Consider the following 72,089-nt stretch of genomic DNA (forward strand, 5'->3'; position numbering starts at 1 on the left):
GGTTCAAAACCCATCTGCTGACATAATTCCTTTTTGCTCCCAGGCCCTCAGTCTTTGTTCTATTAGGGCCTTCAACTGATTGGGTAAGACCCACCCAAACTGGGTAAAAGGGGGTGCTTTACTCAAAGTCCATTGTTTTAAATGTTAATATAATTCACAAAATACTCTTATAGAAATATCCAGAATAACGTCCGACCAAATATCTGGGCACTGAGGCCCAGCCAGGTTGACGCCATAGAACTAATGATCACAGAAGATGAAGACATATGTCCAAGGAGACCATGGATAGGATTTTAAGATTGATAATGATGATCAACCATGAGCACTACCTGAGAGGCCTGAGAGGATTACAAAGAAAAAGTCCATTGGATTCTGCATCTGTGGATCATTGGTAACCACTTTTTCCCTCCTGTTAAGTGTACAACAGTGGTTAAGAGCATAGACTCTGGGTTACAAAAATTCTTGGAGCCCATACTGACTCGGCCTTTACTTGTGCTGTTACCTTGCACAAATCAGTCTCTCCTCTGGGCCACAGCTTCCCCATCTCTGAAATAGGGATAATTGTATCTATTTACTAAGATGACTTTGAGCATTAAATGAAATCATATTTTTGAATGTCTACTACATATTAAGTGCTTGATAAAAAGTAGTTCATACTCTTTAAGTTAAATGAATTAGATTCTTTTTTTTTTTTTAATTTTTTATTTATTTATGATAGGCACACAGTGAGAGAGAGAGAGGCAGAGACACAGGCAGAGGGAGAAGCAGGCTCCATGCACCGGGAGCCCGACGTGGGATTCGATCCCGGGTCTCCAGGATCGTGCCCTGGGCCAAAGGCAGGCGCCAAACCGCTGCGCCACCCAGGGATCCCGAATTAGATTCTTAATAGATTAATAGTATCATTATCTTGATCATTATTGCCTTTATCCCATATTCTGAGGACACAATTTAGAGTACAAGGATGAAAAAAGAATAGATTAAGGACTAAAAAAGTCATTCAAGTTGGAAGGAGGAGTAAGAAAAAGTGTGTGCATGCACTGGATCGCAGACCTGACATTCTACCCTACAACACAGTCCTGAGACTTGGACACTTTTAATTCACTCCCTTCCCCTTTAAAGGCAAGGAAACATTTTCCACACTAATGCACTATCTTCTCTGAATCCTTAGTTCAGTAATAGAGTCAGAACTAGAAAGCAGACCTTTTTCTTCTACTCTGTGCCTTTGTCACCAAATCAGTATGTTCCCAACTCCTGTGGCTTAGCCTTGATTTTGATGCTGCATTTCCTAAAATACCTGCAGAGAGAATGAGGGTCATAGTGGACCACATCCCTCCCTTCCCCCAGCAGGGGGTGAGCAGGTGTGGCACTCACACCACACAAGGCAGGCATGGATTCTGACTCTTACATTATACTCAGGGTTCCTTGACAGTCAAAACTACCTTTCATTTCTTCTTTCATCCCAGTGAAACAGGGGTTAATGACTTTGTCCAAAGAAACAAAATAAAAGACTCAAATCCAATTAAAAAGATCTCAGAAACAAGTCAGGCATAAAGAGTGTTCCAGAAACTCTACAATTGAATTTTTTTTTCATTGACAAATGATCCTGCCATCATTGTGGATAGGGTAACATATCTAATTCCTATAATTCTATATCCTTAACTGAAGCCTGCAGGAGATGCTTTGATGGAAAGAAAGATCAATGGGACTGAAAGGAACATATTCCACTTCATTCCCTCTCTCTGAATTCAATTTCTCACCAGGTACTGTGGTAGCTTCCCTTTCCACCCCTGCCTGAAGCCAATTTTCATTTATCCAACCCTAATGAAGAACATGAAGTCAACGGACTCACCAAACATCTAACTTAGTAAAGACCTCAGCCCTCTCCCCCAGGCAAAACTCTTCCTCTTGGCAATTTTGTCTGATGTTCTCCAACCAGAAGAGAGAGAGAAAAAAAAAAACAACAACTAGAAAATGATCAGAAAGAGAAGAGGCAGAGAGAGGATTGGACAGTGTAGGGAGCTCACAGGCAAGAGAACTCCTCAATATCATGAAGTGTCAACCACATTTGTGTTTTGTTTAAATTAGATCAAATAAACTTTTTTGAGAAAGTATCAGCATCCAAATCATTCATTTGGTAGCATATCGGTGGCCTCCTATACGACACACCAAGCAACACATTGCCAGTATGCAGAGAAGGCATAGGCCTACAAGTGATACTACTCAGTGTGGTACCTTAGACAAGTGATTGAATTTCCCTGTGACTTAGTTTTCTCATCTGTAAAATAGGTATAGTAATAGACTCGACCTCAAAGGCTGAGATGAGAATTAAACTAATTGTTGTGTATAAATGTTGTGAGCATAATACCTGAGCATAATTCCACCAGGCCCTTCACAAAGAAAATGATGCTTGGCTTGGCCTTTAAAAAAATGAGCAGGAGTGTAAGGAGAATGGAAAAGGGTTGAGAAGGTTGTCCTAGTAGAGAAGCCAGCATAACAATGGTACAGAAGTGAACATACACACGAATTGTTGGCTGAGGGAGGCTGCAGTGGGACAGAACCGGGAGGAGGGGCTGCGGGAGCCCCGGGCCTCCTCTGCAGGCTCTGCTGGGAACATGCGTGCAGGGAGGAGGCTGTCCAGGTGATGCGTGGAGCTTCTGCTGCAGGAAGGAAGCAGTCCTTGACTGGGTAGAGAAAGAATGGTCCTGGAAGAGAAGGGGGAGCATCTCCCATCTGCTCTCATCAATTCCCTCAGCATCTGTTCCCATTACTTCCCCATGGTCAGGGGCAGGAAGGACAAAGTGATGTCTGCCTGGCCTGGGATGGAATGCTTTTCCTGATAAATTCAAACACAGCTAATCACTGGCAAATTTCTGAGTGGAGCTTTTTTGTTCTAGAATTTTCCTTCCTGAACACCACCTTCATGGGCAGCCCCTATGCATAAGCTCCCCTCTGCCTCTGACTCTCGAGAGTCCCCCGGCACTCTGAGGAAGGAGCAGCCCAGGTGAGGCCGACCTGGGAGACCATATATATAGGAATAGCACAGCAGTCACAGCCTTTGTCCCCCAGCAGGGGGATCAGACTGCCAGGGGATGGAGAGAGGCAGAGCGCATGGAGAAAGACAGGGATAGACACAGACAGGGAGGAGGACAGATGGACAGAAACAGGGAGTCAAGACCACAAAGCAAGAGAGGGTCCAAGGGCATGGAACACCTTTGGTGCCTTGGCCCTCACCTTTGCAAAGGTATAATCTGGGTGGAAGTGGGCATGGTTCTGTTCCCACCATCCCTGTCAGCGGTCCCCTGTGGAATTCGTGCTCCTGTCTCATGACCCTAGACTCTGCTGGATTGGAGGCCCCGGCTCCCAGGGCAGACACCTAGCTGGAGTTCCACCAGGAGCTATGAACTGCCATTGGTTCATATGAGGCTACTCATGCCAGTGGACAAACAGACAAGGAAAGGGTGTTGTCAGGTGATAACTGGCCTTGATGACCAGGAGGAGCTGGCTGCTGCTCTCTGGTGAGAGGCAGGACAGGAATATGGAACCCAAGAGATCCCCTGGGTGTTTCTCAGGGCTTCCTGTACCCATAGTGACCATAAAGGGGTCACTTGTACAACCACAGCCTGGAAAGGCTCAGAGCCCTTGGAGAGGAAGGTCCAGGTGATGACACCAGGCTAGCAGCCTTGGCCAACCGCAGTGCTCACTGAGGTGAGGGAAACAGAAGGTGTGGTGTGGGAAGTGGATGCTGAATCTGGGTCAAGGCCCGAGGACCAGTCATGAGATCATAAGTCATGGTATGTTCCACTAACCCTCCTGTCCTCCTGTCCTAAGTCTTTTGCGGAGATAGTGATTGACAACACCTTGAAGTCCTTGTGACAAATGGACTTACCACAGACATCACTAGATCTGCGCAGGGCCAGGGAGGGCTAGTCCTTGAACATTGCCTCACTCCTTCCTGCTTCCTGGCCCATATCCCTCCTGCCATTGCCATGGTCACCCACTTTGCACTGGGATAAGCTGACAGCATCATGCCTCAGTTTGTGCTGTGCCTCCAGGCTTCTTGGACACAACAGCATGGACCCCAGCCAGGATCTGCAAGGAACTTAATGACTCACAGGGCAATTCTGAAGCACTTGCTGGATGTTCCTCCCTTCTGTTGCTTAGACAATGCTGGGCACAGGGGGGCTGAGCCCTGGAAGCCTGCAGGAGTGACTCGGTCAAGAACACCCCCTTGAGAAACTGAGTGCAGAAAAATTAGAGAGGGAGACAAACCATGAGAGACTCCTAACTCTGGGAAACAAAGGGTTGTGGAAGGGGGGGTGGGTAGGGGAATGGGGTAACTGGGTGATAGGCACTAAGGAGGACACTTGATGGGATGAGCATTGGGTGTTATATGTTAGCAAATTGAATTTAAATAAAGAAAAAATTTTAAAAAAGGATACCCCCTTGAGTGGCCTTCCCACCTTTTCTGTTGCTTTCCAGTCTCCACCCCTGTGCCCCAGGCATCATTTCCCCAACCTGGCTGCCCACACTCAAGGTCTCGGTTCAGCCCTTCTCTGAGGAAACGCAGGCAGAGACACATACTCTGGAGAGGTGGAGGAGGAGGTATAGAGAGCCACAAAGAGGAATATGCAAGTAAACAGAGCCTGCAAGAAATCTCAAAAGAGAAAGGTCAGAGGAGAGGAGAGGAGAGGAGAGGAGAGGAGAGGAGAGGAGAGGAGAGAGAAGAAGAAGAGAAGAGAAGAGAAGAGAAAGAGAAGAGAAGAGAAGAGAAGAGAAGAGAAGAGAAGAGAGAGAAGAGAAGAGAAGAGAGAGAAGAGAAGAGAAGAGAAGAGAAGAGAAGAGAAGAGAAGAGAAGAGAAGAGAAGAGAAGAGAAGAGAAGAGAAGAGAAGAGAAGAGAAGAGAAGAGAAGAAAAGCTTCATATTCCCAGACCAGTTGGACCCTAGGAAAGTTTCTGGATCAAAGAGGCAATTTGAAGTGGGAAGGAGAGGCCAGTGGGGGAATAGGAGTAGGGAGGGAAAACCATCCAGAGAACAGTTACAATCCAGACCTCTCACCACCCCAACCTCCCCCCTCCTCCAGATCACACAGCCATATCTCAGAGCATCTTGGCTGCAGAAAGGACCACATGGGACAGAGTTGAGGACCCCTCCAGGGTAAAGCATCCTCCTGAAGGAGTCAGTCTGAAGAGCCAGGGCATAGATGGGGATGGGCTGAGCCACCTACTTCAGGGAGAACTTAAATCCAAGCTTAAGAGATCAGGCCAGCTTTTAGAGGCAGGAGCAGAGTCATAAATAAGAGACCAAATCAGGGATTGTGAGCCAGGCAGAAACAGGAGTGGAGTGGAAAGGGGAAGGAATACCTGTGCACTGGTAGGGGCAACTGTCTCTGTGACTCTCCTTTGCCTGTGTATGGCTCTGTCAAGGGTACAGAGAAGGGTGGCTCAGGGTCAGTGACACGAAGGAAAAGCAGTCACTCCTGCCAGAGTGATGAGGATTGATAACAGCTCAGTGCACTGCTCCAAAGGTATTTACACTTTAACACAGTATCCCTTGAAGAACATTTATCCAACCAATATTTATTGAGTACCTATCATGTGCTGGGTGCTGTTGTAAGCACAGCAGCGAATAGATTTAATGGAGCACTGTCTTGCAGGGGAGACACGATGACTTAATGTAAACAAATGACTCTGAGAGAATTCCAAGCAGAGGCAAGGACAGTGGTAGCTTTCCTGGTGCCCCTCAAACCATACTCCATCAATCACTGTTTAGCTACTGGTAAAACTGGCCTGCCTTTCAGCCCTGTAAATAGAAAAGAATCCCACAGCATCACTGAATCATCATGGTGAAAAGTGAAGCATCTCAGAAATAGCACAAGGAGAGGTGTGGGTCCTGAGAAAGGATGACAGAAGTAAAGGGAGACAGAAGTAGGCCCACCCATGAGCTAACGAAGAGTAGGTGGTGTTCAGAGTCCATGGACCCACTCAAGGAGCCTGCACCTGGCCCTTCCCTGTGGTTGAAGGGGAGCTCCTTGACATGGAGGAGTCAGGATTCACAGACAAGGAGACTCTGGTGAGTCTTACCCACCCTAGTTCAGTTCTTTTCCTATACCATGAGTCTGCATCCATGACAGGCATAGATGGGAGGGAAGGAGGAGGAGAAGTAGGTGCAGCCTCAGGGTCCCCTGCCAGATTCCTCTGGGGCATCGAGCCCAATCCCTCCTTTACTATGGGCCGATCCTTACCCTCCCTGTGTCTGCTTGGCTCTGGCATCTACACCAGCCCTGAATATTTGGTCCCATTGCTCCTAAGTCACACAATGCACAGGCTCTCTAGGGTGTTCCATGCCTACTCTGCTCTTGTTGCTGGATTCGCTTGTGGTAGCCTTTCCCATAGCCTTCTCCATATTTACCTGCTCCCCACTCTAGGCTTGTTCCTAGTTATTCTGCTGAAACCAGAGCTCTAATGTGAGCCCCAGCTCCCTTAGCTGCAGGAGGAAACCATACCTGCCCCTCTCTTCTCAGTACCCCCAGATATTACCTGGAGTCCTCTTCCAGAGAAAGGAACCACTCGGAACCACAGTGCTACCTCTGTAGACCCTCAGTACCATGCCAGGTACCTGACTACTCCTGATGCCACACCTCATCCCTCAGAGTCACTCTGCGTGACCAGTCTGAGTGGAAAGGCTGGTTCAGATGATATCATTTCAGTGACCTTTCCCTGGCTCTTTCCTCCATCTGCTTTAGCTCACTGCCAGCCTGACTCAAGGCTGAACAGCATGGATTTGGATAGCAACAAAACTTCTGATCAGGAATTGAATATACTGATTTGTATATTATATACACATATATAAATGATATGAGATATGGATATAAACAAGTGGAACCTTTCTCTAATATAAAGATCCAAGGCTTTGCAATGGTTTTAAGTTACCCCATTTTCCACAGAAAAATTACACACACACACACACACACACATATACACACCGTTTCTTACATAAAAGTTGACAGGGTGTGAAACTGCATCTCATTTACTATATATAATGAAACACCTTAATGATATTCTTAGAAATAATGCTTTTTCTCTGAACCACTTTTCTTTTTGGGATTTAATATATGTTATCACCACAATTTTCATCTGTTTCTCAGAAATACTCTGCAAACTCCATTATCCTTGTTGTGAAACTAAACCCAAAAAGCCCATTCCTGTCTATATTCTTAACAAGTATTTTGAGTTTTCTTTAGAAATGTGTAACTCGACAGAATTGAGCTAACAGACCTACAAGATGTTGAAAAGGTGGGACATCAGTAAGGATATCTTCTGAGCTAATTTTAAATTAACACTACGGAGGTGGGGGTGTCCTACCCTCAGAAGTCTTTGGTGGTTATCTGAGACCAAACAAGTTACAAAGGTAAAGCCAATAACAAAGCAAATGACCAACAAACAAATTTTACATCAATCAGGACTCCTTTTTTCAGTTGAATTGACCAAAATGCAACTCAAAATAAATCAAGAAAAAAAAAAAAAAAACCATGGGGAGAGTGGACAGTGGGGGAGTGGGGCCTAGCACACCTAAGTTTAGGAACACAAATGGAAGGTATCAGACCTCTCTCCCTCTCAGCTCTACTTCTTTCAGTGTGATAGCCTCATTCTCTCTGAGTGAAGAAAGATCTTAGTTGCAGAAAATTCTAACCATCATCCCAACACATCCAGAAAATTCCAGAGAAGGACTCCAAGTGGTCCTGCTTCACTCACATGTCCATATGTGTCCAATAACTGTGGTCTACAGATGGGGCCAGGCTCCATGGCCAGGCTCTGGTAACATGCCCACACTCATGGCTTAGTGGAACAGAGTGCCAAGAATAGAAAAATGGGCATTTCTGTAAGGAAAAGGAATACTAGGAAAAGGGTGGAAGGGAAAGTTGGCAGACAAAATGATAGATATCTACCTCAAAAATTGGTTTTCTTGGGCAGCCCCGGTGGCTCAGCGGTTTAGCACCACTTTCACCTGGGGTGTGATCCTGGAGACCCGGGATCGGGCCCCACGTCAGGCTCCCTGCATGGAGCCTGTTTCTCTCTCTCTCTCTCTCTCTCATGAATAAATAAAATAAAATCTTTAAAAAAATTGGTTTTCTTCAATTTACACTTAACCTCTTAACAGTTTCTCCTGGTCCCCTAAAAGCGTAAAAGAAAATTTATCTATACTTGTATATACACACAGAAGAATGAAGAGAGACCCAGAGAATGCTCAAAAATCTACCAGTCAGCATTACACAGAGAAATCTCTGCTTCCAGAGAATGAGATTCCGGAAATCTCTTGACTTCCAAAGTCAAGTCAGAGAGTGATAAATTCGAGCAGGTAAGCTCATGTCGTCTGAACCATTCAGGGCAAGCAGAGGAAACGTTAGTCAACACCGTGAACTACAGCAGAGGCAGGCAGGGCTCAGGGTGAAAGCTGCCACTGCCGCCCGCTCCGACCAGTCCAGTGCGAACACCTGCCTCGCGCAGCCCAGCGTGACCACATCTAGCCACCTCCACGGAGCACTGTGAGCCCAGCATAGACTATAGATCCCTTAGCCCATCTTCTTCCCATCCCATGCTAACCAGGATTTAACTATCCTTTTGGATTCTGCTTTTTTTGCTTCTGTTTCACTAGGCTATGGGAGCTTAGATTTCATAATTTGGCTGATGCCTCCAAAAGAGTTTTAAGGAAACTTCCCACCCTACTCAGGTAATTACGTGCTTCAAGCTCCCTCAACTCCCCAAATCCTAATCCTTGTTCTGGACAAACTGAACTTACTCACCCTTCCTGGTCTTATCTCCACTATTTTCTTCATAAATACTTCTTTCAAGGATCTATAGTTTAGATACTGTTCTTCAACTAGTTGTTTACTTACTCTTAACCTCTGGGCTTTTCCTTGTGCTATTCTCGTTCCTTGGTTATTTCTCCATCAAAATTCCAGTCATTCTTCAAATGTTACCTCAAAAACAACTTCCTCAGAGCCACCTACTGCCACCTCAGTGGGAAATGATTGCCATTGCTGTTATTAGAATTTGATGTTGGAATCAAGCTATTTTAAATAGCTTTCAAGTATGAGATTCCTCTGCTTGTCTCTCTGATATTGTGTCACCCCTTTTTGAAAGTGATTTCATTCTATTCTAGCCAGAAAAATTAAAACATGTTCTGGGTCTAAAGAAAGTATTGCTTTTTGGATTTGTCTAAGAACTTAGGATTTGGAAAGGACTGTGAATGTGCCATGCAAAATATGAGCCTTAGTCTCAGGAGCTTAGGGAAGCAAATTTATGTGAGCCTATGACTCTCAGAACAACATATAAAATGTGTGAGGATCTGATACTACAAGGGTTACTCATTTGAAATTTCGAGATTTTGCTACCAGACTCTATAAACTACAGTACCTACTGACAAATTCATTCATTAGAAGTTTAGCCTACAAAAAGACATAAACCATGTTCCAAGGGAATCCCATATATAAACGCGTTCCTAGAAATTGTAAGTCTTGTAATAGAGCACAGTAGCAGTCAGAGCTTATGAAACATGTAAACAGCTTCTAAAATATTCCTTTCCTTTATAAAAGTGCCCTAACTTAACATAGATTCATTTTGAAAATTGTCTCTATACAAGAGTTTCCTACTTGTTAGTATTCTGTTCTTTATCACAGCAAGCCGTTCCAGAGAGTTCCCTGTTGGGCACTTTAGATTTACAGATATCTTTTAAAAATATTTTTCAAAAACCAGTAATTCCTCCTTGCAATCAGACTTCTAAAAGGCGCTCCTGCCCTGTTTGCACCTTGTCACCCACTGCAGTCTGGCTGCCAGTCTCAGCACCTAAGTGTCTCTCACCAAGTTTAGAAACACCACCAGCTGGCAAACCTAATGAGAAGCTCTAGGATCCTCTGTTACTTCGCTGTGGCATTGACATTGGGGGCCAATTTCTTGCTTTTGAAATGTATCCCCTGAACTTGGTCTTTGCCTCTCCTTCCTCAACACTCTCCTAAGGAAACTGGACCTCCAGGGGACTCAGCTCCCCAGTGCCCTTCTTCACCTCAACACCCACCTCCCGGTCCTCCTTCAGTTTCCCCATCTCAGGGTGGGCACTGCCTCAGCTGCCTGTGGTTGGGAGTCGTTCAGGAGTCTTCTTCCCTCGGCCCTCACATCTAACCAGGCACAAGTGCTTACTGACCTGCCTCCCCGAGTCCCTCCGGAGGTTGCCTCTCCTTGTCTTTGCTGATGCCTCAGCACTCTCCCCGATTCTTGCTCCTGGCAGCCTTCTGGCTGGTCTCTTGGCTTCCATTTCTATCCTTCTCATCGATCTGCCCACTGCTGTCAGGGAGATCTGAGAACAGTATCATGTCACCCCTGACCAGAATCATTCAGTGAGGGGCGCCTTGGTGGCTCTGTTGGTTAAGCATCTGCCTTTGGCTCAAGGCATGATCCCAGGGTCCTGGGATCAAGCCCTATGTCTGGCTTTCTGCTCATTGGGAGCCTACTTCTCCCTTTCTCTGCTGCTGCTGCTCTATTTGTGCTCTCTCTCTGTCAAATAAATAAATAAATCTTAAAAAAAAAAAAAAAAAGAATCATTCAACGACTTTAAATTCCCTACAGATCAGATCCCAAACCCCATCACGCATATAAATGGGTCCCTGCTTCCCTGCCCTGTCGCCTCTCCAGCCTCTCCCCCACCATACTCTGTGACCATGACATTGCAAACCACAATTGGTCCCACAAATATGCCAGCTCCCTCCCTCATGCCTCTTTGCTCTCACATATGTTGTTCTGCCCGGAATGCCCTCACTTCACTGGTCTTCTGGCAATCTCCCATGCCCTCCTCAACTCTTGGCCTACCCGATACCTTCTCTGAAACATTTCTGACCTCCTGAATGGTCTTAGGTTCTCCTTCATCTCTGTTTTCACTGCATTCAATATATGATGACACTAGCTTTCATTCAGTAAACATTGAATAATCAATCAATGAATCAATCTTTATTGAGCACCTACAATGTAAGAGACATCAAGCACTTTTACAATTTAAATAATTACAACTCTAGGTAGGGACATTCATTATTATTCCTATTTTATCACAAGGAAACAGGGACTACATAGCTTCCCTGAATTCACATAGGTAGTGACAATGCCAAGATTTGAAGCCTGTAGCCTGTGCTCAAAAATCTTCCCACTCTCTAGCGTTCATTAGAGCAATAACATTCTTAGGTAGCAACCATTCCTTGGCATGGTCATGTTTCCCATCAATGCCTTTATTATCTTTGTTTTCCAAGGAGCTACACAAGTTCAGGCACACAGGACTTGATGCATGTTTTGCTAAAGAAATGTATGAATGAGTAGTGAATGAGTGAATGAATAGGCGAGACAGGTGTCCACAATACGTCTTTCTAAGGCATTTCTAATTAGTGCCTCCCAACTCTCCAATCTGTTCTTTCTTCAGCATGAGTGTATCCTTCAAGCTGGGGAATCCTGCAAAACCTGACAGCACATTCAGTGCAAACAGTCTTTAATGAATAGCAAGAGGCAAAAACCATTAATCAAGTACTACCTGCACGAGAACCCGCTGTGGAGAGTTCTGCTGAAATATGTCATGGCCAGTGCAGCTCAAGTGGACTAGAAGGCAGCAGCAGACACACCCTGCAGGGACAAGAGTGGAACAAGCTGAAAGACTCACAGCCTGGTCATTTGGTGTGGTGTTTTGTTGCTTTCTCCTTTGCCTTTTTTTTTTTTTTTTAACCCTAGAGAAGAATGGAGAAATGAGAATATCCAGGGAAGAGCTTACTTGTTGCCATCTTATTCCCCAAGTTCTTTCTTCCTTCCAATATAGTTCTTGGCTTCGCTGATCTTACTTCATTCTTTTCATAGGAGCTCCATACCCATTATCCCTACCTGGTTCCTTCTTGCCCTGCAGAGAACCCTAAAGCACCCCAGAAATGAGTTCACTGGGGCTTGATGCTTTCTCCACTCTACAGGATTTTCAAGCTGACTACAGCCTTGAAAGTTGCCCAAGCATATGAAATCATGTCACTAAACGGTTACACACCCAGACTCCAGAGCTCAGCTACAAATCTCAATGCCACCACTTACTAATTCTATGTAGAAGCATGTTAGATTTTAGAACTGTCCCAGTTCCCAAATCTGTAAAATAGAGGAGGTCCAAAGATACAGATGCAGTGAAACGCCAGGACACCTGCACCCTGATGTTTATAGCAGCAATGTCCACAATAGCCAGACTGTGGAAGGAGCCTTGGTGTCCATCGAAAGATGAATGGATAAAGAAGATGTGGTTTATGTATACAATGGAATATTACTCAGCCATTAGACACGACAAATACCCACCATTTGCTTCAACGTGGATGGAACTGGAGGGTATTATGCTGAGTGAAGTAAGTCAATCGGAGAAGGACAAACATTATATGGTCTCATTCATTTGGGGAATATAAAAAATAGTGAAAGGGAATAAAGGGTAAAAGAGAAAAAATGAGTGGGAAATATCAGAAGGGGAGACAAAACATGAGAGACTCCTAACTCTGGGAAATGAACTAGGGGAGGTGGAAAGGGAGGTGGGGGGGGGAGACTGGGTGACAGAAACTGAGGGGGGCACTTGATGGGATGAGCACTGGGTGCTATGCTATATGTTGGCAAATTGAACACCAATAAAAAATAAATTTATTTAAAAAAATAGAGGGGGTCACAGTACACATTTCATAGGGTCATTGAGGAATTAGAACAACATGATAAATATAAAATGCTTAGGAAATTGCCTGACACATACTATGTGCTCAATAAATTCTCCCTTTTATGATTATCATTAATAAGTACTGAGTCCCTAGGGAGTCATGTATCCAGTGTTTTGGAGAGATTAAAAAAAAAAAATGAAGAGCCCACAAGAGTTTTTGTCTCCACAAAAGAGGGGGACAAGAATAAGAGTTTATGAACAAAAAAGAAGACAAAACATAAAAGTGAGGAGTTTTCCAAGGCCATAGAAGCAAATGACATTTCTGCCAAGAGGAACGTTACATTTTTTTCAGCAACATAGAACATGCTTAGAATACAACTCAACTCCCTTCAAGGGAACTCAGAAAACTTGGGGCACATTTCTCACTCATCTTTGGCAAAGTTATATTTGGGTCTATTGTGGTTTCTAAAGTTTGGCACTGTTGACATTTTGGCAGGATAATTCTTTGCTGTGGTGGCTGTCCTGAGTTGTAGGATGTTTAGAGGCATCCCAGACCTCGACCCACTAGATGCCAGGAGCACTTCACATTGCTGTGTGACAACTATAAATATCACTGGACAGTGGCAAATGTCACCTGGGGGACAAAATCACCCCAGTTGAGAACCGCTGGTCTAGCAGGATTTCAGTAACAATACCCAGTGGGAGTTTGCTATGACAAAAAGTCTCCATTTCACTACCCTCAACAGGAGACCTTGGTCTTATCATTTCATCTCTTCCAGAATACCTTTCCTTGATGATAGAATCAAATTACTGTGAGCAGCCTTTCGGGGTTGTGGTAGGGCTAGGGATTCACCAGATTTTGTTTGTGAACCCATTTTAACCATAAACCATCGTTCCCATATTAAAAAATATATATCATTTGAAACACCCAGAGGACTATTGCTCCACTGCCATTGTGCCTCTGGGTGGATAAGTAAATTCAAATTGAAACATTGTCAGTTAGAATCTAAGATTTCAAACCCAGATGATTCTGAAGTTAATTCATAGTCACCTAGGACTTTCTCAATGTAGGCACCAATCTGTGCCTTTTAGAGACCTATAAGATGGGTTAGGGGCAGCTTCTACCTCAAGGTGCTTTGGTCAGCAGGTATGTTCTTTGCTCTATCATCACCCGTACCCAGGTCTGGACAAATCAGCCCTTTGTGTTCACAACACTAAACAAATAAATATCGAGTTACAAGGTCCTATCTAGTTACACCGCTCTGTGTGGTTATCTGGCATTGGAATTTCATGGAGACTCTAACTTCGAGCTTAAAAATCTTTCATAGGACAGAAAATGAATATTTATTGAGTCTGTATCATGTTCCAGATTCTGCTCAAGTTCGTTCAGGACTGCGAGGAAAGTATTATTATCCTGTTTCTTACTGATGAGAACATTGAATATCATAAAAAGGAAAAGTCGTTTTCCCAATGTCACAGGGTAAGTGGCAAAACTGGGATTTAAACCAACCACATCGGTCTTAATCCAAAGCTTTTGCTACCACACCATGCAAATGGAGGTATATTTGGAAATGACACCATAGATAGTAGGACATTGTATGCATTACTCAGACATCTATCCACGGATGTGGATGTCAGAGGAAGACATTCTGCTCTCCTGTGTAAATGCTTCATTTTGAAAATGCTAGGTAAATGGCTATCACTGTGACCTACAATCCCTCTGGTAAAGAGATGGCATCTAGGCTGAGCCAGTAGACTCTGGATACAGAATACAAAGGTGGGGACTCCCAGCTAAAAGAAGCAATAGCAATGGACATTTCTTTGGAGCTTCTTGGAGCCCAGCTGTCCCCACAGCCTGACAGGGCACAAGGAATAGATCATCTCTCTGAAGCCAGCTCTCCAGGAATCAAACAAATCAGTTGAGAACAAATCAGTAGAGCCGCCACAGAGGCATGGAAGAAAAGGCCAGATCCATAGGAATCATGCTCATGGTCATCTTGACAAGTAACAATCGTGTTATGATTTTTCAACAGTGTAATTTCCATTATAATACATGAATATGCTTGGGGACCAGAGAAAGGCAGATTGATAACTTTAAAGCAAATCAACTGGATTCTACTGATAGATTCATGAATCATCCAGGAGACAAACAAGGGGTATCAAGGAACACTGAGTTTTCTCTCCTGGTGATTTTTACAAGCCTCATCAATTTCTGTCCAAAAACACACTTCCCTTTGGGTTATTAATATGAAAGTTCTAGAATTCATGAAGTTGAAACTTATCTAAAATCCTGGCAACTTGGCCAGTGAAACTTTGCCGTTGCACCTATGATTTAATTGACATCAGTAAAGGAAAACTAAGCCTATACAAATGTGGGCTGGTTAGCCATGACAGTTAGAAAAAAGCCATAAAGGCAAATATTGTCAGTGTCCTAGAAAGAACAAGACTTAAATGGTCTATATGTCCTTGTCAAAAGATCTTAGCCTCATGCCAGTATGCACTTTAGCAAACATTCCTTGTTCTGATCCCATATGGATTTTTTTTATTAAATATAATTTTTAAAGATTTTATTTATTTATTCATGAGAAACACAGAGAGAGAGAGAGAGGCAGAGACACCGGCAGAAGGAGAAGCAGGCTCCATGCAAGGAGCCCGAGGTGGGACTCAATCCTGGGTCTCCAGGATCATGTCCTGGACTGAAGGCTGCGCTAAACCGCTGAGCCACCAGGGCTGCCCCGATCCCATATGGATTGAATGAGTTAGGTCATCCCACTTCTCCTCCCCCAATATATCCATTTATATTCCGTGTTTTGCATACAGGGGGAAAAGTTCCTGGGGTGAAGTCTCAAATTCTGGAATTTAGTTATAAATAACACAGCTGGTGAACTTAGATGATAATGAGGCTTGGTAAAGTGGTAAGAAGGGGATATAAAATGTCCGAGGTCAACTTCATAATGTTCAACAGTGGTTGAACCAGTTAACGTGCCACCAAAGATCTAGCATATGATCTAGATTCCATCTCTCGGTATATACGCAAAGGAAATGAAAACAGGATTTTGAAGAGATATAAGCATTCTCTCATTTATTGCAGCCTTATTCACGATAGCCAAGATATGAAAACAACCTAAATGCTCATCAATGGGTGAATAGAGGCTCTCTGCTCCTCCCGGTTCAATAGACAGCCACATCTTCCGGTGCAGTGCCAGCCGCGTCCCCGAGACATGATGGTGAAGGTTGAAGTGAATGGATTTGGCTGTATTGGGCGCCTGGTCACCAGGGCTGCTTTTAACTCTGGCAAAGTGGATATTGTAGCCATCAATGACCACTTCATTGACCTCAATTACATGGTGTACATGTTCCAGTATGATTCTACCCACGGCAAATTCCATGGCACAGTCAAGGCTGAGAATGGGAAACTTGTCATCAATGGGAAGTCCATCTCCATCTTCCAGGAGCAAGATCCCACCAATATCAAATGGGGTGATGCTGGTGCTGAGTATTTTGTGGAGTCCACTGGGGTCTTCACCACCATGGAGAAGGCTGGGGATCCCTTGAAGGGCAGGGCCAAGAGGGTCATCATCTCTACTCCTTCTGCTGATGCCCCCATGTTTGTGATGGGCGTGAACCATGAGAAGTATAACAACTCCCTCAAGATTGTCAGCAATGCCTCCTGCATCACCAACTGCTTGGCTCCTCTGGCCAAAGTCATCCATGACCACTTCGGCATCCATGACCACCATCCATGCCATCACTGCCACCCAGAAGACCGTGGACGGCCCCTCTGGGAAGCTGTGGCATGACGGCCAAGGGGCTGCCCAGAACATCATCCTTGCTTCCACTGGCGCCACCAAGGCTGTGGGCAAGGTCATCTCTGAGCTGAATGGGAAGCTCACTGGCATGACCTTCCATGTCCCCCTCCCCCAGACCCAACATGTCAGTTGTGGATCTGACCTGCTGCCTGGAGAAAGTTGCCAAATATGATGACATTGAGAAGGTGGTGAAGCAGGCATTAGAGGGTCCCCTCAAGGGCATCCTGGGCTACACTGAGGACCAGGTTGTCTCCTGCAACTTCAACAGTGACACCCACTCTTCTACCTTCGATGCCAGGGTTGGCATTGCTCTCAATGACCACTTTGTCAAGCTTTTCCTGGTATGACAATGCATTCGGCTACAGCAACTGGGTGGTGGACCTCATGGTCCACATGGCCTCCAAGAAGTAAGAGCCTCCTGGACCACTAGCCCCAGCAAGAACAAGAGGAAGAGAGAGGTCCCTCAGCTGCTGGGGAGTCCCTGTCCCAACTTAATCCCCCAACACACTGAGAATCTCCTGACCTCCAATTTACATCCCAGGCCCCGAGGAAGGGGAGGGGCCTGGGGAGCCCTACCTTGTCATGTACCATCAATAAAGTATACTCTACCCCCCCCCCAAAAAAAAGGGTGAATAGATTAAAAGGATGTGTTATATATACACAATGGAATATTTTCAGCCATGAGAAAGAAGGGTATCTTGCCATTTGTATGACAACATGGACAGAACTTGAGCACATTATGAGATAATGTCAGAAAAGTCAGAGAAAGACAAGTATTATATGATATCAGTTTTATGTGGAATCTAAAAAAGTCAAACTCAGAATAAACAGAGAGTAAAATGGTAGTTACCAGGGGATGAGGGTGGGGGAAATAAAATTGATGCTGTTTAAGTGTATACACTTGCAATGAGCAGTAAATAAGCCATAGAGATCTAATGCACAGTATAATGAATATAGACAACAGTATGGTACTATAATTATATAATGTGATAAATACTGCTATAACAGGAATCCTATTAAAATATAGAAATGTATCAAAGTAACATGTTAACATCCCTTATATCAAATTTACTCGATAAATAAATAAAGGCTTTTCCAAGCCTTTTTTGGCAAAAAAAAAAAAAAAAAAAAAGATGCCGAAGTACAATGGTGTGTGTGTGTGTGTGTCCTCCTCTCTATACTCTGCTGCCACGACACTGAAGTTAGCAATTAGTAAGTTTCTGGTGTCCCCATAGGTGAGTACCTGGAGATATTGGCCTTTCTCTGCCCCTTGACACTTCTTTGCCATTTGGTGGGGAGCAGGGAACTAGTAAAATCCAGCTTAATGGAGGCAATAATTGGAGTGCTGAGAGCTAACTCACCATAAGGGATGAATTGCAAGATGATGAGCTATACCCAATGCTGGGGCCTGATGTCAAAAGGGGTTAGTGGTTCTTGGTGATGTACAACTACTAACATGAGCATCTGTCCGAATCACATGCTTGCCTTGTAAGAAAGAGGTTGTGCAAGCAATCTAACTCTGGGGATTTTTGCATAACTAAGAAGAAATATTTCTTCAGAGCAGGGATAAAAGATCCTTGGCCTTGAGTCCTGTAGAACTGTCAGAGTTTGAGTATGTGATTTTTAAGTTCATCCAACTCTGATAGCTATAAATAAAAAGGACTCACATCTGTACAAATATAAGAATCACCTCTGAGTTTCTAAACCTATTTGGGAAAATAAATCTGGAAATGATTGAGATGCCAGCAGTAAGACAAGGGACTCAGAGCCATGAAGATTTGGATCTTATTGAGACTATATCTGTATTCTCAAGCTGACTAAGCCAGAGATACCTGGGATACATGCTTAACACTCTTGCCCACCACAAATATTTTCTGTTTGTAAGGCATTAATTTCTCCTCTCGGTTGATTTCTTTTCCCTATCTAAAGCCAATCCCTTCACATGTGAATACTTGGGACTGGATTCCAACCTCTTCACTTATCCAAAGATTTTGCTCCAGCAAGTCTCTTTCTTCTCTTACATCATCAGATTTTTTTTTCTTCCATTGGGTCATTATCATGAGCATACAAACATGCTATTGTTTCTCTCACCTTTAAAACAAACATTCTTTTAATTCTACTTTCCCTAGTAGCTCTGGTCCCATTTCTTTGCTCTCCTTTGTATCAAGCTCCCCAGGAGTGTTAGGTATACTAGTCAAGTACTTTCCTTCTATTCTTTTAAACATTCTAATCAGGTTCCTGCTCCCCAAATTGCTCTTATCAAGGTTACTGGTTAGCTACACATTCCTAAGTCTAATGATTTTTAGTTCTCATCTAACTTGATCTACTAGCAGCACTTGGCATGACTTGGCATGCCTTCTCCTGGATTCACTGTTCACTGGCTTCCAGGTAAAAACACTCGCTGGTTTCTTTCTCTTCCATCTCCAGTGGTTCCTTGTAACTTCCTTGGGTCTTCTTTTCTCCCCAACCTCTTAATGTTAGAATCAGTCTTTTCTCAGTCCTTCGATGATCTGATCCAATCTCATTGTTTTAAATCTCATCTATTCCCTGATGACTCCCAAACTTATGTCTTCATTACAGATCTTCCTTCTTAACCACAGACCCATAGGTCCAGCTGCCCCCTGGAGTTGAACATTTGACTTTTCACTTGACATATCCAAAGCTGAACCCCTGATCTGCACCCCTAAACCTGTTTCATGTGCATTATTTTCTATCTCAGTTGATGGCAACTCTATTTTTCCAGTTACCCCACCCCAAAACCTTGAGTTCATTATTGACTCCAATGTTTTCCTCACACTCTCCATGTAAAACGTGTCTGGAAATCTTATATTTCAAAACATATCGAGAATGTGACCACTCCTTACTACTTCCATTTCTGCCATACTGGCCTGGACCACCATTCTCTCTCTTCTGGATGACTATAACAACCCCTTAACAGCTCTCCCTGTTTCCATCTGTGGCTTCTCCCCAGTCTATTTTCAACATAATAGAAGTAATCCTTTTTAAAAGTGAGAAAATTGGTTAATATTTGAAAATCCATCAATGTAATTTATCACCTTAACAGAATGAGAAAAATCACAGGATCTTTTCGATAGATGCCAAAAAATCATTTGATAAAATTCAAAACAAGTTCTTGATTTAAAAAAAAAGTTTCAGTAAACAAGGAATAGAAAGGAACTTCCTTAAAATATCTACAAAACTAAGGTGTCTGGGTGGCTCAGTTGGTTAAGAGTCTGCCTTCGACTCAGATCATGATCCCAGGGTTCTGGGACGGAGCCTCACTTTAGGCTCCCTGTTCAGTAGAGAGCCTGCTTCTCCCTCTCCCTCTTCCCCCTCACCACCTCCCCCACTCATGTACTCTCTCTCACTCTACACTCTCTCTCTCTCAAATAAATAAATAAATGAAATCTTAAAAAAAAATCTACAAAACCAAGAGTATCTTCAAAAAACACCATATTCAATGGTTGTATTGAAATCTTTCTCCCCTAAAGTCAGGAATAAGATAAGGTCGTCCACTACCACCATTTCTTTTCAACACGGTGCTAGAGGTCCTAGCCAGGGCTAAGGCAAGAATAAGATATGCAAGGTCTAATGACTAGAAAGGAATGTTTAAAACTCATTAATTCACAGATGACATAATAGCATGGTAAAAATACAAAAGAATTCATAAACTGTTAGAATTAAAAAGCAAATTGGCAAGATTTCATTCCTTTTTATGGCTGAATAATATTTCATTATATATATACATACTCTTAACTATGGAGAGCACACTGAAGGCTACCAAAGGGGAGGTGGCTGAGGGAAGTAACATGGAATTACTGAATCACTATATTGTGCACCTAAAACTAATATAACATTGTTTGTTATCTATGCTGCAATTAAAATAAGTTTAAAAATAGTCAAATTCATATAAAAAAAGAATGAGTTGAACAAGTTTGCTAGATATAAAGTGAATATACAAAAATAAATTATAGTTCTATATATTGCAAGAAAACAATTGGATAATTAAATGAAAAAATGTCATTTACAACAGCATCAAAATGATCACATACCTAATAAAAATATAATAAAAGGTTTACAAGACCTCTACATTAAAAACCACTAAATATTGCCTAGAGAGATCAAAGATCTAAATCAAAAGATAAATATTAAATGTATACTAATGGAAGAAGTCAGTATTACTAAGATGCAAATCTTTGTCAAATTGATCTAATTTATTCCCAATCAAAATCACAGCAAGATTATCTTCTGGAAACTGAAAAAGACATTCTAAAATTTATGAAAATCAAAGAACCTAGAATAACAAAGATAATGTTGAAGAAGAATAACCAAGTTGGAAAATTGCATACTATTTGATTTCAAGACTTATAAAGGTACAGCAATAACAGCAGTGTGGTGTGGGTGTAAATGTTGACAAATAGATCAAGTGCAAATAGATCAGAATAAACCTCCATCTATGTGGTGATCACCTGATTTACAAAAAATAAAAAGGCAATGCAATTCAGTGGAAAAAGAATTATCTTTCCAAAAAAGGATACTACTGAAGCAGTAAGATATCTTATGGAAAGAAAATTAACTCTGACTTCTACCTCATACTATCCATATAAAATGATTCAAAGTAGATCATATACCTAAAGTGAAAGTCAGATCATAGTGTAAAAAGAAAAATATGATAAATTAGATTTCAGTAAAATTAAGAATGATCAAATATCATCATTAAGAAAGTTAACAGGCAAGCTATGCACTGGAAGGAGATGCTGACAATACAAACATCTGACAAAGATCCTGTATTCATAATACATAAAGACTTCTAAAAACAATAGGAAAACAAACTGTTTTGCTGCGCCTGGGTGACTCAGTCCATTAAAGTGCCTGCTGTTGCCTCAGGTCATAATCTCAGTGGTTCTGGGATCGAGCCCCACGTCAGTTTCTCTCTCTCTCTCCTTATAATTTTGCCTTGACTTCCATCTTAGAGTAAAATGCCAATGTCTTCATAATGGCTACAAGATCCCATACGTTGTATCCTCATCGCCTCTATTACTACCATGTCCTCACTCACCCATCCCAGTGACATTGGCATTCTCCCTCCTTAGTGCCTTTGCTTAGACTGTGCTCTCTTCCTGAAATGCTCTTTCTCCACATCTCTACAACTCCTTCAATCTTTGAAGGAGTCAAAGTGTCATCTCCGTTAGACCACACTTACCACCCTATTTAAAGTTGCAACCCACTTCCTTGGTATTCTCAACCTTCTTTACTCTGAGGTATTTTCCCCTTTTTCCTTCATAGAACTAATACCTTTCTTTTTTTTTTTTTTAAGATTTTTATTTATTTATTTATTCATAGAGTCAGAGAGAGAGAGAGGCAGAGACACAGGCAGAGGGAGCAGCAGGCATCATACAGAGAGCCTGATGTGGGACTCGATCCAGGGTCTCCAGGATCACGCCCTGGGCTGCAGGCGGCGTTAAACCGCTGCGCCACCGGGGCTGCCCCTACTAATACCTTTCTAACACACTAAATAATTCACTTATTTACTGTGTTTATTGTTTAATATCTTCCTCTCTATCCTAAAATGTAAAGTCCTCAAAAACAAGTATCTTTGCCTGTTTTGCTCATCAAAGTATCCCAAGCACTCAAAATAGTGCCAAAGTCCCAAAAGAGTCCCTGGCATATAATATGTGCTCCATAAATACTTGTTTAATGAGTCAATGAATGAATGGCAGTCCAATAAAAAAGAATCTAATTCTGTCTTGACCTCCCATGCCTCTTGATTATAGAAAAAGAATGTGCTACTCATGCCCCCATAGTTGCGTCTGGACCACGTAAGAGTTGTGTTTTTGTTAAAATGGCATGTGTCAGTCTTTGGTGGCATAATAAATGTTAAGCAATGGCCTGTTTTCTCATTGTCCTATTTATCTTAATGGGGAAGATTTCCAGAGCCCTACAAGGGGATATCTAGGAGTCTGTCTTAGTTTGGGCTGCTGTAACAAAATAGCACAGACTGAGTGGCTGATCAACAATTTATTTCCCACAGTTTTGGAGCCTGGAAGTCCAAGATCAGGGTGCCAGCATGGTCAACTGAGGCCTTTTTCTGGGTCACAGACTTCTTGTCATATCCTCACACAGTGGAAGGAGCAAGAGATCTCTCTGGGGTCTCTTTATAAGGGCACTAAATCCATTCATGAGGCTGCATCCTAATGATCCAGTCATCTCCCAAAGCCCCACCTTCTAACACCATCATCTTGGAGGTAAGATTTCAATAGATGAATCTGGGGGTACATAATCCAATCACAGCTATACCTGACTGACCTGGCTTCTTGAGCTGCAGTCAGTTTGACTGAGAGTGAACCCAGGACACAGGAGAAGCCATACTACTGGCACCAGGGTCAAATCTGATCAATCACTCTTCATGTCTCAAGAATTTGGACCATGAAATAAGAAACCAGTCAGTGTAGTAGATCCTTGACCTGAATAGGTTGGGTGCTGCACAGGCAGAGAGTAAGGTCTTTGAGGAATAAGAATGCAACCTCTGTCCTGACTCTCCTCCCACTTATGGTCCCTGTCCCCCATGGCCCCGCAGGACTCTCTCTCTTGGCCTCTGATGACCTTTTAAATTCTTAAAGTAAACTCTCTTTACCCAAGCTTCAGTGACTTCGTGTTCATTGAAAGGCATCCTCAGACCAGGGCACCCAATGTCTGATATGCCTGGTTTCTGGGCATTCAAATGCAGGCAGACCTAGCCAGCCTCCCTTAACATCAGTGCATCCCAGAATAGTGGTCTAAGGTGATCAATACAGATTCCTGGGCTGATTTCTCAGAAATATGGATTCACATACACATGGTAGGAGATAAGGACTGATAAATGTGTTTTTAACATCTTCCTAGAATATTCTAATTTGCAAATCAGTTTGAGAAATCACTATAGGCTACCATTTCCAGATACAGACATTTCTACAGTGTACATGTAGTTCTTTTTATAATTTTGGACAAAATCTGCATTGCAAATACAGTAAGAAAGATCTTATTACACATAACTATACTATCTCCTATCCTCATTTAAGATAGTCTAAGGCACAAAACCCAGTCCCGGTAACCATTAGGATTCCCTGAAAGTAGCTCTCTATTTTGGCAGCATTACCTTGGTCTGTATATGCAAGCTCATAGAAATGAAAAAGAACGAAGCTCCTCACTTAGTAAGCAGCCGACCATTTTTTTTTTTCCTGGAGGTCGCTGAGTCCTACACAGGGTCATACTGACAGAGGGGTGGACAGGGTGGGACACAGTAAATTTTACGATCTGTAATAACAGTCCAAATGACGCAGCAGAGATAAAAGCGCTAATCAAATTTCATGCTTCAAGGCATGAGCTGATTACTGTCAGGCAGAGAGGGGATTTATTCCCAGTGGTTCTGACAGGTACAGGGGGCCAGATGCAGTCTATGAGACTTCAGACACTACTGACCACTTCCAAAAAGGAGAACCCATGAGTCAGACAGCCTGATGCCCACTGGCTGGGTTTCTGTGGTTTTGCAGATTAGAGACAGAAGGATGCCATAAGAGATACTTCACAAGCAAAAGATTTGCCGAGGAAAAAATGACAGAAGGAACTGCAATGTGGACTATAACTGGGGAAGCCCTAGAGAATTTGTGTATCAGGTTCTGGTCCAACCTAGAAAGAAAGGAGAATCCTGATGATCTCTTCAATTTGGTGTCTTCTGTAAGAATCAGTTTCATCCTGTGTGCAATCAGGGTAATAATAGTACTACCTCTTGAGGTGGTTGTGAAGATGAAAGTGGACAAGACTGGATTATGGGACAGAATTACAAGTAGTACCCCAAACTTATTAAGCTGACAACCTGGGAGACATCAGAGCACAGGCCCTTGGCTGTGATAAGCTTAAGAGCTCTGTGTAGTTAAGATCTTTGGCTCTGGATCAGAAGCATACAGAGAGACTAAATCTAAAATGTTTTTGGTAAAGCCAAAGAAACCATAAACCTAGAAGTTGTTCAACCCTTAAGGCAATTCTCAGGCCCCAGAACTTGCACCAACAGAAAGTAGGCTGCCAACACTGCCAGACTTCCAAAACCTTTGTACTCATGTAGAGTATGGTCATGGAGGACAACCAACTAGAAAGATCCTTCCAGGAGCAGGCCTTGGCATTGAGAGGTAACCCAACCACTGGGATAACAGTCATAATTTTATTCTGCCACAGAACTTCTGCAGCTCTGAGGAACCTCTTGGCTGGAAATGAAAAGAAACTGAGCTTTACCTTCAAGTGTATCCTTCTAGTCCACTCCAGGATGCTGGGTCTCAAGCCAGTCCCCCTGCAGGTAGGTTAGTCTCTCTTTCCTCTTCTTAACTCCTTCTACTCTTTCTTCAGATCTTAGATAAAATCAGTCCTCCTCTACCCAGTCTTCTTTAACCAGCCATGTCATAAAACTTTCCTTCTTTCAGAATTACTTATAAATCTTTTTACTAAGCATCAGTACTATGCATGGCAATAATCTATCCTAAATAAAACAAATATAAGGTAATATATTTCAGAGGGGAGAGCTCTGGCTTTGAACATGGGCCCTGGTTCCACCTCTATTTAGTGAGTGAGCTGTGGAAAGTTCCTTACCTTCTCTGACTCAGGGTGCTCATCTGTTAAATGCAGATGATCATAGTGTTTGTAGGGTAATTTCAAAGTGTAAAATGATAGATGTAAATCACCTGGCATGCAGTAGGCAATTAGTACTTGTATCACTTACTTGAATTAATTAATATAATTATTATTTGTATCATTTACTTTTTCATGTGTTCCAGTTTTACATATTTAACTAAAATTTAAGCTACTTAAGAATAGAGTTGAGCCTTGCAGCTTTCATATTCTTCATAGATTGATGCCCACAAATAGGGTCATAAAATATTCTACTAAGGACTAAAGTAACTTTTGAGGTAAGGTCATTTTCTTCCCCATGGTGTTTCCAAAATAGTAGCCTACAGAGATATTGCCTAAGTTTATGTCCATAGCAAATGCAGGGTCCTTTTTCTAATAGTTCTGAAAGCAGACAATAAGTGGAGCAACTGGAGATTCCAGCTGAGGATCTGGACCCAAACATCCAGAGAGTCCATGTGGCAAGATTAAAAATGTAGCAAAAATAGAAATACGGAATAGAAATCTTACTATTTCCCAATGGAAATGAGAGGAGAGTGGGTAAAAGATCCCAAAAAGGAATCTGGACAATAGGCTCAAGAATCAGAGACCCATAAAAAGGACTTTAAAACAGAATCAGGTCTTCTGACTCAGGTTCCAAGTTTTTCTATGTTACATATAGTGTCAGGCATTAATTCCGGTCTGATACCAGGTTTAGTAGGAACCAGGAGGAACCTGACTGAGATGTGTTCCCAAAGCTCCCTCCAGGCAGATAATGACAGACATTCTCTCTTTAAAACTAAACAAGAAAAAAAAATTTTTTTCAAACAATATAGTCTAATTTATTTTTGATCTTCTCCAAGAGTGACTGTGTTCTCTTTATATATTCCTTAAAAAGGCAGAGAAAAGTATTGAGCTTCCAAAATATAAACATAGAAGAAAGTGGGTGGTGTCTAGAAATCCAGGCAAATTGATCATTCTGCATTTGCATCCCCCTCCCAAAAAAAAAAAAAATATACCACCTCCCATTCACCGTCAACTTTCATGTGATTCTTGGGTCATTCCCTTCTTGCTCTCAATGGTTTGATGATCTTCCTTGGAAGACTTCCATGTGTACCAGGGGGAAACACTGCCTTTCCAGGCCAAGTCTGGCTCTCCCATGTCTGGGGTGGCCTCCCTGATTTACCATTGGAGCTCCTTCCATTTCCCCTCCTCAACTTCTTCCTCTGCCATCAGGCATTGCACCACCATCAGCCTTGGAAAAGCTTCATAACTCAGGATGACAATATAGAGACCATTAAGCCTACATACATCAGCAAAACTGCCTCACTGCTGTCTGTGCTGCAGGTTATAAAGATATGTCACAACACACACAGGGCCCTCGAGCACTGGACTTGATGGGTTGTGCTCAGAAGACCACTTCTAAGACCAAAGCTGTTTCTCACTCAAGGACTCTGTCAACAGAAGGCTCCAAATGCTGCACAGTAATGCTGATGGCGATAGCTCCAGGGTATTACCCAGGCATGGCCCATTGCTCAGATCTCAAAACTGGCGATCAGATCAAAATATATACTCATTCATACACATACATTGAAACATGAATATCGATTCCTCTTACTCCTGACTGGCGGAAACCCACAGCCTACAGTGTAAGAATTCACTCACTAGATTAATGAATGAAACAATCAGGGTGGTAGAAAGTCAAGATCCCCAAACAAGCCTATTAACCCCCCAAATTTCCATAACTTAGAAAAATGTCTGGAGTTTCACAGAGATTTTTCCTAGTGCCCATAAAATATGAGCTCTATTGAAACTACCAAATTTCAATGGCCCTGGGCCTAGAAGCTGCCTTCTGAGACTCCTCAGCTTCCTCTTCTCAGCCCTGTATCCCAACTTTGACCTCTAGGCAGATTAGCAAAAGTTGATGGGTGACAGTGTCAAAACTCTAGTGATAATTTAAAAGGAAGTGACAAAGTTGAGAGCACACATATCAAAATTCACAAATGTGTGTGACATTTACCAAGAAATCTGTTTTCTGTGATGTTATGACCAGAGGCAACAAGATGGTACAATCTTGTCTCTTGTCCCTCTCTAGGGGCTCCATGATGACATCTTACTTGTGAAATGTTATATAGCTCATACAAACTGAACTTCAAGATTTTAATTTAATATACATTGGCATTTATTTAGAATTAGGGCTCTCAGGGCACCTGGGTGGCTCAATCCATTAAGCGTCTACCTTCAGCTCTAGTCATGATTCCAGGGTCCTAGAATTGAGCCCCACATTAGGCTCAGTGAGGAGCCTGCTTCTCCCTCTCCGTCTGCCTGACACTCTGCCTACCTGTGCTCTCTCTCTCTGTGTCAAATAAATAAATAAAATCTTTAAAAAATAAAATAGAATTAGGGCTCTCCTTCTTTTTTCATATCAGATTCCTACTGGTTTAAACTTCTTATGGCACTGTCTATCCAAATCAACACTGTCCAATGCAATTTCTGCAATGATGGAAGTGTTTTGTCCAAAATAAAGCCATACGTGGCTATTAAGCACCTGAGTATAAATACTCCAATTATGACCAATTTCCAGTTATCAATCAGAAGTTCCTGAACATACAGTCAGGGATGGATATGCAAAATCAACTTCACGGGGAAGTGTCAGCCAGCTCCAGTACACCACGGGGTAGACCACCAGTGAGCCAGGGGCTGCTGGGAAGTGGCTTACCTAGGGAATGGAGGGTATTCCCCACAGTGCAAGACTTGTGTGTGAGAGGTCCCCAGTGATGGCTGTGTCTGCAGAACCCAGGAGGAAGAATAAGTTTGACTACTTTCCCTACAGAGAGGAAAATTCACCCAGTCAAGGCAGAGCTTGCCTTTCCTCCTACATCTGTTTCCTCCTCTCTGCCCCTTCACCTTTCAGGATATAAAACAACTGTTTGGGATGCCTGGGTGGCCCAGTGGTTAAGTGCCTACCTTCGGCTCAGGGCGTGATCCTGCGGTCCCAAGATCGAGTCCCACATCGGGCTCCCTGTGTGGAGCCTGCTTCTCCCTTTGCCTGTGTCTCTGCCTCTCTCTCTTTCTCTGTGTCTCTCATGAATAAATAAATAAAATATTTTTAAAAAATATTAAAACAGCAGTTTGGGAGTCTGTGAGCTTGCATTTAAAGCTGAATGATATCTCTTGGCCCTAAAGAGATTGCCTTATTTCATTGCCATCAAAATCCATCCTGATGACCAGGGGAGAGTTTCATAACTTTCACATCAAAGTCAATGACTGTCCCTCATGAGAACCCCCTTCCTTCATTCAATGTCTTTGCATGAAATTTCTCCTTCCAGATCTCCTATGGTGAAACAAATGAGGGAAAGGAGAACGTAGACATCTTCCTGCTATGACATGAGACAAACATGAATACATATCCACTCTTTTCCTCCAGTCATAGATGCTTACTCTAGACACTTTTCCTTGTTTGCCAGCTAGATGCGTTTAGGACATGCATGCTGTCTGCTCTAAACCCTGTGCAGAAGCCAATCATCAAGTTGAGGGCTCAGAAAGAATAACAAGATTTGCTAGTATTTGGTGAGCACCCAAAGGTGCCAATCGGAGAGAATGGCACGATATGGTCTGAAAAACAGCCTTTTTTTCTCCCTATCTGAAGGACAGAGAAAATGGAAGGTGTCACACAGAATGTTGCTGCCTCGTCTTTCATGTTCATTGCAGGAGCCACTCTGGACCCTCTACCTTCTCCCTCTAGTTTCCTGATGTTAAGCAGAAGCTCAAATGATTCTTTACCCTTTCTGAGTCTTGGAACTATTTAAGAATTGTCCAAGTCCTGGCATCCCCAGAATAATGCATATTTTCCGAAGCGTTCCTATAATTTTAAGGGGGCTTTCAGACAACATTTACACTCACTTAGAATCAGTGGGCCCAGATTCTGGGGATTTGAGGCTCAGAAGCTCTGTTTGAAAGCAGGCCCTCTGAGAGCACCAATCTGAATGATCCCCCACCCCCAACTCCTTCTCACTTTCCCCAGCTGGTTGGGTTTCAGCATAAGATTGCTTGCCAGTTTAACTGCCACCATGAACTGTTCAGCAGTGGTTTCCTGGGTCTAGAGGAAACAGCCAAATTCCTTTAAGCAAATCATGTCTTTGTTATTGATTTCTCCACTTGAGGTTTGAGTATCCCTGATTAAATCATAAACTGCTGTATCAGTCATCTACTGCTTCAGTTTCTTGAACCAAACTTCAATTTCTTTGGGGTGTTTCAACTCAAATGCAGCAAGGTCTGGATCTATATACATCATTCTTTCACTCATTTTAAAAACTAAAACTTGTTGAGTATATTTTAAGAGCCAGGCACTATTCTAGACATGGGATATAGCAATGAACAAAACAGATCTTAATTTATCCTCTTCCAAAATGGCAATTCTAGCCATTGTTACTTTCAAAACAATGGTAATAATTATTATAACAACTACACAAGTCACAGGCTCTGTTCTAAATATTTTATATATGTCACTTCATTATTTCTTAGAAAATTTGGTAAGGTAGATATTATCATTACCTCTATTTTACAGATGTAAAAACCAAATCAAAATTTACCTAATTTGCCTAAGCTAAGGAGAGGTAAAAACAAGTTAGTCAGTTTGCCTAACTAACTTAAATTCAAATCCCTGGTTGTGGTTACAAAACGAAGTTAGATCATGCAGCATCACTGAAATGTGAACAGATGTCTCACAAAAATTCAGTCTGGCAATGTTCATATATATAAGTAGACCTGGGGGTTATCTGTGGTTGCCAAGAGGATTGAAGTCAGCATGAATATAATCAGAGGGTACTGACAACTTTGTTAACTAGAGATGGCTTGGCAATCCTAGAAAAAAGTAGGATGTGTGTGGCTGGGAATATAGGGCTAAAGATTAGTAGAGTTGAGTAGGCAGCCAAAGGACAAACAAGCCAAAAGTTATTTTTAAAAAGCTATTAAAAAAAAAAAACGTGATGGACAGAAGCGATGATCATAATTCTAAGGGAGTAACTGGAAAAAGTACAGAAGTACTAAAAGGACATACTAGTCTGAAGGAAATATTTTTAAGTAGCAGTTTCCTATATCCATGGCTTCTAAAGATCCCAGTTACTGCTAACAGACATTCAAATGAAATTTGAGGCTGGGAATATATGAGAGCAGTGGTCCCTATGCAGGGTGAGTTTATATTTTGCAGTGTCTGATGGTTATACAATTTGGATGTCCATAAAAAAAACTGCTAAATAGCAAATTAGGTCCAGAGCCTTGGAAGGGACCCTAAAGCTTCAGCTACATTAGCTTCACGGCAAATCCATCTCTGCCCAGATAAATAACAGAAAAGTACTTCCTTAGAGTTAGGATCGCAGTAACTAAGAGAAGATTAGCAGCCCAATTTGGAGAATTTTGTGACCAGAGAACTATATTACTTGAAAGTGATTTGATAAGAAGATGCAAGATAATAGTGGAGGTGGTATGAAGGGAGGCTTTTGGCAACCCAAACCACTGAAAGAGACATCCATTATAAATTTGAATGAGATAACAATTTTTGCCTATCGATTTGCCAACTTAAAAAAAATCATACTGTTAAGTCAGGCTCTAGCTAACACATATAGCACCCATGCATAATTTACAAAAAGACACCCACATAGGCAGAGAAGGTGAAAAGACAAGTCCCCTTTGATCATGCAGGGCCCCTGTAGGTGAACGGTATAACAAGCGGTGGAATTTGGGGGCAAGGTAAAAAGCATTCTTTTTACTATATGGTGCCCCACTTGCAGGGTGCCAGGCTGGGCAAGGGAAATGCAAACTGGATTTCAGCACTAACTCATCTTGTCAGTGGGGCATCTTTGTGCAGTGTTCCAACTGCACAACCGAACGTGGCCACACTGTATCTAGAAATGTAGTAATTTTAATAATATGCCTAAAGGGACAAAAATGTGTACTTCTCTGGTTCAGGAATGTCCACTTCTTGGAATTTATCTTAAGAAAATTATCAGTGAAAAGGACAAAGATTTGTGTAAAATAAAACATGTAGATGTAGTATTTGTATAGCAAAAATTAAAAACAGCAACCTGTATATCTAATAAATAGAAACCTGGTTAATTAACTAGTGATTCCACTTTACAAAAGAACGCTAACCATCCATTAAATGACTTTTCAAATATTCATGACATAATTCTAAATTAAAAAGCAAGGAAGGAGGGGCGCCTGGGTGGCTCAGTCAGTTAGGCATCTGCCTTCAGCTCAGATCATGATCCCAGGGTCCTGGGATGGGGACCTGCCCCCACCTTCGGGCCCCCTGCTCAGCAGGAAGTCTGCTTCTCCCTGTCCTCCTCCCCCTCCCCCACTCATGTTTTCTCTATAGAGCTCTCTCTAGTAAATAAATAAAATCTTTTAAAAAAAGCAAGAAAGGAAAGTATGCAGATTAAAAATATATTATATATGTCTCTTTAAAAGACTAGAAAGTTTTCCAAACATTAAAAGTACTTATCTATGGGTAGTGGGATTGCATGTGATTTTTACTTTCTTCTTCATGTTTTCCCATAGTAAAAAACTTTTCTATTTTGTGAATGTCATCATAACCCTTGCTGCAAACACACATTTTTAAATAGTATCCAGATTTGCAGGGCAGAGACAAAGTGGGAGCGGGGAATAAATGTCTCCCTGACCTCATGAGTGTATTGTCTGCACCTCATTGATTTCCACTTCTCATTTAGTCCTTGCCCTTGGTTGCCTGGCTGCACTTGGCTTCATTGCTCCCTCTGACTTACAGTGATGGGGGGTTATTGAAGGAACAAGGTGTCTCCCTATGACTGTCGCCACCTTTCAAAGACCTAGGAGTGTCTCTGTGTGCTTGAGCACTATGACACAACAGCTTTGGGTCACTAAAGACACTTTCTCAGAAGCCATCACAGGAGGTGAAGGTAATATGAACCAAGCAAGAGCAGCTAATTGACTTAGCTATTTATTTCCAGATTTATAGGACACCACTGCTGAGTAATTAAACTTACTGAGCTATTTCCACAAGATATTAACTTTATGTAATCCTCACTAAACATAAATTGAGAGCTGGGTTTGAGTTTTGTTTTGCTGTTTTTCATTTTGGAATCAGTAAAGATTATTCAATTAGGATGTGTTTCTTTTACAAATGGTCTTTGTGGCTGAAGCATGATGAATACCATGCAGTTTTGATGATAATAATAAAACTCTCCTGTAAAGTTCCAACTGGAGATGTGCTTTCTCACTTTTTGCAGGTTAGTTGTTCTCTAAACTTCATTCCAGAACCACCTTTAATGCAAGGCAGATTTTCTTCCCAGGGTTAAAGACGGACAGGGTTAGGCAGTGTATGTTTAGTTACTTGGAGCCCAGACACACCTGGCACCCTGTGGATCACATCAGCACATTGTGGGTAGCAAGGGGAAAGGGCTTCAGGATTAATAGTCATGGTTAAGTGGTGACATAGAGTGGCCAGAAAGAATAGCTCAACACCCTAGTCCCCCAAATCTCTGAGGATTGAAGGGAAAAGCCCCAGTAGGGCTGCATGGCTTAGGCCAGCCTCCTCTCTGCAAAACAACTCTTACCTCAGGATTCCCCAGCAAACATTTATTGAGTGCTAGATGTTGATGCACATAACATCCCTAGTGAGCAAGTAATCAGCACTACTTCCGATGAGCACTTATCAGCCACTGGAGCAGAAGGTACATCCAGGTACAAAAGACCGGCAAGCAGGCTCCTGCCTCAGCTCCTGGCTCAGTAGGAACCAGATCTCTTTCCTTGGTCCATTCCCTTTCACAACTCCCAGTGCCTCCCAGGCTCCTCTCATTCAATCCTTAATACCACTGGCTACACTTCCGAGTCACCTGGGACACTTGTAAAAAACTGCAGATACTCGAGCCCTGTGTTATCTTTTGCTATATAGCAAATGACCCCACACTTAGTGGCTTAAAAATCATAAATATATTATCTCACAGTTTCTGTAGGTCTGAAATCTGGACCATCTTAGCCAAATGGTTCTGGTTTAGCATCTCTCATGATACCCCAATTGAGGTGTCAGCTGGGGCTACAGTCACCTGGGGCTTAGCTGGGGAAGGAGAACATACTTCCAAATTCAGTCACATGACCATTGGCCCAAGGCCCTCACCTGTGGGCCTTCCATGTGGCTACTCATAACATGACACTTTGGCTTTCCCCAATTCAAGTGATCTGAGAGAGCCAGAAGGCAATGCCACTGTGTCTCTTCTGACCTGGTCTGCAAGTCACTTACTTTCATTAGAAGAAAGTCACAAAGTCCTGCCCACCTGCTATAGGAGGGAATTCCCAGGGGAAGGATCACTGTGGGCAATCCTGGAGGCTGGCCTCCACAAGCCCCAATCCCAAAGATTTCAGCTCAACTGGTTTGCTACTCAAGCATCTTTTTTTATCTTTTATTTTCTCTTAACTCTCTAGGTAACTCCAGTGTGCCACCAAGGTCAAAAACCACAGTCTATAAGTCGCCCCTAAATTATCTCCTCTCTGGCCCAACGTGGTCCATTTAATCCCTTCCCTCAGCATGTCCTTAATTGACTCATCACCTCCTGCTGCTAAATTCTCTCAGATACCTAAGCAGTCAGGCCAGAAGCAAGGCCCTTCAGAATGCAGATAGCAGTAGCAGAGAAGTCGAAGCCCAGATAAGCAAACAGTACCCAAAACTAACATGATATAAACGCTGGAAGGCCCTGGAGCTCCTGGAGCAAGCAGTTAGGGAAGGAGCCAGGCTAAGTCACAAAGGGGGAATGTTGAGGGCGCTGTGCATGTGTGGCTAGCAGGCCAGGAGACAGTGACACTGACCAGAGCAAAGAGGCCCCCCGCCCAAAGCCAAAGCAGTCTGCTGGCTCAGGCCTGGCTGCCTTACCATTGTTTACCCTCATGAAGGCCGGTTCCAAAACTCCTCCTTAAAATGCCCCAGGTGATGCCAGCCAAAAGCCGCCTGGAGCGTGAATTCCGAGGAGAGCAGACAGTCCCAGCTTCCTGGCAGAGGCAGTTCCCCTAACACAAGCTGCCCTCAAGCCCTCTCCCAGTAAGCAAGCTTTCCTGGCTCATTATCACATCGGCATTGCCATCCACAGATGAAAGTTGCCGACAACAAAAATAAACATGAAATGATTATGACATACACATCAGTGGGTGGCGAGGTGTCCATCATCACAGATGGCTTATTCATCTTTGTGTAATGAAACCCAAATTGTAACTGTCTACATTTCCAGCCTGCGCTCCCTCTGCTCACTAAAGAGGTAGCTGGCTTGGTCTGATCAATTGCTGCCTGCGCTGGCCCTGCGTCCTGTGGCCTTCTGCAGCACAGAACCGAGGTAGCGGGAGGAAGGGAAGGACCGGAGGGATGAGAGCCAGGGCCTGGGGAGGGCTAAGCATGGATGGCTCTGAAGAGAGATGGCGGGTATTTGCAGCCTGCAAGGGAAATGGATGGAAGAGAAAAGGGTTGTAAAAAAGAGAAATGTTTCTCAGGATGAGTCCCTTTAAAATATCCCAAGAATAGCAATTAAAAAAAAAAAAAACAGTTATTCGGAAATTTCTTTTTAGTTGATGGACTATGTTTTTTGATCATGATCATGTTTTGAGACTGGACCATCAGGGCCCCTGCTCAAACGAGGTTACACTGGTATCCACATTAGAGTCAACAAAGAGGCGGAAAGGCATGGAGAGTTCATGGCACTCCCACTTGGCACCATGACTGACAGGAGGTCACATCATACAAACTGTATCCTGTGAACAGTGGGGAGCCAGTGAAGAATTACAAAGGAGTCACGGGATTGGATCAGGGCATGCAGGGGCAGGGAGGCAGGCCCTCTCATTAGTAGGTATTAATCCAGGTGAGAGATGATAAAGGCCCGTGCTAAGACTGTAGCAGGGGTGAAAAAGGAAGGACTAGATATGAGGAACACTTAGGTGATAAAATCGGTAGGATTTAGTGCTTTGCTAGATCTTTGATGGGACAGGAAGCCACAGGTACTCTGAAGAAGGAGTCAAGGCTGACCCTAAGGGTCCAGCTTTGGTGTCTGGGGTGAGAGATCATGACAGACTTCACAAGACACAGGAGTTCAGAAGGGGAGCAAGCACTGAACTCTGGTTATAGGCGAGATCAATGGGAAAGCACCTGCCACATGCAGTGACAAGGCATTATCCTTATGGCTCTTATTACTAGTACTTTTCAGCTTTTACAATAGGAATCTCTCAAACCTTATGGAGATGTAATATTTATTTAACTTATTTTTTTTCAATTTCTAGCTTCTGCTATTCTAGGTACTATGGACACCCACATCACCCACAGCTCCCAGACATAATCCTGAAACTCCTTTGTTTGAAATTCTTCACTGGCTCCCCACTGTTCACAGGATACAGTTCAAAGGCATAAAAGGTTATTTATGATATCTACTTCCCTGGGGAACCTGGGTGGCTCAGTCTGTTGGGCAACTGCCTATGGCTCAGGTCATGATCTCAGAGTCTTGGGATTGAGTCCTGTGTTGGGCTCCCTGTTCAGCAGAGTCTGCTTCTCCCTCTCCCTCTGCCCCTCCCCCTGCTCATGCTTTCTCTTTCTCTCAAATAAATAAATAAAATATTTTTTAAAAATGATGTCTACCTCCCCATGCTCTGATGGTGCCTACGTGGAGTGCCATGAACTCTCCATGCCTTTTCACAACTGTGCATTTACTCAGGCTCTTCCCTCCACTGGATTGCCATTCTATCCCTACAACCTGTACCCATCTAGCCCCCATCTGGAGGGCAACTACTATGTCTGTACTGCATCGGTTCAATTATCACCCATCCTAGATACAATTAATTCCCTCTTTATTTTCCCCACTGAGCCCCAGAGGTAATTTCATCCCAGTGTTTATAACCTTGATGTACCTAGTATTTTGAATGTCTGCTTCACTCAATGAAGTTGAAAGCTTCTTAAGGGCAGGATCCTATCCTGATAGTAAGTAATAACTATAGTTTTATTGTTATTAATATTGTTCATGACCATGTTAAGCATCTAGTATGTGACAGAGCCAATGCTCCTTCCAACACCATGCTGCCTTTTTCTTTTCTTTTCTTTTTTTTTTTTTTTTTAAGATTTTATTTGTTTGTTTGAAAGAGAGCATGCACAGAGGGAGAGGGAGAGGGAGAAGCAGACTGTCTGCTGAGCAGGGAGCCCGACACAGGACTTGATCCCAGGACCACGAGATCACAACCTGAGCCAAAAACAGATGTTTAACCAACTGAGCCATCAAAGCACCCCTGCCTTTTTCTTTTTGTCATTTATATTCCCAAGACCTGGCAGAGTCTAGCATATAGTGAGCACTTAGTAAACATTTTTAAACAAATGAATAGGTATCTATTTGTTGAAAAAAAAGCAACAGGAAGTTTGAGTTTGACTCTTGTTACTTATCTTCTCAGGCACTTATGAGGCCTGTAAGCTGATATCCTATTTCTGAGCCCCAAAAGTAGGCTTTTAGGAATAAATGAAGCAAATGTAACAAAATTTTTAATATACATATACATGCTTGTTTTTATATGAAAGTTTCTAGGGTAATAACAGATGATTGGGGAATTACTTTCCACGGTATTTCAATGAGCAGAAGAAAATACAAATGTGAATAGGAATTTTTAATCAGCTATACTCCATTGTATAAGACACACCAACCTAGTCATTGTTTTTTCATTTTTTTGTGTGTGTGATTTGATCTCTGAAGTTTCGAGCATTGTTTTAAGTTTTTCATGGTACAATATCTTGATAATTATTATATTATCATTTATTATCATATGATTTATGGGCATAAGAAGCTTCGTTTTATTATTTTCTCTACTTTTGAGTCTGTTTGAAAGCTATCATTAAAAAAGATAAGTTTTTTTTTTTAACGCAGCATTATATTAGGATCTCTCCTTAGTAGACTCAACAATAACATCACAGAAGTTCCCTGTTCCTCCACTAAGCCCTCCCTTTTCCTAATGAGCAAGGAAACCACTCTCAGAGAGGTCGCTCTGGTGAGTGAGTGCTAGATCAACTATGGCACATTAAGTATTTTATCTGGTGAAATCACTCCCCAACATGTGCAATGAATTCACCTGATCTGATTTGCCTGGATGATGTATGCAGCAGTGATTCAGGCCGAAACAGTCACCTGGAAAGGCAATTCTTCTTCAGGGGACAGCCCAGGGAATGTGAGATGTGGTCAGTGACAGACATAATGACAGCAAGATTTATCAGTTGGGGACAGAGCTAGTGAGGTTCTTCAGCTTCAGGACAAGCTCCAGACTAAGCAGCAAAACTGCTCAAATTCTGCAGCCTGGAGCAAATGAGAATTTTCCTTCATCTCCGAAAAACCTCAGCCAGACCTTTGAGTCCAGGAAAGTTGCAGCTTGAAACCCAGCAAGCCATTAACCCCTCCTGAGGGCAGGAGCTGTCATGAGAAGAGCAGATGTGCAAATAACTTTGATAAAGCCTCAAACTTTCCAGATCCTCAAGGGAGCAAAACTGGATTCAGATGATTTTGTTAAGTTCTTGATGAGAGGTAGAAAATGAACACAGAAATAAAAACAAGTTTTAGAGTCAGAGATGTTGATACCTAAAAGGCACTCCCAATTTGTAAACTTCTTACTATTTAAGCAGCCTGAATTTCCACTGTCTTAGGTAAACGATGGTGAAAATATCACAGAAATAATATATATAAAGAACAAGCATGATGCCAGAACATAGTTAGTTCTTAATAAATGACAGGATATATTGTCCTAGAAGATTTTTTTTAAGATTTTATTTTATTTACTCATGAGAGATACAGAGCAAGCGAGCGGCAGAGGGAGAAGCAGGCTCCACGCAGGGAGCCCAACGTGGGACTCTATCCCGGGTCTCCAGGATCAGGCCCTGGGCTGCAGGCGGCGCTAAACCACTGTGCCACCGGGCTGCCCCGTCCTAGAAGATTTTTGACTGAGTTTGCAAGGTTCCAAGAGGCAAACAAGAAAGAAAATAAGTGTTGGTTTTATAGATTAGAAAGAAAACACTGAGGAAAACAAGAAAATCATAAATTATGTAAAGACAGGTGAAGAAGAGATGAGAGAAAATAACAGGCAGCAAGGAATAGCAGAAAACAGAGATAGTTATTTCTCTTAACAATCTCAGTTTTTCAGGACTGGCTTCTTCTGGTTTTACAAGACATTAAATTATTAAAATTGAGCTAAAGTTTCCTGAACATTCAAAATCTCACTGTGATGGTTTGGAAGCTTTTAGCACTGACACATGCGATCCCCACAGAGATGCACAAGTGCTAGGACAGTGTTGGCCTGAATGCATCTCAATGCCCATTGCCCATAAAAAGAAGCAGAACAGACAGGGTTGCTAAACCTAGCCATTAAGTTACACTTCCTCCATTTCCCCAACCTCTGTAAAAACTTTACAATTCATTAATTTTGTGGGATTTTAGGATCCCAAGTCTGTAATTCTTGGTTAGTGCTGTCCCATATGCTCAGGCAGAGAAGATGAGCATATGTGGTTCCCAGCCACACATCAGTGTGGGCTCTGGGCTCAGACCTAGAGATGCAGCTTCAACTCGGATGGTTAACATCGGCCTGATTTATGGTCCCTTGATTTATGAAGAGAGCTGGTAAAAGCTGTTGGGGAGCATTTTGATGTCACTTGTGTTCATTTTCAGTAATAAATTGTAATGGTGTTGCAAGAACAAATGTAACAGACAGCCAGAATCTATTATGGTATAAGGCCAGCATCATCCTGGGAGAATCACAATTTATATGGGATGCAAAAAGCTACCTTCAAGTATCATTTGGGGCATGTTTTTAAATACACAAAAATTAGGAATATAGGCATTGGGTTCCCATATCCACATTCATTGGGCCACAGGATTGTCTAACCATCAGGTTGTATATGACATGGAGTAGGAGAGACATGTGTCATAACTAGACCCAAAAGGTCATTCAGCCATCTGCAGTGTGGAATTGTCAACCCTAATGGTCCGATTATACTTTGTGTTCGTACTTTGACATTTTACATGGTTTATGCATTATCTCCTAACTTGTTAAATAGTGTTAGAGCAACTTACATCTCTCCTCTTCTCTCTTTGCCCTAGGTCTTTCCTAGTTCAGGAACCCTCACTTCTTTTTACTCCAAAGCTTCACACAATTCTCTCTGGCATCAGTTACTTCCTAGCTAGTCTCTCTACAACTGATGACCAAATGAATCTTTTTAGAGCTCCACTCTATTCATATCATATTTATTCTATTCATATTCTAATCACATCATTTTTTTGGTGCTCAAAAACCATCAGTGGACTTTCACATCTTTTAAAACACAGTCATGACACATTTCATAACTAATGGGCTCTGTGGACCTGGTCTTCATGGGGACCTTCCCCAGCATCCCAGTGTAGTCAATTTTTGTCTTCCTCTTTTGACATTAAACTCTCTGACAGCAGAGATAATGCCAGAATACAGTAGGTGCTCATTAAATATTTGCTGAATGACTAAATGAATGATTTCACTCACACACAGTGGTTGGCAATATGAACTACTAAAAATTCTTCTGGAAAATAATCAGTAAATATCAATATTCATTAAAATATTCATAATTTTTTACCTTAAAATAATATTTCTGAGAACATGTTCTAAGGCAACCATTTAATGGGGAAACGATGTCTACAAAGTATTGCTTATAATAATGAAATGTCAGAATGAATTTAAAGCAATAATAAAAGAATGTTAAGTAAATTAAGGTAAATCCATTCAAGTGAATATTAAAAAGTCAATAAAAATTATTGCGAAGACGTGTTAGTGACATGGAACATGCTATGTTCTATTTCTTTTTGAAAAGTATTGAAAATTAAAACAATCTAGATCTACTCACCTCGCAAAGATGGTAAAAAAAAACCAACTTAGACATAAAAATGGTGGTATTATAGAAAAACATTTTCTTTTATTTGCATTTCAGTTAGTGTTATTGAGTAGGCAAAAAAGTCATCTTCCTGCCTAATAAATGAGCACTTCCATTGCTCCCTATCCTATAGAATAAAATCCAGGCCAAGCCTACCATTCCAGATATTGACTGATTGATTGATTGATTGATTGATTTAGAATAGTCTTTTCTAAATCTATATTTCTAGGCTTATTTCTTTTATTATTTTTGGTAGTGAGCTATAATACATACAAAAAGAACTGAAATTGAAATTGTGTAGCTTAGTAATTTCCCACACAGTGAAGCCCCGTGTGATTACCACCTAGATTAAAGAGATGACATTCAGAAGTCCCTCCTAATCCCCATGCTTACCACCTCCATAAAGGAAACTATTATTTTGACTTTTATTGTAATCATTCCATTTGGTTTTTTATAGTTTTATCACATATACATTTTCCCTGAATATCATATTACAATTTGTTTTGAACTAACTTAAATGGTATCATATATTTAACATTTTCAGCTTCTTTTCATTCAGTATTATATTGTTTATTCATGTTGCTATGTGTGGCTATATTTTGTTCATTTTCTTGAATGTCTAGCATTCCATCAAATGAATACACAGTATTCATTTATCCATTCTAAGGTTGGTGAATATTAGAGTTCTTTTAAATTTGAGGCACTATAAATAATGCTTGTACACAGTTCTTGGTACTCAAATGTGTATATTTCTGCTGGATATATACATAAAAGTGGAATTGCTGGATCATAAGGTATGTGTATTTTTAATATAAGTATGTAATGTTCAATTTTCTAAACTGCCAATTTCCATTCCTACCAGCAATGTATAAGAATTTGGAGTGCTCAGGCACCTGGGTAGCTTAGTGGTTGAGCATCTGCCTTTGGCTCAGGTCATGATCCCAGAGTCCTGGGATCGAGTCCCATATCGGGCTCCCTGCAGGGAACCTGCTTCTCCCTCTACCTATGTCTCTGCCTCTCTCTGTGTCTCTCACAAATAAATAAATAAAATAAATAAAATCCTTAAAAATAAAAAAGAATTTGGATTGCTCCATATCCTTCCTAAAACTTAATATTAGCAGTTTTAGGTTTTAGCCTTTTTGAGTTAGTATGAAGTGTTATCCCATTGTGGTTTTAATTTACATTTCCCATAGCTAATTAAACTTTTTATATGTTTATTATTTATTCAAACATTCTCTTTTATAAAATGCCTATTCACATCACTTGTCCATTTTTCCATTCTGTTTGTCTAGTATTTTCTTGTGGTCCTATGGAAGTTATTTATACATTCTGGCTACAAGTTCCTTGCTATATGTGCTGCAAATATTTTCATCCACCAGCTTGCTTGCCCTTTAACTCTCTTAGTGACATTTTTGATGAGCAGAGATTTTAATTCCAATGAAGGCCAATTTGTCACTTTTCTTTTATGATTATATGTTTTGGTCCTGTTTTGAGAGCTTTTTCCCATCTAGAGGTCCTATATTACCTTATAGAAGTTTTATTTTTGGCTACTAATGTTAAGGTCTACAATCTACAACCTGAAATTGATTTGGAGGTAGGGTTTGTGTTTGGACTGTTTCTTTTCTATTGCCCCATTTTGCTCTTTTCCATCACTCCCAGTTCCCATTTTGCACAACCTTGTCTCTCCTTCTTTTAACCTGCTCTCACCTTCCTCCCCTACTCTGCCTTCCTTCTCTATCACTAGCTGCCTATCCAGCAAGAACTGGTTTATATGCAATCCCAACTCCATTGCCCAGTCCCCAGAATTAATTTCTATGCTCACTATCTCTCCCCACCACATAATCCCAAAGCATGTTTTCAGTATCTCCTATTTATCACTTAACACATTTGTATACTGAAGACATATAAAAATGATGTATCATTAATACATCTAATCAAATTTACTAAACAGTAAGCCCCTAAGGAAAGTATCTATTTCATTTTTGAATTATCCATGAATAATAAGGACTTGATGTTTCCTACCAACTGAGAGCATAGAGCTTCAAACAACTTCGAGTTAATTAGAGAAAATAAAGGAATGTGATACTTCTTTCATCAGAGCTGTAGGTTAAAAAGCACACCACCTCAACTGTCTTTTTTGCCCTTAGAATGTTTTAAGCATTCACCAAAACCCAAAAGTTCTTCAACTGCAAGATTCAGCATTGCCAAAGGGATTCTTAGAACAGCAGAATTGGTAGAAGGTATCCAAACACTTAAGGGAGCCAATCTGGATTATTGAGGAGGCAAAGTGTCATTCATTTCTTTACATTTATTGAACAAGTATTTATTTACCATGTTCTAGGCACGTTTCTAGCTGCTGGATAGATAGTAGATAAAACAAAGTCCCAACCATAATGCAGCTGGCAATCTAGTGAAGAGAAATGGATGACAAACTAACAAAATATAGGCATTGATAAGTGCTATGATGAAAAGCAAGCGGGAAGAGGAATTAGAGGGGAGGGCCAAAGAGGGGGTCTCTGTTTAGATGGGGAAGCCAGTGACATAGATGACATGGCCAAATGGCTAAGTAGAAAGAACAGGCATGGCAGGCAGAATTTTGGTCCCCATGGACTGATCCCTGGTGTCCTTCTCATGACTATGTTACTATGTTGTGTAACACAGCAAAGGGACTAAGGAAGGCTACCAATTAGTTGACCTTAAAATAGCAGATTATTGGGGATCCCCAGGTGGCTCAGCGGTTTAGCGCCGCCTTCAGCTCAGGGTGTGGTCCTGGAGACTCGGGATCGAGTCCCACGTTGGGCTCCCTGCATGGAGCCTGCTTCTCCCTCTGCCTGTGTCTCTGCCTCGGTGTGTGTGTGTGTGTGTGTGTGTGTGTGTGTGTGTGTGCGTGTGTGTGTCTTATGAATAAATAAATAAAATCTTTAAAAAAAAATAGTAGATTATCCAGGAATATGAAGGTCAGTCTAACGTCATCACCTGAGTCCTTCACAGCAAAAAGCAGGAGCAGAAGAGAAAGTCGGACGATTCAAAGTAGGAGGAGTCAGCACATAGTGTCACTGGCTTGAAGTTGGACGGGCCACACAGAAGGACCGCGGGCTGCCTCTGGATGCTCAGAGGCAGAGGAATGGGGACCTTAGTCCCACAGCCACAAGCAGCTGAATTCTTTCACCAATCCAGTGAGCATGGAAGCAGATTCTTTCCCAGAACCTCCGGATAAGAGCCGAGCAACGAACACCTTGATTTCAACTTTGGGAGAGCCTGAGCAGAGAACCTGGCCTAACTTCTGACCTACAGAATGACTCCATGCCCAACTTCTGACCTACAGAAATGAGACATAATGAGTGGGTTTTTTTTTTTTAAGATTTTATTTATTTATTCATGAGAGACACACAGAGAGAGGCAGAGACACAGGCAGAGGGAGAAGCAGGCTCCGTGCAGGGAGCCCGAGGTGGGACTCGATCCCAGAACTCCAGGATCACGTCCTGAGCCAAAGGCAGACACTCAACCACTGAGCCACCCAGGCGTCCTGAGTGGGGTGGTTTTATGCTGCTAAATTTGTGGTGATTTGTTACGACTGCAGCAATAGAGAACTGTTAAAATGGGCCATCTACTCTCGGGGAACCACAGGTAGTGGCCCCAAGCTGGGGGGCACACTCAGCATACGCTAAGAACAGCGAGTCAGCCAGTGTGGTTGGAGCAGAGTGATGGAGACGGAGAGTGGTTGGAGATGAGGTCAAAGATACGGTGAGAGGTGGACCACGAAAGGCCTGAAGGCTTTTACGTTTTTACAGGAAGCTATTGGAGAATTTTGAGCAGGAGAATGATGTATTAAGATTTACAGTTTAAACGGATTTTAAAAAGATAACTCTTGCTGTCACATAAGTAATGCGCTACAGGAAGGCTCGTAGAGATGCAGGAACCATTAGGAATCTACTGTCCCAGTTGATGAGAGAGATCATTATGGCTGGGAGGTGAGAAGAAATTGAATACTAAATCTACTTGAAGATACACTGGCAGGACTAACCGGTGGCGTGGATGTGGAGCAAGAGAAGGTGAGATACGGGGATGTGAGCAGGTAGTCAGATGCACAGCTCTGGAGACGCATATCAGGAACTGACTGCGGACAGAAGTGATTTAAAGCCACGAGACTGGAGATTTCCTGGAGAATGAACATAATTAGGAAACAGCAGTGCTCTCTGAGGCAGGCCATACTTAGAAATCTGGAAGAGGTGGGGCAAGCACCCAAGGTGTGAGGAAAACCAGAAGGGTGGTGTCCTAGGAGCAGAAGGTTGTGAGAAGTAGGGGTGACCTGTATGACACACTGCCAGGAGGGAGGAGAGAAGGACGGGACTGAACCGCTGGATTTGCAGCAGTGAGGTCACTGGGGACCTTAACTGGGCTGGTTTTGTGGAGTAGTGAGGATAAAAGCCTGTTTGGGGCTATCTCAAGAGGAAATGGAAGAAGTAGGGAGAGTGTTTTGAAACCTTTTACTGTAAAGAGGAGCTGAGAAATGAGGCAGTAGCAGAAGAGAAATGCAAGGTCAAGAGAGGATAACTTTTCTCTATGCTGGGAGCTATTATAGCATGTGTTTGATGCTGATGAGAATGACCTAATGGAGAATAGGGATTCCTGCAGGAGTAAAATGCCATAATAGGATCCAGGCCCTGGGAGAGGAGGCAGAGAGATGAGTGCGGAGGTCAGCAGGTTGGAACCTGTTGAGAGGATGTGGATGTGTCCTATGGAAATAACAGTTACCACCAGGAACACGTACACAGCACCTGATGCTTACAGAGAGGTACTCCCTCATTGCCTCGGGGAGATCATTTTATTTCACAGGCAAAGACTACCGTATCCCAAAGAAGGTAAGCAACTTGCCTCTGGTCACCTGTTGACAGGGTCAGAGTCAGATGGCAGGTCTTTGAGACCAACTTCAGAGAGTGAACCATTCATGGAAGTTTTGATCAATTGATTTTCTGTCCAGGGGGTGACTCCTGCTTCAGGCAACTGGAGATTTCCTGGAGTAAGTCAGACCTCCATGGCGGAGAGAGCTGACAAAAATCAAGAAGAAAAAAGATCTTGTTTTGTGAACAGAAGAGGTAAGACCGCCTATATTAATTAGGCTAGAGGAATGTGAAAGAGATAGATAAAACAAGGAAGAAAAGCTAGAAAATTCTAGTATGGACGAGACTTTGTACCTAACAGTATCTATTTGTATACGGTTTGGGTCCAGAGAGCTCATCCATTGTAACAAAATCTCTTGGTCCTTGTGCTCCAAATGTCACCTGGATCAAGTTGCAATGATTCCACGGCCCCCACCTGGCTGAGTCTTGGTTACCATCACCATTTTCCTAGGGGATGCATGTGGATGCCACAGGGCAGTCTGTCCGCTTTGGAATTCCTGGCTTCTGCCTTGCTCTTTTTTAGGCTCCTGTCCCTGCCTGCTCATAGCTACAACCACACTGTGTCCCCCACCACAGCCACTACTGCCCATGTTCATCACAGGATGCCCTACTTGGATAAGGGACTGACTTCTCTGCTGGTCCTGGGGAGTGGGTTGGTGCAGGGTCCTGTGCAGAATCAGGGAGATTGTCTTACTGCCCAACATCGGCCACATTCTGTTTCTGGTGCCCTCGCAGTGCTGTGGGGCCCAGAGCCTCAGGGTTTCATAACCTTCTGTGAACTCCTGGCTTCACCCCTAGCCCATGTGTCACAAAGACAGCTTTTCCATTTTTGATCTCATTTCCCATTTCTGAGTCAAGCCCAGTTCAAAGGAATGAACAAGGAACAGATGCTAGACCTTTTTACCACCTCTCCTTTCCTTCTCATCACCAGCCCCCAACCCAAACCCCTCCTTTCTCACCATTGAAATCAAGGTTATCAACAGCCAGGGAGGCAGTGGGGGTGCTCCAGATAACTCTGAACCACACACCAGCCCCAACCTGCTTCTTCTGTCGTCTCCCTGGCTAACCAAGGGTGGCCTGGCTACAGGTGCCTGATCAGAGGGAGAGAATGGAAGGGGGAAGGAAGAGACGGTAGTGGTTGGTGAAGAACATCTCACCATTCTCTTCAAGCTCCTCCCATGAGAGGCCAGAGGTCTCCCTAGGTCTGTTTATGTAGAACCAGTGAACAAAGGAAAACAGGTCCCAACTGGGTTCTTTGGGAGAAACTTGCAAGGGAACAGAGTACTGATACTGACTTCCTTTTGCCTGTAAGGTCCTAACGGCAAGGGTTGTGCTTTTGTTTAACCTAGCAGAGTGCCCCATACAGACAGACAGAAGCACTCAAGTAAACCACATACAACTTGGGGCAAGAAATGTGTCTGATACTTCTGTTATTTCCACAGGGCTGTAGGAGAGCTCATTTCATCTTAAAAGCTCATCATACACCTACTGACAACTGGTCATTGAGAAGCAGCTCGGGTACCAGGCCAACAGTGCCAGAGTGGGAAACAGAGGAGCTGGCTGACAATTCTGGCTCTGCTCTGCGACCCTGAGCAAATCCCTCCGCCTCCCTGAGCCCCATTTTTCACATTTCTGAATAAAGAACACTGCCGGCATGTCACAGGACTGTGTGGGATTTCCGACTCCACCAGACTTGAAGCACTGGACAAAGGAAAGGCGTTCTTGCACGGCTCTCCCCTCTCTCCTGCCACCGGGCACAAAAGCACACTGTAGAAAACCTTGGGATCTATCTTCCCAGTAGACGGGACAGGTACTATCTCAAGGCTCTTAGTAGAACAACAGAGAGAGACAAGAGGAAGGCACTTCCATGCACACTGGAGGACAGGAGGGCACTCGGGAAGAAACCCAGGAGCCCAGAAGAAAACTCATCCACAAGTCTGGGGTCACTCGGCTCCTCTGCGGAAGCCAGAGTCAGGATTCAGTGGGCAGCAAGTGAGTGGCAACAAGAGGCTTTAAGGAGGCATTGGCAATTGGCAGTTTCTACTTTTCCTGCAATCAGATATGTTAGAAATAAAGCCTCATTTGGGGTCTCCCCAAAGTTAATGAGACTGAGCTGACAGTTCATTGACTTGCTTCGCAGAATTTATTTTATGAGTGTCTCTAATCCACACGGCTCCTCTTTGCTTTGGGACTCAACCAAGGGGAAACTCAAGAAATCCCACCGGCTTATTTATACTTACCATGTGGCTTCAGATGCAGTGTGCAGTCAATCAACATAATTATTATTCCATTCCAAGAAAGAAAACACTATGTTGGAGATGATTTTAATTCACATACATATTCACATGTATGTATATGTGATTGTAATTCACATACATATACACATGCATGCCAACACATACACTCACATTTGTGTGTGTGTGTTTTGTGTCTGTCTGTCCGCCTGTCTGAATGCTCAAATTACAGTGTGTAAATTTCCCACAGGTACTGGGCTTCCTATTCAATCTAGAATCCAGATGAATTTTACAGGGGACGTCTCTCCCCGGCTGAAGTCCAAATTTCTCCGTTGGCATAGGAGAGAAAGAGAAACATCTTGAATAACTGTTCTTTCCCAAGACGATGTCCTCAGACAAAAGCCAGACCTCAGAGGGAACATCTATGTCCACACTCAGGGAAAGGTGCCCTAGTACTGGGAAAGCCTTCTGCAAAGGATGTGCCCAAGTGGAAAGACAGGGTAAGCAGGATGCATATGTAGTCAGGTCTTTGTTGATGTTAGTTCACATTACGGGAGTCTGTCATAAGGCCATGCACAAGAGCGAGGGGGGGTCCCATGAAGCCCAGAAATAGCTGCATACCTAGCCTCAAGAGAATACAGGAGCCGAATTCAGACATTCTCTCAGCTGCAGTTTCATTGATCCCTACTGTGAACTCCACTATTGACACTGACAAAGGTCCTCTCTGTCTCTGTTTCTGTATCCAGGAGCCACATCAGCCTCTGCTCCAGGGACTCTTCTCTACCTCCTAACTTGTATGCTCATAGCTATTACAGTCCTCCTAGGCCCTTCTATATCATACCTTCTGTCAGTGTGCTGGCCCATCTCTGCTCCTCCTACAGATGACTCAGCCTTCTCTCCCTAATTCCAGTCCAGATTTGACCACACCATGTGACATCATTGGCCATGTGACATTGTTGGCCAGCCTATGGATTTCCTAATCCATACATCAGACACCTCCTACTGGTGTAACTGATTTAAGCTATGGTAGTGAGGTTCCATTACTGAGAACTGGGCCTCTACTTTCATAATTATAAAGCAGTACAAGAGATTTTCTTAGTATGAGGCTATAGTCATGACAGATTTTTCAAAGCTTAGCCTATTTAAAAATTAGAATGTCAGAGAGCCATTGTCAATTAGCTGAGCATACTTTTGCTTATCTCTTAGGTTGTATTAAATAAATAACTTTTTAAATCCCACTTTACAGAAGCTCATCCTCTCCATCTTAAGAAAGAAGTTAACTCTAGATATCTGACCCACTTTCCACTTTAAAGTGGAAGATATCACTGGGCAGAAGAGGCTTAAATGCCTGACAAGAGTCTTAGTGTCCAGGCCTCTGACTCAAGGGGCTTGGTCATCAGTGTCAGTGGGGAAGGAAGTGCAACAGTTCTCCCTCAGTGGGGATAGGTCTCTTCCCTCATAACAAAGGCTCAAGTCTCTAGGACAGTTCTGAAGAAAACCCGCCCAAGAAAGACTGTCTTTGCCATTCATTTAGTTGCACTGTCTCCTCAATAGTCAGCAAGCAGAGCAATGACCTGGATGTGAAGCTGTCGCATGCTTTCCACCAGACACATGCCTCAGGCAAACATCCTCCTGCACCCAAGTCTCAGGGACTGGCTCACAAGGTGACTTCCAGAGGGTCATCTTGGTCATGGAGGCTGAGAGGTCACCTCTGTAGCCTCTGGGGGTCTATGGATAGGAACTGCTGCCTCCAGCCCCGTATCCCCAGCAAGGGCCACTTGAGTTGAGCGTGAAGAGGCTGCTGCAATCAGAGAGGCTGGCAGGATGAGCGCACTTGTACTCCGTGGTGCATCAGGAAATTGGCCTTCTCGGCTTTTAACAGGTCATTTCTCCAGCAGTTTTATGATTACCAAAGATAATCAGGGCAGTTGGAAACCTGCAATATTTGTAGCCTTTACTCTGTTTGGGCCTCAAGCACCAAAAACATTAAGTCAGTGCCCTAGAGGTCCCCTCCCCTTTAGAGAAAATGTTTAGTAATTGAAAGGCACTCACTAATTTTTAAAAATTCCCCAGTCGATATTCTAACAATTAACGTGATTATTTACTACTTAGTGATGAGCTGAGGCTATGACAACCATCTTTCTTCTACCACCTTCTGTTGTCTCTCAGGAATAAATAGCAACACTCAACTATTCATAATATCTATTAGCAGCCAGTATGATTTTAAATAATATACATAAACATTTATTTTTTGTTGTTGTTCCCTCAACTTTGAGCAGTATTTCTTGATCAACACCTACCACTCGGAGGATCTTACTAAGATCCTACTTCTTTTCTTATCCATACGTCTATTGTTATCCATATTCACTTTTACGTGGTTGATGATAACATTTAAATACAATTCCAAACTTTTATTACATCTTCCACACTTTGTTTATAGGGTGAGTTGAAAGACTAACAAGTTGGTTAAATACTTTTTGTTGTAAATACTATGTAAATATTAAAATAGCCTCAGTTTTATTTCTGCCTCTCAATGATAGTGTTGCATGGAATCCCCCATTTTATCCAGACACAACTTCCACAGGCCTTCTTTCCCCATAGATTAACTATTCTCTAGGCCTGATATGGTTGCAGTGCTAGGACTTTCCTTTACCTCATTGTTGGGTTAGAACCACTGTTTCCTTAATCATGGCTTTCCTTCTCCCTGTTTTTGCTAGCATCATTCCCTTATTTTGCCAAGTAGATATTTTCTGAGTCCCTCTGTATCTAAAAATATATTTCACCCTCCCACTTGATTGACAGTTTGGCAGGATACAAAATTCTAGATCAAATTAAACACAGTTCAAAATAATTTTCCCTTAGAACTTTATGGCATTGTTCCATGAACTTCTATCAGCCAATGTTCTTGAGGCCAGCTGGTTTCTGTTACAATTCAGGCTACCTAAAAAAATAAAATAAAAAAATTAAAAAAAATTCAGGCTACCTGATATGCTAGTTTGTTTCACTCTGAAAACTTTTAGGGTCTTCTCTTCTTCTGACCTTTCTGACCTCTTTCTGAGTTTGGTGAACTTATTCTCACAGGTGGATCTTTATCCTTTCATGCTGCTCAGTCCTTGATGAACCCTGTCAAACTGAAGACTATATTGGACTTCAACTCTTAGAAATTTTCCTCACAATTAAAAAACAAAACAAAAGAAAAAAAACTCTACCATGTATAATACAGCTTAAATTCTGGAACTACTACCAGTCATATGTTGAAGTCTGGATTGATTTTCTCTTTAGGTTTTTTCCCCTGTTTTCTGTCTACCTTTTTGCTCTATAGTTTGGAATATTGCTTTGGCTTTATTATGAACACTTACTGCTAATTTTTAGGATTTTTGACATAACGTTTTCATTACAAGAGTTAATGCTTTGGGCACCTGGGTGGCTCAGTTGGTTAAGTGTCTGCCTTCGGCTCAGGTTATGATCCCACAGTCTTGGGATCAAGTCCCACATCAAGCTTCCTCCTTGGTAGGGAGTCTGCTTCTTTCTCTACCCCTGCCCCCTGCTCATGGTCTCTCTCTCTCTCAAATAAATTAATAAATTAATAAATTAATTAATTATGTTTTTAAAAGAGTTAATTCTCTGACCTTCCATTACGTCATTCATTCTATTCTTATCTTGGACACAGTGGCTTCTCACATCTCTGTGAAGACATAATCAGATTTTAAAAAATTCTTCTGTTTCCTGAAATAGCTCCTTCAGATTCAGTTATAATTATTTTGGTTCCTCTTGTATACACTGTTCTGTTTTCTTTTATATACTATTCATTCATATTCCACAATAAGAAACAAGGCTGATTACCCTAGGTAGCTGGTTATAAAATAAAGGAAATTTTCAATTTTGATGTTTGTGGGCCCTGCTCCCAGGTTCCCAGGAAAGCTATTTCCTAGCATTTACTAAGATCAAAATGACCCAGCGAAACCTCAAACCATGGGCTCTGTTTCTGTCTGGAGCATATTGTTATCTGTTGTGTTAAAAATAATAATAATAACCAGAAAGGAGCATTCCAAATATAAGACAAAGAAAAAAAAAAAAAAAACCTGCTTGATTCCCATGAGATTAAAGTCATACAGCCTTGCCCAGGCTAAAAAAATACAACAAAGTTGTAACTTTCTGGACTGTCCTTAGCCATAGTCAGTTGTAACTCTTTATGTAAAACACCCACACACACACACACACAACACTGCACCAAATGCTCCTTCCCTCAAGCACACTCTTCTTTATGAAGATTGTATATCCCAGGCAGCTGTTCCAACTTGGGCTCAAATAAACTTTTCTTTTGTCTTTAAAATTTTTTTGAAGATTTGTTCATTTTGTACATCAACACTGGTATGGTTTCTTTCTACTACTTTATGGGACTATATAACTATTTTCCCAACAGACCTAGGTCCTCAGTTGTGGGCTGTTTGCAACTGTTGTGTATCTGGATAGAATATATTTAATGGAAGGTTCTTCTTTACGGTGATCAGTGATGAAGAAAGCAACCCGAATTCCAGAAAAAAAAAAGCTTTATTCAGGGGTAGCAATATTCTCCAAGAGTCTTAGTTCTCTATAGATTTCTTGTTCTCTTTCTTTAGAGAAAGACAACAGTTTTCAGCTTTGGTTTGTTTTGCTTTTTATTTGTTTTTAGTCTTGGTGAAAATCCAAGCTACTAATTTTTCTATAAAGGGAGGCCAAAGAGAAGGTGGGTAGGAGGCTGACTTCGGCAGTTCTCATCTTTAATCATCCTTCTCTCTAAAGCTCCCTCTCACTACTGCCCTCCATAACTATTGACTCAGAGTCCAGAACCTCTTAAGGGTTTCACAGGTAAGATCAACTTCCACCTATCCTCAAGCCCCACTGTGGCTTCCTCTGCTTCACTCACTAATCAACACATTCCAATTTTCCCTCTTCTGAGAATTTCTTTTTTTTTTTTTTAAGATTTTTAAATTATTTATTTATTTATTTGAGAGAGAGAGAGAGAGAGAGAGCATGAGCAGGAGGCAGAGGGAGAAGCAGGCTCACCGCTGAGCCTGGAGCCCAACATGAGGCTCCATCCTAGGACTCTGAGATAATGACATGAGCTGAAGACAGACCCTTAACTGACTGAGCCACCCAGGCATCCCCTGAGGATTTCTTAAAATCATTTATTCACTAGTGGTCTCTCTTTCCAAACGCTTTGCTGTTATAAGCTTATTTCTTTTTGTGTTTCTCTAAGTCCTGAATTTCAACTGAGTGTCAGGGAATAAGGGGAGTCCATGAGTCACTAGTTTCTACATCTTAAATCAGAAGCCTCCAAACCTTGTTTTGGGGTGTTCAGACAAGAGGAGCAGTATTTCCCCTTCCCCTAGGGCCAGGGTAGGGATATCAGTGGTTGTTGCTTGTGGAGATCCTACATTCATTATGAATGTTATATATCTTATTTCATTCAATACTCAGAAGAATTCCATGAGATTCAGTCATTCCTTAAATCGGTTAAATTTAATGAGCAGGCTATATATACCAATAACTGTGCTAGGCATGGGAAGTACAATGGTGTATGAAAACAACTGTATCCTTGTACACCACCATTGGCTCAGTCTAGGGAGGAGATAGACTTAATTAAGTAATCACTTTCTTATAAGTGTAAAATTATAAAACAAGTTCTAAAAAGTACTATAAGATGCCCATCAAAATGCACAAATAAGAAACCTGACCTTTGATGAGGGGAGGATCAGGGAAGACATTTCTGAGAAAATGATATTTGATATGAAATCTAAAAAATAATGACAGTTAACCAGTTGAAAAGGAGGAAGAGGGTATTCCGAGTAGAATACAATATGTCCAAAGGCTCTGGGGTGGGGACAGCATGGCATTTTCAGATGTATGAAAGAAGCACCATTTGGCAACCACTATAGTAATAATTATTTCAGGCAGGAATCATCACTGGATTCTAATATTAGAAAATGAAGTGTGAAAAGAAATAGGATTCTACATAATTTTGAAGTATCTCTTATAAGATTTGTTTATTACAAAGGGAAAAATAGTAACATTTCAGTGGAGAAACCTGACAGACATCACTTTAACCAAGTGACTATTACTAATATCACAATAGTAGTAATGGAATAAATTGAAATCACATGCCTACAGATATAATGCACTAAAGAAGAACACAAAATAGCTTCTATGGTCTTCTTGCCAAAAATGTATAATCTATATCTAATTATGAGGAACCATCAGACAATTCAAAATGAGAGACATTCTACAGAATAACTGACATTTAAAAATGTCAGTGTCATAAAAGATGAAGAAAGACTGAGGAAGTATTCCAGACTAAGGAGTTGAAAGAGAAATGGCACTTATGTAGAACATGTGATCCTGAATCCTGAAGAAGAAAAGATTTTTTTTCTTTTGCTATAAATGGCACTAATGGGTTAACTAGTGAAATTTAAAAGAAGTCTATAAATTAGAAAACAGAATTATATTTTATTTAAGATTTCACTTATTTATTCATGAGAGACAGGCAGAGAGAGAGAGAGAGAGAAAGAAGCAGAGACACAGGCAGAGGGAGAAGCAGGCTCCATGCAGGGAGCCGGATATGGGACTTGATCCCGGGTCTCCAGGATCACTCTGGGCTGAAGGCGGTGCTAAACCGCTAAGCCACCTGGGCTGCCCAAGAACTATATTTATATTAATTTATTTTGATGCTCAAAAAGTTCAGAAAAATCTAGAAAAAAATGATAAACATTGTAGAGTGTAACATTAGAGGAACATGTATGAAGGGTACATAAGAATTCTTTGCACAGTTTATGTAATCTTTCTTTAAGTCTGAAATTATTTCAGAGTAAAAGTTTAAAACAACAGGGCACCTGGCTGGCTCAGTCAGCAAAGCATATGACTCTTGAGGTTGTGGGTTCAAGTCCCATGTTGGGCCTAGAGCTTACTTTAAAAAAAAAAAGGTGGGGGGGATCCCTGGGTGGCGCAGTGGTTTGGCGCCTGCCTTTGGCCCAGGGCGCGATCCTGGAGACCCGGGATCGAATCCCACATCGGGCTCTGGGTGCATGGAGCCTGCTTCTCCCTCTGCCTGTGTCTCTGCCTCTCTCTCTCTCTGTGACTATCATAAATAAATTAAAAAAAAAAGATTAAAACCACAAAAATGTGTGACAGATGATCCCAACAAATGGAACTCAATAGACAAAGAATGTAAGTCCTGAACTCATAGCAAAAGGCTAATCCATGCTGTCTTTGAAAGTCATGTTAAGATGTTGATCTTTATCCTGAAAGTGAAGGGAAGCCACTGAAAGGCATAGGCAGGTAAATGACATGATCAGATCAGCACTTTTTAAAGATCACTCTGGTTTCAGGGAAGAGGAGAGAGACTGTAGAGGATCCAGAATAATTAACTATAGGGAGGCCAGTTAGATGGGAATGTCATGGAGTGGCAGTGGGCAGGTGGATGGATTGAAGTGCTCCCTCCTGGCTAACCCTGACAGTGCTTGGCATGGGTTGGAAATGGAAGAGGAAGGTGAGCAGAGAGAATGGGAGGAATTGAAATGGACCCCTGGGTTCTCTTTGGGTAAACAAGTGGGTGGACAACAAAGACTTCTCTGGCGGCGGGGGGGATGGAAAGGGGGCCAGGTTTGGGGAAGTCAAGAGTTTGACTGTGGGTGTGCTGAGGTTCAGTTTCCTCTGAGACATCTAGGTATGGCTGTCAGGTAGGCAGTTGCACTTGTACTGGGGTGGGAATGGAAGGTGGGGGTGTGGCTGAGCTCCCCTAGAGAGCTGGGAGCAGGTATAGAGAAGAAAGAGTGCAAGGCCTAGAGGGGAGACCTGAACACATCTGTCTGGTCTGTGTGCTTTCCCTCCCTTCGTAGATGAAGAACAAGTTATACAGCTAGTAAGTGACAGCAGAGATTTAAGCGGAGTCTGACTTCCAATCTCTGCCTTCCCCAGGAAGTTCTCAAAAAGTGCAAAATGTAGCCTTGCTGGGGTCCTTTTTGAGTTTCACAAAAAAATCAGCCTGAAAAGATAAAAATGTATTAAGAAAGAGGTAACGTGAAAAAAGAGATTTCCACACCCTCCTGTCTCTGGATGCCCAGTTAATGAGGGTTTTTTTTATCCCTTAGGAAAACCAAAAAGCCAGACTTTCTTGTACAGGTTTCAAAGTTTGCTTCTAGTCTGTCTGCAGAAGCATATTGGGAAGATACTCTTCCTTTTGTTGTAAGCAAATCTTTTGGTGTAAGGAGTTAGAAAAATTTATCCTGGCTCTGAGCATAAATTTCTGTGTTAGGGCTTCACTGAGTTGCTTCCTCCCTGAATTTTAACATTTGTCTCTTGTTAACATGTAGGAAATGACAGAATGGAGCCAGCAGCAGCCAGCTCAGCTGGGACTCAGGATGAAACCGTAGTAATCCTACTTCTTCCCTACTTCCTCATCTCAGCCCATGGCTGTGTAACTGGAGTGAGGAATTGCACGTATTCTTGAGAGACTTCACCTGTTACCTAGAAATTTCATGTCTGGGATTCCACTGACCTTTCCTCAGTAAGCAAAACAAACTCACAGCTGTCCTTTGGCCATCTCATGAGGAAGCCTAGGATAACTCCCAGCTTATGGGGTTGCTGCCGGTGAATCCTGAATGCCCAGGATGCCGTGGTGGGGTGGGAGAGGCCAGCCTCAGAGCTCAGTTCACAGAAGCATTTAGAGTGACAGGCTAAAGGCAAGAGGCGCAAGGATACCAAGCTCTGGGATGAGTCAGAAGCCTACCTGGCTTTTTAGACAGTTTTTAACCTTTCTAAGTACATTCACACATTTATTTGATCTTCCACTGTGCTTTACCAACAGCAAGTACCCTCATTTCCACACTTCAGTGTAGCTCTGATCCCAGGCCCAAGCCATCTTCCTAAACTCAGAGTTATCTCTGAAGGAGCAATGTATTTTTCAGACAAGCAGATAAATACAATGTTTATATATGCTTGTTAACATAAGGCGAAGCTGGGTGAAAAGTAGAAACTCTACTAGTTTTATGACTTTGCAGTGGATCTAATATTACTTCAAAATAATATACTCTTTTTAAGCGTTCCACTATATTCTGGTTTCTATCATTTCTGATGAAAGGTGAATGACAATTCAAATCATTTTTCTTCTTCCATATTATGTCGTTTTTATAATACATCATTTTCTCTGGCTGTTTTCAATATTTTCTCTTTTTCTCTGGTGTTAGAAATTTGCCTTTGGTGCACCTAGGCATACCTTTTTTTGTATTTATTCTGTGTGGTTTGCATTGGGATTCTTCATTGTCTAAATTTATGTTTTTCAATAAATTTGGGGAATTTGCATCCATTCTATCTTTAAATATTTTTTTCTGCCCCAGTGTCTCTTTTCTCTCTGGGATGGCACTTACATAGATTTCATAGTGAGATTTCCTTCTTTTAATTTATTGTAACCATATTTTCTTTCATTAATAATATTTATAATGGCCATTTATTTTAAAATCTTTATGTGCTGAGTCCAAGAATTGATCCTAAATAATTTCTCAGGAGTTTGGACTGGTTTTTGTCTTTTAAGAGTGAGGAACATTTCTTTGAATTGAATTAACCTTCCTGATGCTATGTTGTAGGGATGGTGATGGTGATGTTTTGTTTTAGTGGTCAGTGAAGTTGATTTGACTCAAACTGTAAATTCTGTCTTGGGCAATGGTTCAAATCTCACATCTGAGGTTTTGGTTTTCTCTGTAGTGCTTGAAATATGTCCCTGGCACACATGGTTCATGGACCAGTCAGAAACCTGGACAGAATTTATTCACAGAATTTGGGGCTCTGATGCTCTCCTTTCCAGGATTCTAATCTTACTTTCTAGTCACTGTGGTATTCCTGATCCCTGTCCTCTGATTCTTTGGGACAGAAAGACAGAAGGACAGGTCTGTATCAGAGTTTTGTTATCTCATACAGTACTAACTGTGATCTGCCATCAATTAGGCTAAGAGTCAAAGAATTGTGATTTCCTCCTTATTGGTCCCTTCTTGCAGGTTTTATCTCCCCTTCAGACTTCTCCCCGCCCCCTGCTGAAAGATGATAGTTATTATCTGTGGGATGGCGGGGTCCAGGAGGAGCCTACTCAGGCATGTCCTTGGATGCGGTTTCCTGATCTGCTTCTCACTGGGCCAGTACTACTTACTACTTGGCACATGCATGAAAGAGAAGCAACTTAGACTTCATGGGCTGATTTCTTTCCACTTCCCTTCACAGCAGTATCTTTAAGCTCTTGCTTTCTCAGTAGCCTTGAACTCCAACTGTCATCTCAGCTGAAAACTGCCTGGCCTCTCTTCCTCCTCACAGGGGCCTTTTCTTGTACCGCCAGTCCCTTTTCCCAGACCACTTAGGAATTGGCAAATGTCCCAGTTGAAAATTAGCACAGGTTGTCCAGCTTACCTTGATGACTTTCCTTTCTCACTGAGGTTTTGGCCCTCCTATTCTGGCTGCTTTACTAGCTCTCCAGTATTTCAAACATGGAGTTTTGTCTTTACTCATGTTTTCTGGTTATCTACAGCAGGAGGTTTAGTCTTCTACATGCTCATTTGCCAGTACTGGAAGTGGAACACCATCATCCAAGTTTTTAAAATCAACCTACATGATTCACTTAAGCATAAAGCAACAAGAAGGCAATTTGGGTAAAATATTTATATAAGACAAAAACTCTTATCCACATATCATGGTGGATAAGAGCATTTGCTTTGCAGTTGCCAGATCTAAACTCAAATCCTCCTCTGCTGCCTCCTCAACAAATAAGTACTTAAGTAAAAGGGAAATAATAGTTCTTACCTCCTTCTAATTAATAGTATCCTAATAAGTTATTATGAGAGAACTAAATGAATTACTCTTTGTTGCCCTTAGTATATATAAATATCCATGAGGTATAGGTATGCTGTGTTTGTATAGAGCTAGATGGATACAGCTAGATCTAGAGACAGAATGATAGATAGGCAGACAGATAGATAGAACATGCATGTAATGCATACATAACAGGGCCTAAAAATCATTATGGATAAAAAAGAAGAGAATGTAAAAACCACAGTGGATTATGTATGTATTTGTTTCCTATTGCTGTTATAATATGTTACCACAAATTGAGAGGCTTAAAAAAACACAAATTTATTATCTTACAGTTCTGCAAGTCAGAAGTCCAAAATGAGTTGACAGGACTGTGCTCCTTCTAAAGCCCTAGGAGAAAGTCCCTTGCCTTGCCTTTTCTAGTTTTTAGAAGCTGCCTACATCCTTTGGCATAGGACCGCACATGCCTTTAGCCTCTACTTGGGTTGTTGAATCTCCTTCTCTGACTGACACACTTGTCTCCCTCTTACCACAACTCTTGTGATTACATTGGACCCACCCATACACTCCAGGATAATCTTCTAATCTTAAGATCCTTAATTTAAAGACATCTGCAAAATTCCTGTTATCATGTAAGGAAACATGTTCACAGATTTTGAGGATTAGTATCTGGAAATTTGGGGGCAGGGGCATTATTCCACAATACACCACAATACAACACCACTTGGAATTTAGTGCCATCCTTCCAACTGAGCTAAGAGTCACCAAATACATTGGCTTTTGATGAATTTGGGCATCCACTTAAGTTTCATCTTTATCATTGTTAACATGGTCCCAAATCCTTAAAAAATGGCTTTTTAAACCTCTAGGTAGCTACACATCAGAGTCTGAATTGCAAGACAGTAGGAAATCATGTCTTAGAGCCATCATTTCAGATACCATTCTTACCAGTTACCCAGGCTTCGCCTTTGACTGAATGGTTTTCAAGAGAATTTCTATTGTCCTACAAGTGTCAGAGAGATGATAATATAAGAATCATTCGACCATTACCTTCCTACTTTTGTAAAAGTGCTGGATAGCCCATTTTTTTCCAAGTAATTTTTTTCTTGCAAAGACATCCTGGGGTTAAGCAATCAACTACTCTATTAATTATGCTATAATCTGTCCCTTACTAGCCTTCTCCCCCCACCCCTTCTACACTACCTTCTTACTTCTATACAAGTATTCTCTTCCCCAGGGCTCCCATTAGCTCTCTGCCCACTTGAAACACCATTGTAACGGCTGTCTGTCATTACCACCATCATCTAAGGACCTCTACCTTTATAATGTAAATGCATTGGACAGGCAACCTAACCATTGTAACCATCTATCCCTGAAGGATTGATCCAATAAATGCTACACTTCTTCATATCACAGTTCGATGCAGGTTGGTAGCATGTATGGGGTATCCCTATGTTTTACAGTATCCAGGGACCCAGGATCCTTCCACTTTGAGGCTCCACATTCCTCAGGCTCTGTGGAGACAATAGAAGGAGAAAGAGAGAGAAGGCTCATACTTAGGAGAGTTTCATGAACCCTAGAAGTGCCATATGTCACTTCTGCTACATCTGACTACCCAGACTCTAGTCACTTGGCCACACCTAATTCATTACAAGGGAATCTGGGGAAAGAGTCCCCAGGAAGAAAAGAAAAATATCTGGTGAATTAGAAGCCAGTTTATACAGCAACAAATAACATATTATGTTGTATAATAAGAGAGATGAGAGGGGATATCATATAATGATATTGATGATATAAAAATTGTGTATCATCTATATTCCTGGCTAGATTTTGATATCTTTTAGGATAAAGATTTTATATCATTTTTTTGCAATAGTATCTAACACAGTAGTTGCCCAATAAGTGTTTGATGAACGAATCATAGTGTATGTATCGAAGCTAAAAGAGTCCATGGAGATTTTCTAATCTAAACTCTTCATTTTAAATGTGAAGAATCAGAAATCTAGAGACACTAAGCACTTTGCCCATGTTCACTGGCAGGGCCAGGACCCATTTATCTCATATTCCAGATCAAATAAGACAATCTTTGAAACCAACTTATCTTGTTTCCCTGACCAAATGAGATTCTCTCTTTAACCAACTTATCAGAACTTACACACCTCAAAAAGTATTATTTGCCTCTAAGAACCCTCCTTGGGAGCTCTTATTCTTATACCAGTCAAATACTATTGCCATTTAAAAAAATTATGGAGCCTCCTTGCAGGAATTACTTTCATAGCCTATGGCATTTTCTTTGGAATTCCATTAATAGTGGCTGATAAATATTTATCCATTGAGGATAGATTTTATTTTGAGAAACCCAAGTTGTTTGGAGCCCATTTTGATAGATAAAGGTGAGTGGAGGTGATCTGGCCATGTGATACTGGGGAAAAAAAATAGATTTCTTGATCCAAAAACAGGTAAGACTGTGCACCATTTTGTGACAGGCTGTCTTGTATGATTTGCCACCAGTTGGGAAGAACCCCAGAAAAGGAGATGCGTGGGCATTTTGAGCAATGGCATCATTGTTGGAACAAGTACATGGAGTCATAAAATGATTGGTTTGAAGAGAAGTAACAGTGGGCTGAAATGTACATTCTAGTTTGTGTGACCCTCATGTCAGACATACCTGTGCTGCCAAATGCCCATTTTAACTATTCCAGTGCCTTTAATATTCTAGTAAGAAACTTATAACTTTTAGGCCCATGCTAGCTCCCTATTCAGAAACCTGTCATAAGATGGGAGGAGGAATTTTATTAAAAGAATGGGGGAAAGATTTCTGGATAAAACAGTAGAAAATTGGTAACCTGATCCTCTCTCGTCATGGGAAATATTTAGAAAAATACAAGAACAAAAGACTACAAAGTGCTAGGAGGTGCCAATCAACCCTCCAGTTTAGGAACCGAGAGGATGCTAAAGGCAACCATGTGCTCAGGGAGGATCCAAGAAAAAAAACTGCTGCCCTTTCCATCAACAAGCCCCAGGTCAGAGAGACCTTTCCTCCTTAGGGATGATAAGCAAACAAGGAGCAATAAGGACCTTTGAGGAGAGTTTGCAGCACAAAATAGATCCATGCTCTAGTATCAAAGTGTCTAGGGCTCTGCCTCAATTATACTATGTCAAACTGGGGAAGAAGGAAGTCAGAGTTCAGAATCATTGCTTTTGTTTTGTGTATATAAAAATGTAAACCTCGGTCTTCTTACTTTATACTCACACCTGGCTTGTTTTGAGCAGCTCCCCAGCATTTCCCTGAACGGTCCAATTTAAGGACTTTTCAATTGCATAATTATACTCTTTTAGTAAATTATCATCTTGGCAAATTTTGAGCAAGGGCCTGCATGGAGGGAACAGAAGTGCCAGCCATGCACTTCTGGGGAAAGTGTTGTTAGTGTGATGGGGATGGTTTCTAAAGTAAACATTCATTTTGGGAAATAGAAACTTGTGCACATGTGGCCGTGACATAATTATTTAACAATTCAACAAAGACCCCAGTCTAGAAAGTCTTTAGCTGGCCTCCTCCGCCCACATAACCACACATAAGGAGAAAACACCAGGGCTCCACGTCCAGGCCATCCTTCCTCAGGCTGAGCTCTACGTCTCCTGCTAGCAGCACTGCCAAGAAAAAGGAGCGTGCACACACACTGGTGGGCGACCTGTCCAAGCACAATGGCCCGACCGGTCTAGCTGGCTTGCCCTAACAGCTCAGCCTCTTAAAAGATCTTTCCTCTCAGATCTTTAGATCACACTTAGCTGAAGAAGTGCTGAACTCAGTTGCACACTCCTGAAAGAGTGTAACTCAGAGACACCACCAGTGGGGCGGGGGGCGGGGTTCAACTATCACCTCCCCACAATCACTTCCAGATGAAACTGGGCCCAGTGAACGGTCCAAAGCTCACCCCTCAACCTGCCAGTCCTGCGATTCCACCTGGGATGAGAAGCCCAGCTGTGCTCTTTTCCGCCTCTCACGTCTTCAGAAGTAATAGAGCCTCAGCAATTGGAGGATAGCTGTCAATTTTGCTGATGAGACAGCAGGAAAATCAGAAACCTTTTCCCAGCCTATGGCTGTGCTGGACCCAACAAATGCTAACTGGAGCAAAAAGTTGTGGCTGAGCACAAAGTCAGCAGCCAGCACCAAGGCTTTGGGAGCCAACATATTGGCTGAGAAAGGGGCATTTAAAATAGCCATTTTGCTGCCCCTAACTGTTACTTTAAAGGAGGCTTCTCTGATAATTGAGGGTTGTTTAAAATCTGATCTCCTCTGTTAAAACAAAACAAACAACTTAGAAATGCATCAAGCCGATTCCCTAGAGACCAATATAACCCAGAAAATGTAATAATGCAAAGCCTAGGCAGCTGAGTTTTTATTTGTGCCTAGCTTCAGAAAGCCAAACCCCTAAGGGCTCTGAACCCAAGGTTCATTTATTCTTAATAAGCTCAGTTCCAGGGGCGCTGTCAGCCTCCAGCTAATGATACCACCACCAGCAGCTGGGGTAGCTGGATTCCAAAGAAGAGTGAGGATCTAATTGAGATAAGAAATATAAGCATGACTCATGCCAGCATTTGTTAGTGTCCAGACCCTACATCTTATGTTTTTAACAGCTCACTCAGCATGAATTCTCCAGCTCCCAGAGAGAGAGAGAAAGCACTTCTTGGTGCTAATCAAAATGGCACTGGGGATGGAGGAAGTAACAGTCCCCTTTGTCCCCCTGTCCACAGATTTAGTGCCATAGCTGCTCAGAGAAGCTGCTCCTAGTTCACAAAATACAGGGGAGGGTGGGGCCTGCCCAATGTTACCCTCCAAACTGGCTGTCTCCGGGTCATAAGATTTTTCAACCCAGCTGATGAGTTATGAACTCACATTTCATCCCCTTCCCAGGGATGTAAGTGTTTCCTTCCTGATGCATCCAAGGCTGCTAGAGCCTGTGGGGAGTGAAGAATCTGGGGCAACAACTTTAGCTGTAACTCTGGTTAGCTTGGTCTTATAAAACAACCATTCTAACACAGACCTCACTCAAATCACCTTCCCTGGGCTGCCAGATTGAGGAACTCAAGTGATCCTCCCTTTTCTCTTGGTCAGCCCCATCTGTAAACAAAAGCAAAGCATTTCCAAAATTGTGTTAGCAAAGGAACAGAGAGAAGTTAACTGGCCCACAAGAGGATGGTTCTTGTTCTGGATGGGCCTGAGTTGTCTCTCCCTATCAGAACACGAAGCAGGCTTCCCTAGCTGAGGATACATCAAAATGGACAGAGGGATATTCCCAAAAGAAATAACAGGATAGAAATGTTAAATCTAGGAGGCTTCTCTCATTTCTGGTTCTCACCTGTGTTCGGTCTAGTCAAAATTCAGAGCTGTATGCTCCAGAAGACCTGAAGGTTTGCTTTTCACAGATCTCAGGATTCTGTAATCTGACTCACAGATTCAGATCTCTGGTATGGACCTCTCCTTGAGTCTGGGTCTCCAGGGCCACTGCCTGCCTATCCAACAACTCCACTTGAATTCAACCCAACCCAAATGAAATTTTTGATATTCTCCCCAAATCACCTTCTCTTCCTATGACATCTCCATGGATGTCCCCATCATCATCACAGTCACTTCAGGCAGAAACAAGTTGTCTTTGACATATTCCTCTCCATCACCAACCCTAATATCCCATTGATTATAGAGCCCTGTCTATGTTATTTCCCAAATGTCTCTCAAGTATGCCCCCCTCTCTATCTCTCCAGTCACTCTCTTTCTCTAGTCCAAGCAACCAATATGTCTCTCCCAGCCGACTGTCAATGACTCCTCTTTGGTCTTCCTACTTTCACTCTTGCCCCTCTACCTGCAACTCTCCACACAGTACCCAGAGAGACCTCATCATAATACAAAGCTGATATGTCACTCCCACATTTATACCATCCAATTGCTTCCCGTGGCTCTCAGGACAAATGAGAAATCCTTAGGGTCACTCTTAACGCTTCCCATAGCCTGGCTCCCACCTACCTCTCCAGCACCTCTTGCTCTCTAAGGACATCAACTTTTCCTCACTTCCTCTCAGGTGCCATATTTACCTCCTATGGCAGGAACTTTACACTTAGAGCTCACTCTGTGGAGTGTTCTTCTTCCACTTTGTGGTCACTTCTTCAGGAACTCCTTTCTGACCTCCTGACCAGGGCAGTTCTCCTGCTGCATTCTCTCGTGAGTATCATGTCCTTCCTTTCAAAGCCCTACCACACTTACTTGTTTTTGTTTGTATGACTATTTGATTAGTTTCTCTCTCTTGCCGTTTGCTGTAAGCCCCATCAAATCCATTTCTGTTCATTAGGGTGTCCCCTATACAATGATGCATAGTTGACATTCAAAAATCATTGAAGACATTTCTTAAATTAAGTGCCAGGAGGCAATAAAATAATGTCTACAGAATCTTGAAGGAAAAATGTTATAACCCAAGAGATTGCTTTAAGTTTTAATTTTACTTGGAATGCTTCATGTACTCCTTGCTTTAAAAAATTAAAACCTTATAGTTAACACTAGCAGGGTCTTTGACCATTAAGCACACCCAACATCTCTCTCTCTCTCTCTCACACACACACATGCATACACATTCAAAATATTCATTCCTTACTTAACAGAGATAACTGTTGAAGATTGTTGAAAATCCCATATGTAACCTTCCAGAATTCCTCTGTACCTTTACATATACGCACATGTACCCAGAAGAATACTTCACACTAGTTTGTGAGAATGAGGGGGTAGGTCCTCAAGAGCTTAAACTTGGATAAGTTGTCATCTACTTGGGAAGACAACAAAACATCTCGAGATATACGAGCACTAAAAAATATACCTTTAAAAAAACATGCTTTTCTATATCCTTGAAAAAAAAGCTTTTAGAAAATTATGTTACCTAAGGGAAAATAAAAAATCATGATAACTAAGGCCTCCTGGGTCATCTTTATACCGTTTAGACTCCATAGTTGTATGTATGTTTTCAGATGAGGTCTGTGGCCAGAGGAATGCTTTTTTTTGCAATGTTTCAAATTAATTTTTAAAAAATGTTTCAAATTATTTTTCCCTTTTTGCTTCTGCACCTTCCAGTGTGCCAGGAAACTGGGTCTTGAGCCATATTTCCCATTCCCCAGTGATTGCCAATTCTGTTTAATAACATCAAAAAATAATAATAATGCTGTTCTAGTCCTTGCTAATTATGATCAAACTCCATGTGGATAGGATGCTGTCCCAGGAGAATTGCTAGAGAAAATCTCTTTTTTCTTTTCTCCACAAAAGCATAGCTGTAGGAAGAACATATTGTTCATTTTATTGCCAAGGAAATTGAGATAAGATTAGCTACTTTAAAACTCATACAGCTTTTTTAAGTGGTAAAGGATAACAAGCCAGATGCTCTCTGTTATTTCACTTTATTTTTTATTATTTTCATCTAGTATCTATGGCGGTACCTGTTATTGGTGCTTAAAAATCAATATACAAATGAGCTATGTTTTAATATGTATATGTATATATATATAATACACACATAAATAAATATATCAAAATGTTAGCAACTGCTATATCTGAATTTAATTATTCATTTAAATAAAGTCATTGAAATAAACATTCATTGAGACCCTACTATATGACATGTACAAAGAAACAATGGACAAAACAAAGGGTAGCCAAATTTTGGCTGCATTATCTATATTTTATAGTTTAGAATAAACTTATACTTTCTACAACTTTGAACATTTCTCATACTTCTAGGTTCATTACCATTACCATTAAGCCATTAGTAATATTCTTTTGTAATATTCTTAAACATGCCTGCTTCAGTTGTCCCTGTTTCATTCTTCATATTATTACTTTGTCACTTCTGCCTTTTTTTACTTTTAAGTAATCCTGACAGAGATTTGTCAATTTCTTACAGCTTTTCAAAGAAAAACTGTCAGGTGTTTTTTTTGTTTTGTTTTGTTTTGTTTTGTTTTGTTTTGTTTTATCACTCTAGTGGTACTTTTTTTCCTAGATCAATAATTTCTGGGTTTTGTTGACTATTTTCTTCTGTGTTTTTAGAAGTTATTCTATTCTTTTTAACTTCAGAATCTGGATGCTAGGCTTATTTATTTCCAACCTTTTTTTCTAATATGAGCATAATAGGCCATGAATTTTCCTCTAAGTACCACATACACTGGACTATAAATTTCCCTCTGAGTACCACTAACTACCACACATTTTAATATGTAGTCATTCTATGTTGTTCAGTACTAAATGCAAACGAATCCTGTAAGTAATACCTACAATCTGTACATTACTAGCTGTTTACAGCAGCCACAATCTGTCACAGTCTACACCTGATCTCCTTTTTCCAGTAATTCCCAAACAAGAGGCCATGAGTACTAATTAGCATCAATAGCATTATGAATAAGTACTCATCTGAGCTTAAACTCTGTCTTTAAGACCTGAATACAAAGACTGGTCAAACAGGCTAAGACCACATAGCAATTATTCCCCGTCAAGGTGTCAATCCATTAGTTTAGTAAACAATCTAATCTTACTTTCCCTCATCCTGTATAAAAAGTCTTCCCCAGCCATCCATGGGGAGTCATTTTCCTGACCATATCTCACATATACATCTATACATCTGTCTATAGCTAGTGCTCATTTCAGTTACTGCTTTTTGCTGCTTTCAATATTTTTCAATTCCCATTATTTCAAACATACGGATTATTTAGAAGTAAGTGTCAAAGCTGACAAATGTGGGTTTTCTTAAGTATTATTTTGTTTTTAATTTCTAATTTGTTGGCTTTGTAGTCATTGAATGTGATCTTAATAATACAAGGTCTTTAAAATGTGTAGACTTGCTTAATTACTTAGAATCAATTTTTATAAAAGTCCATGAAAACTAATACAAATATATCTTCCCGAATTGTTGGGTGAAGTGCTCTATATGCCTATTAAAACAATCTTACTATTTGTCTTGTTCAAATTCTCTATGTTCTTATTGATTTCTTCTTTTATCTGCTTGATCTATCAATTATTGAGAGATGTGTATTAAAATCTCCCACTTTGATTGTAGCTTTGTCTATTCCTCCTTGACGTTTCAGCAATTAAAAACTATGAAATTAGGTGCATCCAAGATTAAAGTTGTTTTATCTTCCCTGTGAATCAAAACTTTAATATTTAGACACCTTCTTTATCTCTAGTAAGGCTTTTTGCCTTAGAGCCTATTTATCTGAATAATATTCATAGCTATGCTGAACTTCTCTTAGTGACTATTTGTCTGCATATATTTTTTCTTGTGCCTTTACTCTCAACCCTTGTATGTTCTTTTGTTTTAAGCACATTTCAGAAAAAGCCATTGGGTGGGTTTTTTAAAAATTTAGTGGGACAAGCTTTATCTTTTAACCAAAGAATTCATTTTTTTTTTTAAGATTTTGTTTATTTATTCATGACAGACACACACACACACACACACACACACAGAGGCAGAGACACAGGCAGAGGGAGAAGCAGGCTCCATTCAGGGAGCCCGACGTGGGACTCGACCCCCGGTCTCCGGGATCAGGCCCTGGGCTGAAGGCGGCGCTAAACTGCCAAGCCACCCAGGCTCCCCTAGAATTCAATTTTTTAAAAGTTACTTGTGATTACTAAAACATTTAGATTCACTTCTAACATCTCATCTTGTACATTCTATTTGTTCTTTTTATTCTAATTTTCTTCTCTTTGACTAAATTTTACTCCATTTCCATTTCATTCTTCCCCTCTACTAGTTTGGGAGTTGTACCTTTTATTCTATTCCTTTAGTGCGCACCCTGGATGTATTAATTACATATGCATTTTAACATAAAGTCCACAATTAATCTTTAATCCTTTTTCTTAATAATACCCGAATAATAGAATATTAATTCTTCTCTCCTCTCTCTTTCATATGCACTCACAGTGAATTAATGAATCATACGCAATTCTTACATAGAATTCAAGTTTCCTTTTGATATTTCAGCTTCTCAAATTAGAATTATTGTTATTTCTTTACAGATGTTTATTTATATTTATAGATGTGCTTACAATTTTATCTCCTCATCATTCCTTTTTAAATCTCAAACCTTCCTTGTGGAACAATTTTACTTTTATTTGAAGCACATCATTTAGGAATTCTTTCAGTGAGAATCTACGGGCAATGAATCCTTCCAGTTTCAGTTTGTCAAAAAATGACTTTATTTACCTTCACTTTTGAAGGATAGTTTCACTCAGCATCCAATATAAGAATCCTTGTTATTTTCCCTTAGCTCCTCAGAGATCCTCCACTGCCCTCTGGATTCTACTGTTGCTGTTGAAAGTCAGTTGTACCTTCTTTGTAGGTAGTCTATCTTTTCTCCCACCGCTCTTAAGATCTTTTCTTTGACTATTGTGTTCTGTCCTTCTTCAATGTCAGACACACGTCAGTGCAGACACAAGGATATGCCTGAGTGTGCATTTCTTTTAATTATTATGCCTAGAATTCTTTGCGTGTAGTTACTCTGAGATTAGTGTCTTCTATTCATTATGAAATATTTTCAGCTTTTATGCCTTCTAATGTTTTCCCTCCTCCATTCTTTCAGTGAGAGAGAGATTAGACATGTATTAGAACTCATCTCCCTATCATACATCTCCCTTAACTTCTCTTTTATATTTGCCATCTTCATATCTCCCTGCAATGGATTCTGGGAAATTTATTTAGATCTGTCTTTCAGCTTACTAAGTCTCAACTCAACTATGTGAGTCTGCTATTTAATCAATACATTAATTTTCTAATATTCATCATTTTATATGTCAGGCAATCATTACCTTGATATTAAAGCCAGATCAAGTAGGATTCATCACTGAGATTCAAGGATGGTTTAAAATATGCAAATCAATAAATGTGATATAATACATTAATAGAATTTAAAAATAAAAAGCATATGATCATCTCAATAGATACAGGAAAAGCATTTGATGAAATCCAATATCCATTTGTGATTAAGAAAAAAATCTCTCAACAAATTGGGTACTAAAAGGAAGGTATCTCAACATAATAAATCCATATAAAACAAGCTCACAACTAACATACTCAGGACAAGACAATGGTGGCTACTCTCATGATTCCCATTCAACATAGTACTGGACCTATATCTAGAGCAATGAGGCAAGAAAAAGAAATAAAAGGCATCCAATTGGAAGGGAAGAAGTAAAATTTTCTGTTTGAAAATTACATATTATATCTAAAAAACTCTACCAGAAACAGAACTAAAAAGCAAATCCAATAAAGTTGCAGTATATGAAAATCAACACAGAAGTAATCCCACTTCTGTGTATATATGCAAAGGAAATGAAATCACTATCTTGTTTGAAGATAAAAAAATTGGTTATGTCCTCACATACTAATGACAAACTATCTGAAAAAGAAATAAGGAAAGCAATCTCATTTATAATAGCATCAAAAACAATAAAATACTTAGAAACAAATCTTTATACTGAAAATTATAAGACATTGATGAAAGAAATTGAAGATACAAATAAATGAAAATATACCCTGTGTTCATGTATCAGAAGAATTAATATTGTTAAAATGTGTATACTATTCAAGCCCATGTATTAATCCAATGCACTCTTTATCAAAATTCTAATGACATTTTTTACATAAACAGAAAAAAACAGTCCTAAAACTTATATAGAACCACAAAAGACCAAAAGCCAAAGCAATCTTGAGAAAGAACAAAACTATGGGCAACACGCTTCCTGATTTCAAACTATATAAAGTTTTACTTTGTACTATAAAGTTTACTATATAATCATGTTAATATTAGACTGGCATAAAAAAAGACAGATTGACCAATGGATTAGAATCAACAGCCCAGAGATAAACCCACACACATATGGTCAACCGATATTTGACAAGGGAGCCAAGAATACTCAATGGGAAAAAGACAGTCTCTTCAATAAGTAGTGTTGAGAAAGCTAGATAGTCTCATGCAAAAGAATGAAACTGGATCCCTATCTTACATCAACACAAAAATTAACTTAAAATGGATCAGAAGCTTATGTGTGAGACCTGAAATCATGAAACTTCTTGAAGAAAATATAGGAAGTAGTTTCCTTGACATTGGTCTTGGCAATGATTTTTTGGAAATGACACCACAAGAAGCACAAGTTATAAAAGCAAAAAGCAACAAGTGGGACTACATCTAACTAAAATGCTTCTGCATAGGAAAATAAATGATTAATAAAATGAAAAGACAACCTATAGAATGGGAGAAAATATTCATAACTCATATATCTGTTAAGTGGTTAATATCCAAAATTTATAAGGAACTCATGCAACTCAAAAGAAAAGAAGATAGAAAAGAAAAAAAAGAAAAAGAGAGAGAAAACAAGGAAGAAAAAAGGAAGGAAAAAAGAAAGGAAGAAATGAAGGAAGAAAAGAAAGAATATAATTTAAAAATGGGCAAAGGACTACAATAAACATTTTTCCAGATAATAGCCAACAGGTGCATGATAAAGTGCTCAACATCACTAATCATCAGGGAAATGTAAATCAAAGTCACCAATGAGGTATCTACACCTACTAGAATCACTATTATCAAAAGACATGAGATGATGAGTGCTGGTGAAAGGAGTACCCTGCGTGTTGTCACCAGGAATGCAATATGGTACAGCTATTATGGAAACTAGTATGAAGGTTCCTCAAAACTTAAAAATAAAAAGAACTACCATGTGATCCAGTAATCCCACTTCTGTGTATATATGCAAAGGAAATGAAATCACTATCTTGAAAAGATAGCTGTATTCCTATATTCACTGCAGCCTTATTTATAGTAGTCAAGACATGGAAACAACCTAAGTGTCCATTGATGGATGAATGGATAAAGAAACTCTGGGTGTGTATGTGTATACATACATACAATGGAATGTTATTTAGCCACAAAAAAAGAATGAAATCCTTCCATTTGCAATAACATATATAAATCTTGAGGTCATCATGCTAAGTGAAATAAGTCAGACATGGAAGGGCAAATACTATATGACTTCACTTATATGTGGAATCTAAAATAAAAATTTTTTTAAAGATTTTATTTATTTATTCATAGAGACAGAGAGAGAGAGAGGCAGAGAGAGAAGCAAGCTCCATGCAGAGAGCCTGACGTGGGACTCGATCCAGGGTCTCCAGGATCACGCCCTGGGCTGCAGGCGGCACTAAACCGCTGCGCCACCAGGGCTGCCCTAAAATAATAATTTTTTATTTTTTGTCTTATAGAAACAGTAGATTTGTGGTTGCCAGGAGTGGAGCGTTGGGGGTAGGAAATAGGTAAAGGTGACAAGGTTTATACCAAAGGGTATAAACTTCCACTTATAAGGTAAGTGAGTTCTGGGGATGCAATGGACAGCATTATGGCATCACAATACTGTATTGTATGCTTGAAATTTGCCAATAGAGTACATCTAAATAGCTCTCAATCCTCCAGATACACACAAATGCTATGTGAAGTGATGGATGTGTTAACTAACCTTATTGTGGTAATCATGTTGAAATATATACATACATTCTATCATCACATTGTACACCTTAAATGTACTTGGTGTTACATTACAAATATATCTCAATAAAGCCAGAAGGAAAAAGTACTCTGTGTTACTCCATATTGACATAGGCCTGGCTATAGATTTATTATTTTTCCTGACATTCTAGCATATAGTTATATATTTTTGTCTTTTTTTTTTTTATTCAGAGAGAGAGAGGCAAGGGGAGAAGCAGGCTCCATGCACGAAGCCCAACGCGGGACTTGATCCTCGGTCTCCAGGATCACACCCCGGGCTGCACGCGGCGCTAAACCGCTGAGCCACCTGGGCTGCCCTAGTTATGTATTTTTGGACATTGGAAAGGTTTGATTTGTATATATTTACCTACTTCCTATCTTTCTTTCTGCTCATCTGACGCCCTCCTCAGTTGCTCCTCTACTATTATCTGTCATTGGCTGGTTCCCTTTGGTCTCTTCCTTAGACCCCCCCACCCCTACCACCCAAACTCAGCACAAAGGTTTCCT

General features: G+C 41.3%; 1 long non-coding RNA gene across 1 annotated transcript; it reads left to right on the forward strand.

Annotated features, from left to right (window-relative positions):
* The first annotated feature begins 24,712 nt into the window (after positions 1 to 24,712).
* On the forward strand, positions 24,713 to 46,988 carry LOC112657445 (uncharacterized). The gene is made up of 3 exons (XR_003135023.3): positions 24,713 to 24,832; positions 45,042 to 45,156; positions 46,404 to 46,988. It is a non-coding gene; the product is annotated as an uncharacterized LOC112657445 (long non-coding RNA).
* Positions 46,989 to 72,089: the final 25,101 nt, after the last annotated feature.

Source organism: Canis lupus, chromosome 8 (genome assembly GCF_003254725.2).
Source record: "Canis lupus dingo isolate Sandy chromosome 8, ASM325472v2, whole genome shotgun sequence".
In the NCBI taxonomy this organism is placed as follows: domain Eukaryota; kingdom Metazoa; phylum Chordata; class Mammalia; order Carnivora; family Canidae; genus Canis; species Canis lupus.